At 37.6% G+C, this 50,684-nt stretch overlaps 2 protein-coding genes, 1 long non-coding RNA gene and 1 pseudogene across 4 annotated transcripts; 2 read left to right on the top strand and 2 right to left on the bottom strand.

Annotated features, from left to right (window-relative positions):
• Positions 1-17,525: 17,525 nt before the first annotated feature.
• On the bottom strand, positions 17,526-18,850 carry LOC104777705 (F-box/LRR-repeat protein At1g48400-like). The gene is made up of 4 exons (XM_087496123.1): positions 18,544-18,850; positions 18,196-18,428; positions 17,995-18,144; positions 17,526-17,864 (listed from the first exon to the last, which is right to left on the bottom strand). The coding sequence occupies exons 1-4, from the start codon at positions 18,848-18,850 to the stop codon at positions 17,526-17,528; spliced, it is 1,029 nt and encodes a 342-aa protein (XP_087352249.1).
• A 3,432-nt stretch (positions 18,851-22,282) lies between these two features.
• LOC109130733 (mitogen-activated protein kinase kinase kinase 17 pseudogene) lies at positions 22,283-23,201 on the top strand (annotated as a pseudogene).
• Positions 23,202-26,085: 2,884 nt separating this feature from the next.
• LOC147947682 (uncharacterized) lies at positions 26,086-31,425 on the bottom strand. Its single transcript, XR_015594422.1, has 4 exons — positions 31,223-31,425; positions 29,837-31,097; positions 28,178-29,737; positions 26,086-28,093 (listed from the first exon to the last, which is right to left on the bottom strand). It is a non-coding gene; the product is annotated as an uncharacterized LOC147947682 (long non-coding RNA).
• A 13,717-nt stretch (positions 31,426-45,142) lies between these two features.
• Positions 45,143-50,078, top strand: LOC104777704 (filament-like plant protein 6). Of its 2 annotated transcripts, none has more exons than XM_087506780.1 (6): positions 45,143-45,635; positions 46,141-46,248; positions 46,329-46,653; positions 46,751-49,022; positions 49,113-49,173; positions 49,513-50,078. In XM_087506780.1, the coding sequence occupies exons 2-6, from the start codon at positions 46,147-46,149 to the stop codon at positions 49,915-49,917; spliced, it is 3,165 nt and encodes a 1,054-aa protein (XP_087362906.1). In that variant the 5' UTR covers positions 45,143-45,635; positions 46,141-46,146; the 3' UTR covers positions 49,918-50,078. The 2 variants fall into 2 exon arrangements, with proteins under 2 accessions (XP_087362906.1, XP_087362907.1); XM_087506781.1 differs by having other exon boundaries at positions 45,155-45,635; positions 49,119-49,173.
• Positions 50,079-50,684: the final 606 nt, after the last annotated feature.

Raw genomic sequence — 50,684 nt, 5'->3', positions numbered from 1 at the left:
TGGTTGGAGACACATCACGACCCTCAAATTGATCCACAACTGACTTGTATTCTTCAGGTAAGCCTTGAAGAATGTATTCAATCTGTTCTTCATGTAGAACCGGTTGACCAAGGAGAGAAAGTTTTTCGAAACGAGTGGTCAGCCCTTGCATGTACTCATCGATGGTTTTGTCACCCTTGGGTAAGTTTTTGAGTTCATGTCGAAGTTGTTGAACATGGCCTCTACTTGGTTTAGCGTACGTGTCAGCCAGAGATCTCCACATCTCTGATGCAGATTTTGTGGTAGATACAAGAGGTTGCACAATAGGAGAGAGTGTCCCAAGGAGACCATTGTAGATCAGCTTGTCTTGGCGCCTCCATTTGGTGAAATCTGTGTTTGTGATGGTTTGGCCGTTGGTCGTAACAGTTGGAGACGGAGAAGGTGTGGTTCCATCAATAAAACCAGCTAAGTCGTAGCCATCAAGTAGGGAGTGGACTTGGAGACTCCAAGTGACATAGTTGAGAGAGGTGAGTTTGGAGACATTGCTCATGTTGATATGAAGCAGTAGTTGAGTGGAATCTACTGTTTCAGCGTCCATGACAAAGAAAGGAGAAAGACGAGGTGAAAAAGAGAAATGAAGAGAGACGAGGGAAAATAAGAGAGGCAGCCGAAAGAAAAAGAAAAATTTTAGATATCGAAACCTTGCTCTGATACCATGTAGAAACTGTATTTCATATATCTCTTGAGTGTTACAGAGAGGCTAATATATACAGTGAGTAGCAGAGGAGCCTCTAGGTTAGGCGTAATTACAGAGGTTTCCTAATACAAAGATATAAAATATTGAGGAGTTAATACAAATCCTATCATATCTAATTATATCTCTATCATATCTCTAACACTATGGTGGTGGCGACCACAGTGAAGTATAGCTTGACCTGGTATATGAGTGTAACAAAACATTTCCTGCTTCAGTGAGAAATAGTTGTTTCCTTTATTTCTTAAAACATTTTGCCATTTACGAAATACTGGAATGTAGTAGGACAACAACAAAAAAGGTCCTCAAAAGGACACATACCTCTGCCTTAAACTTTGTCGTCATATGTTTTTTGCATCGTGTACCTCCGAAGAATATTCCCTCCCTCAAATTGTTTCTTCAAGCAAACATTCAATGTAATTTCTGAGTCATCCATATGTAAGCCTGCATATTTTTTTAAAGAAAATCAGTGCACTAGTTACTGATCAGTTGAAACACAGAATAACAAAAAGAAGCATCCATTGCCCAAATAAATAGTCACTAGTATTCTGTCTTACCTTTGGATACAGTAGAGACAAAACCCTTTATGAGATTGTTAAGCATACAATCCAGGCCAAAGTTGTCAGGGACAAGACCGTATTTAGTCATTGTGTTGTTTGGTATCATGATTATCTGGGAAAAACATAAGCACAAAAACGAGACAAAGAGGTAAGAACACGACAGAGAATAAGTTGCAAGATGATGGCTTTTTGGGGATTTTAAATGGGTTTGATGATTTTACATTTTTTTAGGATCATCCACATGATTATTACCTCAAATTGTTTACTCAAACAAACATTGAATGTTTTTTCAGGATCATCCACATGAAAACCTGCTGATTTAAGAGATTCTTTATTATACTAAACTAGATTCACGTTTGCTACTACGGTTTTCTCTACGCATCTAAGTATCACAGTATACGTTTCCATCTCAGGAATGATCGTACGGTCATGCAGAATTGTTTTAGCAGAGTAATAGAATAAAATCAACGGGTAGAATAAAACCTAAGTCAGCATCCCTATCTTCACCATATTCACCAACAAATCCATGGTGAGAGTCAAAAGCTGATCCAGACACTTTAGGGAAGAATACTGCAAAACAACAAAGTGTAAGTTGTTAAGTGTTACTGTGCTTTGTATCTTTCTAATGCATCTAAGACATATATTTCCTTCCGAGATTACCAAGAGCCTTGTTGTCCTTGCATATGCCCTTTTGGTTTTTCTTTTTTTTTTTACTGGACCTGGTTTCTCTTATTTCCCTTGCCATGTTTTAGTTTTCCATTCTTATTTTCCTTGGGATCTTCCTTGTGAGTTTTGTCCTCCTCCTTGTCACTGTCGTCTTTGTCTTCTTTATTCTCAGAGATGTTCTCGGTCATTATATAGGTAAGGCAATATATAGACACCTTCATACTCATAGTGATGGAAAGTCCACATTCCTTGTTGTGCGTATTTAACATCTTGAGAGCCGTCGTTCTCGAAGCATAAGGTGAGTGTTTGTGACACTATCCTTTCTCCATCACCCATTGAAAGGTTTCCGTTTCCCTTCCAAATATGCCCAAAGCCTTGTTTACCTGTCTGTAGATTGAAGGTCCTTTATGTAAAAATAGCCAGTTGCAATGGTAATGGTTTGGTCAAGGATGCGATATGGTGAAGAGGTCGGGCTGATCCCAAGGATAAGTTGTGAAGATGTGTTCGTTATCAAACTCAGGTATGCCAACCTCAATGTTCTGCTTTTTCAAACATACAACGGCTAAACATATGATATTTCTTGCGGATGGATTGGTGAACCCATCAAAGCAGTGGAGAGAGAGTTCCTCCAGAGACAATTTCGAAGCCAGATCTTGATGCCATGCACAACAGTAGGCCATTCCACTCTCCCTAGACAGACTACATTCTAACAGTGCACATTGACATTGGAAGATACCACATGATCTATACACCACCGTTAGGAGTTTGGAATTCTGATGGAATATGTTAAGAAGTTACATTTTGTCATATTGTACCAATCAAGCTTTGATCAATATTTCAAATAATCATTAAAAGTAAAAAGAACAAGAAATAATTGGATTTTTAGAAACTAATATGTAAACTTACCTACAACTTAAAAACTTGGCATATGTGCACACTATGTACTATTAATTCATCAAATGTAAGAAGTTAGGTCACAAACTCATATACAAATAGATATGTATTTTGGTTGTTTTTCATCCTTTAGAACTGATATATGAATTTGTGACCTAACTTCATACATTTCATGATTAGTAAAACAAATGTAATATTGATTGATAGTTTTTAATGTGCACACATACCAAAATTTTAATTTGTAGGTTAGTTAACATAATAGTTTTTGACAAAAATTCAATACACAGTTTTTAGGATGATTATTTGAAATATTGATAAAATCTTGAATTCACAGTTTCTTATGAATTATGATTTTTTTCCTACATTATTAGATGTAATATTTAATTTTATTCAATTTTATAACTCACGTCTCTAAATTTTTTATCATTTTGTTAGTGTTAAAAAAAAATTCTCATAAGCTTCATTATTCTACCAGAAAAAAATTATAAAAAAGATATTTTTGTCTATAAGTAACACAAGAGGTTGTTTTTGAGAAATATGAAATATTTGGTTATTTTAGTTTAGAACACAAATTAACCTAAGGTGTTATTTTGTCTTCTTTTTCTTAGGTTTGTGTTTCCATCTATATTAACATTTTTGAAGTACATTTTGGTTTATGTCCTTTAAGTTTTAATTATTTAATTTTTTTTACAACATTAACCCCTAAAGAAATTCCATAAATAATATTGCAAAGAAACTTAAATACTAAACTTTCTTAAATTGACCAACATTTGTTATATTTATTGCCATAAAATCTTAACAACATCTATACATTCTGATTTTTCCAGAAACAACTCTACCCATTAAAGTTTTAACTCATTAAATCTCCAAAACTATTTTTATGCATGCTAGAATCTATCAAATTTAAATGATATACAACAGATTTTCTATAACAAAAGTTTACAATCTCCATAGTTATATTAACATTAATAAATTTCCTAAACCGAAAATCCAATTTTAGAATGATTAGAAAACCAATATTCACAATTATTTAACTTTAGCAAGAATACATACATTTAATTCAGTATATATTTTATTTAGAAACTGAATATTGTTTGGTAATAATCTATATATACATTTTTTGAAGTACATTATGGGTTATACCCTTTTAATTTTGCTTATTTAAAAATTTTAGTCCCTACAAAATTGCACTAAAAGCAATAAGTAAAATATGGTAAATTGACAAAATCGATTTTTTATATAAATTAATTAATTCTACCTAAATTAATTATTAATAGCAAAAAAAAATTCTATATTTGTGTCCTAAAATAAAAAAAATAAAATCAATCATTAATCTGTATACACTAAATAAAAAATCAGTTAAATTAAATAATTATATATTAAACAAAAAATAATAGTATTATTTTAAATAAATACAAAATATTATTCTGATTAATTATACATTATACAAAAAGTTATATTCCATAATTTTAGTGTTTTATCCTGATAAAATTATAATACTTTAAGAATAATTGTATTACCGCTTAAATCTAAAAAAACTAAAAATTAAAAAAATAGAATTTTATTACTAGATTAAATACTTTTAAAATCAAATATCATTATAAATAAAATTAAATAATTGTCCTGTGGTGTACCACGAGTTAAATCCTAGTGTCGTAGTAATATTGTTTTCAATTTCAGGATTGTGTATAAACTTCGTTTCTATACCACCAATTATGTAGCTTTTTTTCCAAAATTATCTGAATTGATAAGGGAAGAGTCAAGTCTCTTGCTCCTATTAAGCTCTGCTTTAGTAGAAGTAGGTGGACGGGATTTTACAAAAAAAAATGTGAGGTAATTTCTGTAGAAATATAAATTTGTGGGGTTATATTATAAAGATATAATTTTGTAGGGGCTGGCGACAAAAACCTTAAACGGTCTATAAAAAACAAATCAGAACGGGCTCTGGACCCGTGAAACGATATGACCTGTTTTTTTAATAATAAATAATAGTAATAATAATAATAATATTAATAAGTAGACTATAACTAGTGGTCTCATACCTATTAGCCACCTAACCAGAATCACAATCAACAATGGGAATAACCAATACCAATATCCAAAAATCAACCAACAGGAATCATAGAGCCAGCAACCTAGCAATGTTTCTAATGACCCAACTCTAACAACCTAGAAATGCCAGACAACAACCAATCGAGTCCCTAGAATATCCTCCTCTTCATTGCCTTGATTCCACGATCACATTTTGCCTTTACCTGCACCACAAACACAAATTGCAATACATGAGTATTTTATAAACACCCAGTAAGGCAATCTTTCCATCTACTGGGCTATACACACAAGCAATAGAGACATCTCTAACAATCAACAAATAATCAACAATAACCAATAATAAACCAGGACTCTGCATCGACCGACACCAAGCATGCATCAACCGAAACCAATTGGGATTGGGTCGACCGACGCATGATATGCATCGACCGATGCAAGGTTCACTTGCATCGACCGATACTCCCATTGCACTGACCGACGCATGCTCGACATAGCACGAAAACCCTAAAGTTTTACGCGTCGTCCTCGCACTTGCATCGACCGATGCACATGCCGACCATCGTTTTCCCCGAAGCTTCTCGCTGTATCTTCGTTCCTACAACCACAAAAACTCGATTCCAAGCCACAAGAAAGCTTTCCAACATCCCAAATAACATTCTAACAAGCCAAACAACACATAAACACGCATATCAGAGAAATATCCAGCTTATATAAGCCATGGTCATGCACTTATCTTTGCCACAGAAGAAATCCGACCCTAACACAGGAAGAAAACGCTCCTAGGAAGCTCCTACAACGATCCCAACTACAGATCTCTACAGAAACAGCTTCCAACTCCAAGAATCTCCCAAGAATGCTCAAGAACACCAAGAACTCTTCTCTCTCTCTTTCGTTTCTCTCAAAAGCGGCTAAACTCGCCTAATGAGACAAAAACACAAACTTAAGGGTTTTCCTTTATCCAAAACGCAGCGTTTAACTTAAACTCGTCCGCACTAAACCGGCTATGCATCGACCGATGCACTAATCCCTAAATTGGGATTTTGGTTTGCGGATGTTATAATTCTCCCCCACAAACTTAGATTCGTCCTCGAATCTCGAACAACCATCAGTCAAGGACTCCCGTGCAACCGTCTCCACGGCCCACACTCCTCCGACCGATCTACCAAAGGTCACCTATAGGCGATAGACTCACGTTCCAGGCATTATTTGCTCTCGAATTTTGGACTTTCCTTTACTCACAGGCCATAATATTGTCTCTTCATCGAGCCTAAGCCTGCATGTCGTAATGTAAGGAAGTCCAATACTCGTCTCTCGGGTTGCCACCCTACAGCGTGCCCCTGGATCGTCATCCAAATTCGATATACCAACTATACTCTCAAGCCACAAAGTCTTAGAATATAGCAGTACTAGGAGAACCGAAGTCCCCCAAGAGACGTGAGCAAACAATTCTGAAAACGTCTGAGTCATATCCCTAACCAGGTTTCCTTGCCGTGGCTCGCGTAGAACAACACAATGCCCTACCAACCACATATCCTCTCACTAGAATACCTCATGACCACACAAGGATCATCTCAATGCCACGAGGGCCGCCACGAAGGCCAACATATGTCCTAAACAAGACTTCCACAAAGGCCAAACAAATGTCCTAAACATGACCGCCACCAAGGGAACACGTCCCGAAGGACCATCACAAAGACCACTCGTCCCAAAGGACCGCCTAAAAAGGCAACTCTAGGTAAACAACCCGCCACAAAGACCACACTCTCGCTAAACAGCCCGCCACAAAGGCCACACTTTGGCTAAACAACCCGCCAAAAAGGCCACAAAACGGCTAAACAGCCCGCCACAAAGGCCACATAAGCCCCTCCAAGACTCACAACCACTAAAAATGGACAAATTCTAACTCACATAAAACTTTCCATTTTTAGACTTTCCACTTCTGGAAACGGTCTTCTAATAGAAACTTCTATTTCAAGAAATTTTTCCTCAAACCACTGCCTCACAAATATTTCGTACCCCAAACACCACCTCATCTTGTTACTTAGACGCACAACCAACCACCCCTAAGAGACCAAGTAAAACAAGAGAGATGGGCTGGAATACTCCATTCCCGCTCCAGCCACAAACTACAACTGGGACCAGGTTAGACAAGTTTAAGTCGCGACCTGCTCCTCGAACCACTTCTTGAACCTTGCCTTCATCCTCGCCTCTGGCTCCCAAGTCTGCGCCTCAACACAATCACAGTCCCAAAGGACTCTCATCAAAGGAACCTTCTTCTTCCAAAGTTCCTGGATCCTCCTCTCGAGAACCCTCACTAGTCTCGCCTCCAAAGTCATGTTAGGCTGAAGATCCTCAGGAATTTACTTCCGCAACATAGACACATGGTAAACCTTGTGAAATGCACGCATAACCTCAGGTAACTCCAATCTATATGCCACTAGTCCAACCCGCTCTATCACTCTGAACGGACCCATATACCTCGGACTCAACTTACTCTTAGTCAATGACCTCTTCGGACCCTGCAACATGGCCATCTTGAGGTACATTCTATCTCCCACCTGAAATTCAAGATCTATCCTCCTCCTGTCGTCATAACTCCTCTGCAAATCCCTGAGCTTCCTTCATGTTCCTCTCCCCTGAATCTTCTCCGAGGTCTCTTGAACAAAATATGCCCCGTACATGCTCCTCTCCCCCACCTGAGTCCAACAGAACAGTGTACGACACGGCTTACCATACAAAGCCTCATAAGGAGTCATGCCAATACTCGCCTGGTAACTGTTGTTGTAAGCAAACTCTACCAAGCTCAAGTGATATGCCCAATGGCCACCCCAATCCAGCACACACATCCTCAGCAAATCCTCCAACGTCTGGATCGTCCTCTTAGACTGCCCATCTGTCTGGGGATGATAAGTCGTACTCATATGCACCTTAGTGCCCATCTCTGCCTGAAATGTCCTCCAGAACACCGAAGTGAACTTGGAATCCATATCAGACACAATGCTCGCTGGCACCCCATGCAATCTGACTATCTCCTTCACATACTTCTTAGCCAAAACCGCTGCTCCATCAGTCTTCTTAATGGCCAGAAAATGTGCCGACTTAGTCAACCGGTCAACAATGACCCAAATAACATCAAACGTCCTGGACACTGGTAAACCTACCACGAAGTCCATAGTAATTATATCCCACTTCCACTCTGGAATGGGTTCTGGAATGGGAAGTCTCTTCAGCAATCCAGCTGGTACCTGATTCTCAGCCTTCACTAGCTGACATACATCACACCTCGCGACCCAACTAGCCTTATCCTTCTTCATCCCGACCCAATGGTAGTACCTCTTGAGGTCACAGTACATCTTATTTGCTCCTGGATAAATAGAGAACATGCTTGCATGAACTTCTCTCAGGATCTCCTACCTCAACTCATTATCCTTAGGCACACAAATCTGCCCGCCCATGTACCAAAATAGTACCATTAGCTGAGACATGATACTCAGAATCAACAACCTTACAGGCATTCACAAGCCCCAAATCATTCTCTTGAGCCAAATGCACTCTGCTCAACAGATCCGCTCTATCAGGTGCAACCAAACTCAACAGCTCCTGAGAAACCGCACACAAACTCAAAGCACTGATCTCTCCTACCAGAGAATCCATATCTTGCTCCTAAGCCGAAGCTGTCCTCTTCCGAGTCAGAGCATCCGCAACCAGGTTAGCCTTACCAGGGTGATAAGCTATCTCCATATCATAATCCGCCACCAACTACATCCACCGCCTCTGCCTCAAGTTCAGCTCGAGCTGAGTGAATATATACTTCATGCTCTTATGATCTGTAAACACCTGTACCTTTGCACCATAAAGATAAGATTTCCAAATCTTCAGGGCAAAGACTACAACACCCATCTCCAAGTCATGAGTAGGATAATTGTCCTCATGCTTCCTCAACTACCGCGAAGCGTAGGCAATCACCTTCCCATGCTGCATCAACACACACCCCAAACTAACTGTGGATGCATCTGTATACACCACATAAGGTTCTCCCTGCTCAGGCAAAGCCAATACTGGAGTAGTATTTAACATCTCCTTCAAGCTTGCAAAGCCCTCCTTACCCTCCTGTGACGACACAAAAGGAACATCCTTCCCTGTCAACTTAGTCAAAGGACGTGCTCTGCTTACAAATCCCTGCACAAACCTCCTGTAATAGCCTGCCAACCCAAGGAAACTCCTGATCTCTGTGGCATTATGCGGTCTAGGCCAATCTCTAATAGCCTGAATCTTTTCCGGATCTACAGAAACCCCATCTGCAGACACAATACGACCCAGAAAACTCATCTCACGCTACCAGAAACTACACTTGCTCAACTTAGCAAACAACTTCTGCTCACGCAGCCTCTAAAGAACTGCTCTCAAATGCACTGCATGCTCCTAAGGACTCTTGAAATAAACCAGGATGTCGTCGATGAAGATGATGGCATACACGTCCAGAAACTCCTTAAACACGCTGTTCATCAACCTCATAAACATTGTGGATTTGTTAATCCAAACGGCATCACCACAAACTCATAATGCCATACCTAGTCCTGAAGGCAGTTTTCCTCACATCTGCCTCATCTATCGGAATCTGATGATAACTCGACGCCAGATCTACCTTGGAAAACCAAGTAGCACCTCTCAGCTGATCCAACAACTCATCGATCCTGGGAAGAGGATACTTGTTCTTCACAGTGACCCGGTTGAGACCCATGTAGTCAATACACAAGCGGAAACTTCCATCCTTCTTCTTAACGAATAACACTGGTGCTCCACACGGTGATATACTAGGACAGATGAATCCCTTGCTCAACAAATCCTCAAGCTGCTTCTTCAGCTCTGCCATCTCTGCTGGAGCCATCCTGTAAGGAGCCTTGGATAACGGTGTCGTTCTCGGTTCAAGTTCAATCGTAAAAGGATCAGACCAAGATGGTGGTAATCTCTGAAATGATTGGAACACATCCTCAAACTCCTCCACGACCTGAATACCGCTAACCGTGGACTTCCCCACTGATTCTGGCATAGATATGGTAACCAGATAAGCCTCACGGCCCTTCTCGATCATCTTCCCCGCCTAAATGGCCGAGATCACGAGACTCCCTGAAGTTGGTCTAATTCCCTGAAAAACCAACTTTCTTCTTGAACGCTCAAACTCCACTATACCCCGATGACAATGCAGATGAACCATATGCCGATGCAACCAGTCCATCCCCAAGATAACGTCATACAGCTCCACTAGGCTGATAAGCAAATCCGCAGGCCACGACTCTCCCATAATCTGAATATCTATACCCCTCTTTCGACCAATGACTCTCAGAAACATGCCTCCAGCAACTCTGACAAATCTCGCACGCTCTTTGGGATCTCCCTTGATACTGGCACTCTCTGCACACTTCAGGGTAATGAAGATATGAGTAGCTCCAGAATCAAACATAACATGGGACTTAAACCCGCCCACCAACAAGGTCCCTACACAAACCCCATGTGTTGAGAACCTAACATTTTATAACAAGCAAACATAAAATCTGAACCTATTAGAATTCACAAAGTTTAAGTACCAGAAATTATACATGTGATCGCCCCGGCACTGGTTCCACCAGCCTCTGCCCTCATGTAAACCTGTGGCGCCTGCTTAATCCGTGCCACCTGCTGCCCTCCCGACTGCTCCTGCTGCAACGTTGCCACAAGCACCAATTGCAACTTGGGGCACAAGGGCCTGTTGTGCCCTGGATCCCTGCAATGGTAGCATACAGGAGCCGCTGCCGTCGGAGCACTCTTTTTGGAACAGCTAGAAATCTTGTGATCCTTGCCCCCACACCCGAAGCAACTCTGACCACTCGGCCTCTGTGTTGCCTCCCACCTCCTCTTGTTTCCCTACGCAGGTTTGTCGCCCTTGCTAGAAACTCCATGTTGTTGTGCCTGCGTAGGAGGAACTGCTGGACTAACCACCACTGACTGTGCCCAGATGTCCTCCTTGGTCTCTTTCGCAGTCTCAACCAGCTCTGCACGCGTAGCATAACTTCACCCTCTACAGTGAACCCTCAACTCGTCACATAGGGCCCTCCAAAACCTTCTGATCTGAGCCTCCTCATACTCCATAGCCCGACCCCCATACCTCAGAAGTCTACTGAACTCCAAGTCAAGCTCTCGTACTGACCGAGTCCCCTGAGCTAACTGAAGGAACTGCACTTCCAGCCTATCTAGTGCCTCTTTAGAAAAATACTTGCGGTTAAACTCCAAGACGAAGTTAGCCTAAGACATCTCCCTCTACACTCTCCTAGCAGCCACATAACTCCACCACAACTGAGCATCCCCAGTAAGGTTGTGAACCGCTATATCAACCCAATACTCCTTAGGACATCTGAGAGGCTGGAAGTTACATTCCACTCTTGTCCTCCATGCATCAGTAATAGTAGGATCAGTACCTCCTGAAAACCGCTCGGTACCAATATGCTTCATCTCCCTCAGCATACTCACATAACGAGAGTGAAACCCTACATCCGCAGCCACTGGCTAACAAGCCCGCAAGATCGACCCCAGGGTCAAACAACACATAAACACACAAATCTCCAGCTTAGATAAGCCATGGTCATGCACTTACCTTTGCCACAGAAGAAATCCGACCCGAACACAGGAAGAAAACGCTCTTAGGAAGCTCCTACAATGATCCCAGTTACAAATCTCTATAGAAACAGCTTCCAACTCCAAGAATCTCCCAAGAACCCTCAAGAACACCAAGAAATCTTCTCTTTCTCTTTCATTTCTCTCAAAAGCGGCTAAATTCGCCTTATGAGACAAAACACGAACTGTAGTTTGTTTCTAGTTTCTATGGAAATTGTAGTTTTTTGTGTTATGTCTATCGAAATCTTAGGGATCAAATTCCATCGTCATGCAAAGCAAGAAGCTTTTCTAATCTTTCTCGTCTCCTCTCCTTCTATTGTTTGGTTGCAAGGTCTCCGACTTTTTATACATGTTTTTTGTTGTTGTTGTTGTGTAGTATCATTGCATTCCATTTCTGCTGTAAATCCATATCGATGTTCAACAACCTCTTTAATTTATTTGTTGACATGAGAGGAACACAAGGAAAAAGATTGGCAAGTAATGCCATTTTTGATCAAGAGTTGTCCAAATTTTTACAGACTGTTTTAGTCATCAAGGTATGATCAATTTCCTTATTGAGATTACTTTTCTTGTTAGTGTTGCCCGTTAATTTTATACATATCAAATTGGTCTCTGATTGCACAGTGCACAAAGTAACAAACATATGTGGAATGAATGCGCTTGCATCCCTAAGAAGCAGAGGGATATTGTAAAGAAAGACGAGGCATTGTGTTGTTTGTGTTAAGGTATAGAGAAACACAACACATTGATTCACACTTGGAACACGCCAAGCCAACACTTTTCTATTCAATCTTATTAACAAAATTTATCTTTTACAAGGATACAATTTTGTCTCGGCCCTTACTCAACCTATTCTACCCAATAGGATTGATCCCGACTAAGAATGAATCTAAGACTTTCTCTTTTCTATCTAACACAACACCTTGTGTAGATCTAAGAGAAGAAAACCAACCCTCTCTCTATTTATCTATAAGAGAAGAAAACCAACCCTCTCTCTTTCTATCTAAACTCTCACCAATGTAGATCTAAGAGAAAGAAAAAACAATTCTCTGCGCACTTAATCACCTCCCTGATTAACGTCATAGAGTGCTCAAATTGGCTCGTGGCCTACTCGTAGAATATATATACACGACTTAAAAAACCCTAGAAGGCGAATCTCCAAGTATCAATGCATAAAGAAACTGCTTGCTCCTCAAGCTTATCCTTATTTTTTGTAGAGAATATTCTGTATATCTCCAAGTACAATTTCGTCTCTATCTTCAATGCCAAGTCATCAACCTTCTTCGACACATCATCACATCCACTCTCATCTTGCCACGTCATCTCACACATCCACGTCAATAACTCAGGCGTCTGTGATCTGATGCAGCTTCCTGATTGGCACAACGCTCTATTCGGCACAACGACTTGTTCCTCACAGCGAGTTGTTTCAGAATCTGCATCTATATTCTCCCCTTTTTGACTGATTTTGATACTCAAGCATCTCTCTAGTTCAACCTGAAAAGACACTCCAACAAACACAAGCCAAAAACAAAACAAGCAACAACTAGACAAAACAACAAACATTATCTAGCAAAATCAATCAACAACTTGTTCAAATAGAACTATGATTAAGAACCTAACAATCGTAAACCTCAACCGGCTGCAACGGAGACCATGTTCTCAATCAATGATCATCTGACCTTTTCTTCTTCACCTGTCTTTTTCCCGCTTTGATGTGGAAAATGTGTAAGTAAGTCAACATATATATGATTGTGTCACCAAAATATCATGAATACATAAGAAGAATCTTGTCATGCAGTGCACAGATTGATCGGCTTTGCAAAAGTATTTCTCCGACTAATCATGTAGTCAAAATGTGTAGTATATTGTAACCATTATTGTACGAAAACATATATTGAAAAATGGACAATCGGTTAAAACACTTGTTCATGTAAACAAAGCATTAGATAGTAAGTACGCCAAGTTATTGAGTTTGAGTTTACTCTTTTCACATTTCATTTAAACCCAAAACGAGTCAGATAGAAAAAAGATAGATACTTGCAACCTAAACGACCCATAAGATTATACGTACAAAGTAAAAAAGGTTACCCAAGGAAAGAATGATAGAGGGTTTCACAAAGGATGGATCCTAGCTAAATGTTAAACAAACAAAACAGGGTTGAACTTTGAACACAAAGTGAACCTGGAATTTTACTAGTTTTTTACTATAAGAAATTGATGACAAGAAAAAGGAAAAAAAAAAAATCAAACCGATTTTATATCATAGATTTATCGTACTAATATATGGAGAAAAAAATTAGTAAAAACGTACTATACAGTTTGAAGACGCAGTGGAGAATTATTAACTACAGGGAAACAAGTCTTTATGATTTCTATACAAGTAATCTCATCGATACTATAGACTATAGAGCAATCCTTGTGATATGATTTCTCCTGGCAGCAAGAGTCTGCCTTTTCTTTCCTTGGAAGCATTGACCGCACCAGCTTGCGAATTCCTTGTGATATGATTTCATCTCTCATAAAGAAAGAGAGCTGGCATTTGAGCAGAAGAAAATTGTGATTCAATTGTCATTTGAAATCCTGAAGCAAGCTTTAAGAGTGTTTTACCTTTTGCACCAAAGAACCATGTTGACCTCATGACTAGATGTTGTTGCTCTGGCACCACGGTGTAGTACAGCCTGACCAAGTATATGAGATTAAATCAAACGGTGGGAAATGGATGTTTTACTTTTACCAATTAACCATTTACCTGCGGAATACTGGAATGTAGTAGACAAAGAGGAATGCTCCTGAAAAGTTCTCACACACCTCTTGCTTTGCATCTGTATTGGCACGTTTCTTGCATCGTGTGCCTCTGAAATATAATTCCCCTCCCTCAACTTGTTTACTCAAGCAAACATTGAATGTTTTTTCTGGATCATCCACATGGAATCCTTCAGATATAAGAGATCCTTGAGAATATTTACGCTTGCTACTATGGTTTTCTCTACGCAGCTTAAGTATCACATTATACGTTTCCATCTCAGTAATGATCATACGGTCATGTTAAATTTTTTTGCAGAAGTGTTGTAGCAAAGTAATAGAATAAAATCAAGGGGTGGGGATTCACCTAAGTCAGCATCCCTATCTTAACCATATTCACAACAAATCTATGGTGAGAGTCAAAATTTGATCCAGAAACCTCAGGGAAGAATACTGCAAAACAACAGAGTCCAAGTAGTCAAGCGTTACTATACTTTGTATCTTTCTAATGCATTTAAGACATATATTTCCTTCCGAGATTACCAAGAGCCTTGTTGTCCTTGCTGATGATTTTTTGGTGCTTCTTCTTAGTCAACTTGAAAAAGAACTCCATGATCCTGTTCTCGAAGCCCTCCCCTGCGCAGATTCAAAACAACAAAAGGTTAGCGGTTAGCACCAACACCACAGTGCAGCAATCCAGGACAAAGTCGATACCGTATATGGTGGTCATGGTGTTTGGTCTCACGGTTTCATGAACAGAACAGAGAGAGGTAAGAGAATAAGTTGGTTACTCCGAAATGTAATTCCCCTCCCACAGAGTCACCTGCAGATTCAAAAGAGATAAATGCTTAATTATACTAAATCAGATTTATGTTTCCCATTGGAGAATTCACTCTGGCCAGACAACCTAAGCAAGAGGGCTCACCTAATCCACATACATATTTAGTCAGGTTGTTTCCAATGACAGCAATGTCCTTACCTCTGCCGCCTTGTCTCCTAGGCATAGGTGGCTTGGTCTTGGCAGGCTTGGTATTGGCAGGCTTTGGATTTGGGTTTGACGAAATCGTTCCACATCCTCCTTGGAGAGACAGTACATGTGGAGAGATCTGAACTCATAGAGACACAGTTTCCACCCTTTCATACTTGGTGCTTTTGTTGTGTTTAGGATAAGAGGGTAATATTGACCTTATTCTCATCAATGGTTCTTTCATTGCGGCCATTGAGTCTCCAAAGAGTGTAAGTGGGAGGAGGCTCGGTGAAAAACAAGAAGTCGCGGCTTCTTTCTTGCCCATGAAGGTCTATGTTGAACACATCACCATTTAAACAGGGTCAGTCTCCAACAAACCTTGTTTTCTTAATCTTACTTACCACGCAAGAAAAGACCTTTACACTCAACCGTTTTAATAAAATCTATAATTTATTGATTCAAAATCTAATTAAATAAAAAACATCATAAGTTGACAAAAAAAAACAAAAAAAAAATCATATCATCTACATGTAAAGAAATGCATAGATATTGTTCATTTCCATTGAAGTTACATGTTTGTCATATTGTACCAATCAAGGTTTGATCAATATTTCAAATAATCACTAAAAGTACAAAGAACAAGAAATAATTGGATTTCCAGAAACTAATATGTAAACTTACCTACAACTTAAAAATTTGGGATATGTGCACACTATGTACTATTATCAATTGATATTGCATTTGTATAACTATTCATGAAATGTAAGAAGTTATACATATAAAACGGCCCACATGTTTGGCGACAGAAAACAAAAAAAAATGGTACAAATGTCACATATATATTATCATGTTATTTTTCCTAAAATTTTATGTATGGTTGAACTTGAAAATAATAATATAATTCAAATATCCTGTATTTTTTTTAAGAATTAATTTCTAGGCATGCTAATATACTAGAACTAATATATTTTTTGTATAAGAAATTTTAAAATATTTATTAATATATCATGTATTTAAGAAACTTCAAAATATTTATTACCCATTGTCATCATAGATTAATTCTCCATTTTACTTTCTAGTATATATTTGGTCGAAGTTAACTTAATTTATGTATTTTTTTTGTTTTGTTTTGAATATCCCACACAAAGTAATGTACTATAATTAACTTGTTTTATATAAAAAACTGTAAGAATCCCTCGTTAAAAAAGAGGTTTTCAAAAATACCTCTTTCCTTATGTCACTTTTTAAAAATACATTTTTTCTATGTATAAAAATTACTAAATTTTAAGCTTTAAACTCCAAATAAATTTTAACCCCTCAAAATTATATCCTAAATATATAATAGATAACCCAAACCTTAAGAAAATCTAAAAATTAATTGTGTAAAAGAAGATAAAAAAAATATATTTAAAAAAAATAGATATTTTTGAAAAGGGGTTTTCTAAAAAAAGTATTTCTAACAAATTATTTTTTAAAAAATACATACTTTTTTCTTAATGAGCCAAAACGAGACCAAATATTAGAAATCTCTTATTTACAATATACTAAAACTAGTCATTTATATACAAAATATATAGTCAATGCCATCATAGACTAATTCAGATATTCTCAGATATATAGGCTATGAATGGAATCAGTTTTTAAATTGGTTTTATATGTGAGAGTATTAACCATGGATCCATATTTTTTATCGTAGACTGTAGAAAGATATATATGTGTGACATGTGAATCACAATCCTTTCGATTGTTCAGTTGAATGCAAAGTTGTTCCAAAAGAATTTGAAGGTATCTTAAATATCAGTCTCTGTCAATTTAGCTCATATACTTTAGAGATAATCATGAACCTGTTCAGTCTTCTACTTGCAGCTGCTAATTTGAAGGTACTGCAAAGTTCTATTAGTAATCTCTCCCAAGTCCTAAGCAAAATATAGTACAAAGTACAGCCTGGTTCCACCTTGTTCTGCAGAAGTACATAGAAGAAAGATGAGAAAATAGTTTTGATTAATTTCTTTGTTTACCACCTAAAAGGAAATAGACTTAAAACGACACAGTATTTTAAAGCTAGAACCTTTCTTCATGTGATGTTTTGTCTTTAAACAGGGTCAATCTCCAACAAACCCTGTTTTCTTAATCTTCCTGACCACACAAGAAAGACTTTTACACTCAACCGTTTAAATAAAATCTGTAATTATATCTCCCCACTCTAGAGTTAAGTACATTCACATTGCCATCTAACTAAAAAAGATAACGAAAGAAAGGATTAGATGAATTGGATGTTGCACTTTGATGAAAGTCTGGGGAGAGCCAGCAGATTAGCTCGCAAGAACTCATTGTTTTTGTAATTGTCCCCGTCAACACCAACTTTCACAGTTTCAAGACATTTCAACTTCCCCAAGAAATGTCTCATCTGTTTCAGCTCTTGAAAAGAACCTTTATACTCTGAAATCTCTAGCACTTTCACTTGACATGTCCATAAACAACTTAATTCCTCCTCCTCCTCCTTCACAACCTTCCTCTTCTTGTTGAGCTTCCTATTGTGCTTCTTAGGGATGCAAGCACATGCATCTCCACATTTGTTTGTTACTCTGTGCACAAGACCCTGAAACCAGAGACGAGAGACCAATTTGACATGTATAAACTAACGACAGGCAACAGTACTAACCCTTTTTCAAAAAAAAAAAAAACAGTACTAACAAGAAAAAGAATCTCAATAAGGAAATTGATAATACCTTGATGACTAAAAATTGTAGATTTGGACAACTCTTGATCAAAAGTGGCATTACTTGCCAACCTTTCTCCATGTTACTCTCAATAGATAACTTAAGGAGGTTGTTGAAGACCGGCATGGATTTACAGCAGAAATGAAATAGGTGAGAGACCTTGCTGCCTGCGAAAATAAAAACAATTCCAAGGAAGTAGCAAAAACTGACCTCAAGGGATTCAGGAGACAAGTGAAGAGTCGAAATGTTGCTTATACTCGCAACCAGATTTGTAACATCACCATATATGGGTTCCTCCGGTTCATATTCATCAGAGAGATCATCGTAATCATCACAATAAAAAGAAAAACCATCATCGTCGTCGTCATGATTGTCAGTTGACTCCCATAACCTTAGACTCAGCCTGGCTTCGACAAGCAAATCGCAATCAACAAACTCATACTGTTTGGAGACATAATTAGAATAGTCAAGGTAGACAAGACGTGAAGCTTTAAAAAAGACAGTTCTGTGATACTCCTTAGCATCGGGAAGATTGACAAAAACCACAAGTCGCTTGATGGGGGGGACTTTCCACGAACACACCGCAACATGGCGGGTACCAATGATCAGCATCAGTTATGAATAAATCTTCCAGCACAGGGCAGCCATCAAGGAGCCGACAATAGTTTGGACAATAAAACCCTAACACTGATAAGAGAGAAAGCGATTTGAGGGCAGGGAAAAACACACGGTCAACGTCAAGAGAACATTCACCGGATAGTGTGAGCTTAACAAGTGTCTTGCTCGTTAACAACTTTGTCTCTACATCAAAACCAAAATAGCGGTGGGTGGCGTGCAAGTATAGTTCCAAGAAACCACGTTCCATTGCTGTCCAAAACCAACGTTGGTATGCATGGTTATGGCGAGGTCGAGGTGCATGACGCAAAGATAATTTCTTGATGTGAGAATTGCTTAACAGAGCTAGTGTCTTGTCTACGAAATCACAGAAGCGATCTGAACCACTTGTTGCTTCTTCCTCGTTGGGGTAAACAATTATCGAATCATCAAAACAAAGGTTGTCTACTAGACCCAAAAGATTCTTCCACCTCTTGGACAGGACCGATGTGGAAGCAGCAGCTTTTGTCGGAAGCAAAGACAAGATTTTGCCAAGAATCTCATCTGGCAAACTGCTGATTAGATCACTACGAGAACTCATAGCCATAGATTAGGGATTTTAATTTATACCTAATACACACTAAGACAACTCGATTAGGATCCCAAGCGAATGAATTATGCAAGAAAGTGCAAACTAGCTGATGAACCATGTGTAATGATTTTATACCATTTACCATTCTTAAGAATACTAAAATCTATAAATTTTGCAACATTCAAAGTTACTATTAATCTCTTTAACAGATACATAGAGAGTTAAGACGAAAGAAACCACTTACTTGCAATTTGCAACTTTGAGTTGTTCAGCTAACTTAGCACTGTGGAGATGTAAGCTTCAGCGTAATTAATACCTTAGAACAACAACAGCAACAATAATTGAGCCTAAATGCCTAATACACACTTTTTAGGAGTTAACATAGGGTTAAACATTAGTACAATTATATAGTATTTTTTTTTTTGTGGGTTGGTCTATAACACACGCACAAAAATTAGTCCCAACATAAGACGAGTTAAATGAGATGAGTTATGCATACCCTAACCCGCTCCATCATTATTATATGAATTACAAAGTGTTGTACATAAGATGTTAACTTTCACAACAAATTAATTAAATTCCAAATGAAAATGTAATAATTTGTATATACATCAAGCAAATAAAATTACAAATATCTCTATATTATTTTACAAAATTAAACGAATCTAAAATTTTATATTTATACAACATAATCTCAAGATTTCAGTTTTTTTTTTTTGTAATTTTCTTAACTAGTCTAGTATCATTATGATTTGCTTTAAATATGTTGTGTCTCTGAATCCAACGGTTCACTGAATTAGATATGAATGAGATTGTTTGAGTTTAGTAATTAGTGATTTACTAGAGACTCGAAGCTTAGGCTCGTGAGTCGTGTTTAAACTTAGTGTTCAATTGAGGATTCATATGATTGGTAAAATGTTGAAACGTGATTTGATTGTTGCAGTGGTATACTTGTTCAGGAAACTTCAAAACTTGATATGTTTTGTAGACGTAAATATGCTTCTTTTCTTGATGTAAGTCTGCTTTTTTTTTTTGGTTGTAGCTTACAGTTTAGCTAAACTGAATTTCCATGTTTAGACCCTTTTAGTTGACAAGAAGTGATGACATGCCTTTTAGATTCTTCGTGGAGTTACAATCTCTATTGAAAGTGACTTGTACCTTGTTCCTAATCTTTCTTTTTTGAATCTTTGATTTTGGTTTCTCATTGTGAAACTAGGCTGATACATTCAACAATTCTCATTACCTCATTTACTCAAGTCTCTACATTTAAAAAATCTAGGGAATTCTTTCTCTTAATGTTCCTGTTGAGAAAGTTGGTCGACAGAGATATTGCTTGATCAGAAACGATGTGTAATTTAGGTCACCGGTCTTGGTGGTTCTTATCGAGCCTTTTGCAAATCCTTCTTTGTTCATCCTTATACCAACGAAACAGAGGCGTCAGAATTGGATAAATTACACCCAAAAATGAGTTCGAAGCTTATCCCACTATCGAATTTTTTCTAAACTGTAATTGTTTTGGTCATCCTGAAAAGTTTCCTATTTCGAGAAACGACAAAATTTATATATCCTATATTAGTTTTTTTATTATTACTACGTTAAACCCGCGCTACGCCGCGAGTATTTTTTATTTTTATATGTCATATAAATACAATTTATAAACTTGTAATTGATCTCTATATTACATGGAACTTTATGGTTGATATATGGTCGCTTTTATCGGCACAACTAAACAAAGCTAAATGTCTTTTAAAACATTATATACTATGACTACTCATATAAATAGTTTATCACTTTCACAACGGTTCAATATTTGTACTAATTAAATTTTTCATTATGCAAACATGGACTACATAAAATTTTGGTTACTCTGAAAATAGAACTAACACATGGCAATTATGAAGTTATTTTTATCTTATTTTATACCTCATTGAATTAATTACATTCCGCTTAGTCTATATTTCTTATTTTTCTACCAATAAACAAAAACCTAAATATCATACTTATGCATTAATTACCTTTTACATGATATATATATTTGGAAAACTACCCTATGCTTTTTTTCTTCTAAACTATACTTTTTTTTTGTGAAAATTTTCTAAACTCACTTTCTATTGTTGTAAAAAAACAAGTTCTGTTTGTCATCACTTCAAAATAAAATTACATATTTAATTAAAAAATATATTATAAATTGTATCTTCATGATTTAAATTACCATTTAAAAAAAACATTTAGAAGGAAAAAAAAAATAGGGTAGTTTTGAAAAAATATATTGTAGAGAGTTTATTAAAAAAATATATCTTTGGGCCAAAATGGTTGTTTTTATAACTCATTTACAATGTAAATATTGTTAGAATGAAATTTTTTTTCAGTTTTGGTATTAGAAGATAGTTTCATCTAGTTAATTAGATCAGCTGATTAGACGGTAGGTTTAAGAGTAACCACAAAAGACAACACGTTAGAGATAACAAAGCAAAGTCCACTTACGATAGCACTTGACATTTACGCTCGTGCCGAAGAATTGGAAGCATCACTCTTCAAACTTCAGAGCCGCTCCCTTGTACAAATCAGAGCCTCCACTGTCGTACTCATCCATCTCCCTTGCTATTTTACAAAAAAAAAAATAATAATAATAATATAATCCTCATGTGTGCTTTAAAGTGATATATGTGATTATTGATTTTGTGTATAAGTAGAACTAATTCTATGATTGCCTCATTTAGATCTTGCCTTATGCAACCATCTCTTTTCTTATTCCAACGCCAATGATTTTTAAGGTGAGAAAGAGAGAAAGAATAAATATACAAAACTATGTGGAAGAGATCTACTATAGTGAGATCCAAGAAAAAATACATAATTTCCTCAGTTCTAATCTACATCAACGAGGAATCAATACTAAACAATTATCTTGGAGACAAAACCCAATTTGATACGAAGCACACAAACAACAGAACCCGAAACACACACATACATAAAACTCTTATATATAAAGCTTCTTAATAACCCATTTGCTTAAACAATTCAACATCTCTTATTCATAAAAAAAATTCTCCCACTCTCTAAAAATTCACATCTACTCTGTTTTTTCTTTTTGTTCTGTTCCTAGTTCCTAATATGGAGATGAACTGGACAAGAGGACAAATCATAGGTCGAGGCTCAACCGCCACCGTCTCTATAGCAATCTCAAACTCCGGTGAGATCTTTGCTGTCAAATCCGCAGAGTTGTCTTCCTCAACGTTCTTGCAGAAAGAGGAATCGTTCTTGTCTACATTGAGCTCTCCTCACATATTCAAGTACATAGGCTCTGGTTTGACGTGTGAGAACGATGAATCAGTTTACAATATCCTGATGGAATACGTTTCTCGCGGGAGTCTTCACGGTCTGATGTATCTTCCCGAGAGAGGGATTGTTCACTGCGACTTGAAGAGTCAGAACGTGCTGGTCGAGGAGAACAGCGTTTTGATATTAGCTGATATGGGCTGTGCTAAAAAGGTTGGCGAGTCGGAGTTTTCCGGTACACTGGCGTTTATGGGGCCTGAAGTTGCTCGTGGTGAAATACAGAGGTTTCGGCTGATGTGTGGGGTTTGGGATGTACAATGATCGAGATGATGACTGGATCAAGCCCATGGTCGGAGCTAAACGATGTTGTTGCTGCAATGTATAAGATTGGATTCTCTGGTGAGTCGCCGGAGATTCTCGTGTGGGTATCGGAGAAAGCTCAAGACTTTCTGATGAATTGTTTCAAGAAAGATTCAAAACAGAGATGGGCAGTGCAAGAATTGCTTAAACATCCTTTTCTTAACAACGACGACGACGAAGAATCTCAATCTAGTGAGTGTGGGAACAAGAAGACTTCATCTCCGAGCACTGTGTTGGATCAACGGTTTTGGGATTCATGTGAAGTCTCGAAAAGTCATTTAATTTCGATGGATCATGAAGACTTGCTGGTTACTCGGAGTCATGGGCTAGAAAGTTAATCAGAGTTAAAAAATTCACAAGTTCATCAATCAATCTTTCGTCGCTTCTTATATAGGGTTTTACTATTTTTTTTGGAATAGTAAATTATTGACAGCTAAACAGAAAATAAGCTTGGCTGTATCAATTTAAATGTTTTTATTGGCTAGTATTTTTAATTGAGGTGTCAGCTGCTGCTTAAATAACAAAGCTGATGTGTCAAGCTGGAGAGAAACTAAGAAGTTTTATTGTATTGATTAGTTTTTTTTTAACTTATGAAACGCTTTGCGTTCCCAAATTCCTCCTTCCCTTCTCTTCCTAAAGCTTTAAGTTTTAAGCAAATATGATTTGCATCCTTTCCCAACGAGCAAGCTAAGATCCAAATTCAGGCCAAACTTTTGTACCTTGACCATTGCCAATAGATTTAACTAGTAAGTAGTCTTGTACTAATAATTCTATTCCAAAGATAATGCTTACAAATCCATAATATGGTGTGGTACAGTAATGTATGGAGCTGTTTTTTTCAAGTAAAATATTTGCTAAGAGGAAATTGGGTACGGTTGGTCCAAAACTGGTAACCCTTGGCAATATGCCAATGCCTCAACAAGAAAAACTCAACTTATTCAATGAAACAAATTAAAAAAAAAGCTCAACATACTGTATTTAGTCAAAGTAAGAAAATAGTCTATATAAGAAGCTAGCAAAATTGAATTTCAAATTTTTTTATTTTTTTTAAATAAAATACTATTTCATCACATTGTAAACATTGCGTTTTGTATTTAAAGATTTAAATATATAGAAATGGAAAGCAAGATCAGAAAACTTTTGTCATTATTTATCTCCAAATTTCTTTTTGATCACTCTAGATTGCATGTGATATTTCTTTTAACAGAAAAAGGTTACAAAAACAGAAAATTATTAAGTGTAAATTGAATGGTTTGTACTTTGTAGAGTTTTCATATGCATGCTAATTGATATATCATATATCATCGTTTCTAAATATATAAAAAATTATATTATAAAAAAAAGTTGCTTGGTTTTAGGTTCTGTTTTAGAAATCGTTAGGCGCTAGTCGGACAGTCGGAGTGGGCCTAGCGCCTAGCGAGAAAAATCAGAGATTAAACGGATATTAATCAGGGACTAGGTTTAGAGTTATTTTATTAAACTAATAATAAAATAAAAATATATAGTATTAAATATATGTATAATTTGTGTTTATTTTAAAATAAAATATCAAATAAAATAAAAAAGTTATATTATTGTCTTTAAAATTACGGTAAACACATAAAAATGTGATTTAAAAGAAAATTTATAATTTAAATTAAAAATTTGTATATTAGTTATTTTAAAACATCATAAATTCTTAATTTAAATGTCTAAACAAAAAAAAAAATACAGATGAACAATGGCCTCCATCTAAACTTGTGTCTCTAATCTCCTACGAATGAACCAACAAAGGAATTGCATAAACCTGAACTCATTGAAATGATTGAAGAGCCAGTGACGCATTCTCATAGTTCACAGGAATAAAAGAAAAAAACACATACGATATTGTGTACATTACAGAAACAATTTGTAACAAACTTTCATGATATTATATTAGTGTGCTATAATCGTATGTTACTTTCACAATGAAATCAAACCGAGAAAGATAAGGAAAGAAAGGTCAAACGAATTGGATGTTGCACTCTGATGATCTGGGGAGAGTCAGTAGATTAGCTCTCAAGAACTCAATGTTGTTGTCCACACCAACACCACTAAACCCTAAACCTTAAACTCTATCTCATGTGCTTGGCCTCTTGTTTATATTCCTATAAGGATTTGGTTTTGGCGTGTAATTTCCTTTTTACTTAACATTTTTTAATCCCATTTATACATAGTCATTTTTGCATAACTTTTGCTTTTCAGGTTAGTCTTTTTAGTCAAAAACCAAATACTTGGAAACCAAAAACTAAAATTTAAAGACCAAAAGCTAAAACCCAATTTAAAATCTCATTTCATTCATAACCTAAATATTTGAGAATATCTGGGAATTACTCAATGATGGCGTTGACTATATAATTTGTATATAAGACAATCAACAATGGAGGTGTTGAAAAAAATATTCAACAATTTAATAACTCCAATGCAGGTGTTGAAAAAAAAAAGAAAAACTGACGTGGATTAATTTCTGTTGAATTTATTCAACCGGTTGAATCAAAAAATTTGGGCCCCACAAACACATGCCGACATTCAATTTTCGTTTTTTTTTTGTTTTTTTGTTTTTTTTGTCGGAAAAAAGAAGAAATATATGAGAGAGACATGTGTCGTTTATTTATTTGACAGTAAGATTTTGGAGATGTTTTTCTTATCTTATCATTTCAAAATCAATTTTTATATAGTAAATAATTTTTTTATAAAATAATTTTTATATCAAAATTCATCATTTTAAAAACTCTATAAATAGAGACTTGGTTCATTTTATTCCGACACAAAAAAAAACCAACATTTCTACTATATTTTCAAATTCTTCTCTAATAAACTCTTGTTTATCTCTAATAAAATTAAATTAAAAAATAATAATGTAACTTTTATTAATTTTAAATTACTATAAATCTGTTGTTATGAAATTAAGTAAAAATGAAAATATAAAGTGAAAATAGTAGGATAAGGTGTTGAATTTTATTAAACAAAACTATTGGAGAGGTTAACATTCATTTAGATGTTGAATGATTAGGTGGAAAAAAGAGAAAATGATGTGGAGTGTTAAAAGTTGAGGTGGAGGGTGTTGAAAAAAAAAACCATTGTACATAGCCTAAAGTATTACATGCCAAACCTTACACGTCTATGTCTTTCACTATGGAGTAGAAAAGAACAATGATAGGAAGCAGAGCGGATCAAAATAATGTAAATCGTAAGATAAGATCGACGTATACATACATGCATGTGATGTGATGAGGACCACCACATTTGTGTCAAATCTCTTTAGAAAAATTGATTCTTGACAATGGTACAAACGAACAATCAAACAATCAAACATCATCATCAACTATTCTCAGATCTCTATATATCTACTACATACGCGCGTTCGTCTTCAGCTTTTGTCCAGGATTGACATTCTCAAAAGGAGAAAGATCTGATCAGGGAAGGATTGATCGATCAAGATCAGAAGCCGAGGTATGAACATTATGAGTTTGTGGTGATGTCGTTTGGGTTGACTAATGCGCCAGCAGCGTTTATGAGATTGATGAACAACGTGTTTCAGGAGTTTTTGGACGTGTCTGCCATCATTTTCATCGACGATATTTTGTATTATTCCAAGAGTCATGAGGAGCATGCAGTTCATTTGAGCGCAGTTATGGAGAAGCTGCGGGAGTAGAAATTGTATGCTAAGTTAAGCAAGTATAGTTTCTGGCAGCGTGAGATGGGTTTTTTGGGTCATATTGTTTCTGCAGAGGGGGTTTTTGTAGATCTGAAGAAAATTCAGGCTATCAGGGATTGACCTAGACCGTAGATTGCCACAGAAATCAAGAGTTTCCTTGGGTTGGCAGGTTATTACAGGAGATTTGTGCAGGGCTTTGCAAGCAAGGCACCTCTGATGACTAAGTTGACATGGAATGATGTTACTTTTGTTTGGTCACAGGAGTGCGAGGAGGGATTTGTAAGTCTGAAGGGGATGCTAACTACTACGCCAATGTTGGCTTTGCTAGAGCAGGGAGAACCCTATGTGGTTTATACAGATGCATCCAGAGTTTGTTTGGGGTGTGTGCTGATGTAGCATGGGAAGGTGATTGTCTACGTTTCACGGTAGTTGCGGAAGCATGAGGATAACTATCCTACTCTTGATTTGGAGATGGCTGCTGTAGTTTTTGCCCTGAAGATTTGGAGATCTTATCTTTATGGCGCAAAGGTACATGTGTTTATAGATCATAATAGCCTGAAGTATATATTTATTCAGCCCTAGCTGAATTTAAGGCAGAGGCGATGGATGAAGCTGGTGGCAGATTATGATCTGGAGATAGCCTATCACCCTAGTAGGGCTGACTTGGTTGCGGATGCTCTGAGTCGTAAGAGGGCAGCTTCGGCTCAGGAGCCGTTGAGTTTGGTGGCGGCTGTTTCTCAGGAGTCGTTGGGTTTGGTGGCGGCTGATAGAGCTGATCTTCTGAGCAGGGTGCGGTTGGCTCATGAGAAGGATTTGGGCTGGTGAATGCCTCTAAGGATGTTGATTCAGAGTATCAGGTCCCAACTAATGGTACCATTTTGGTGCACAGGCGGATTTGTGGGCCTAAGGATGAGGAGTTGAGGCAGGAGATCCTAAGAGAAGCTCATGCGAGCATGTTCTCTATTCATCTAGGAGCGACTAAGATGTACCATGATCTCAAGAGGTAATATCACTGGGTCAAAATGAAGCAGGATGTGGCTACTTAGGTCGCGAGGTGCGATGTTTGTCAGCTAGTGAAAGCTGAACGTTAGGTTCCAGGCGGTTTGCTGAAGAGTCTTCTCATTCCATAGTGGAAGTGGGATATGATCACGCTGGATTTTGTCGTTGGTTTTCCAATGTCTCGGACCTTTCATAGTATTTGGGTCATTGTGGACTGGTTGACTAAGTCGACACATTTTCTGGCCATTAAGAAGACTGATGGAGCAACTGTCTTTGCTAAGAAATATGTGAAGTAGATAGTCATGTTGCATGGTATGCCAGCGATTATTGTGTCTGATAGGGATTCCAAGTTCACCTCGGTGTTCTGGAGGCATTTCAGGCAGAGATGGGCAGTCCGAGAGGACGATCCAAATGTTGGAGGATTTTTTGAGGATATGTGTGTTGGATTGGGGTGGCCATTGGATAGTTCACAAGAGCTTGGTAGAGTTCGCTTACAACAACAACTACCATGCGAGTATTGGGATGGCTCCTTATGAGGCGTTGTATGGGAGGCCATGTCATACACCATTATGCTAGACTCAGGTGGGGGAAAGGAGATTCGGGTTCTCAAGCTGAGGAAGCTCAAAATCAGCAAGAGGAGTTATGCCAATAGGAGGAGGAGATATCTTAAGTTTCAGGTGGGAGATAGAGTGTACCTTAAGACGGTCATGTTGCGGGGTCTGAACTAGTCATTGACCAAGAATAAGTTGAGTCTTAGGTATATGGGTCCATTCCAAGTGATTGAGCGGGTAGAACTGATAGCATATAGACTGGAGTTGCCTGAGGTTATGCGTGTGTTCCACAAGGTTTTCCATGTGTCTATGTTGCGGAAGTGTCTCCATGAGGATGATCAGTTGTTGGCTAAGATTCATGAGAATCTTCAGTCTAACATGACTTTGGAGGTGAGACCAGTGAGGGTTCTCGAGAGGAGAATCAAGGAACTTCGGAAGAAGAAGATTCTTTTAATGAAAGTCCTACGGGACTGTGATGATGTGGAGGAGCAGACTTGGGAGCCAGTGGCGAGGATGTAGGCAAGGTTCAAGAAGTGGTTTGAGAAGCAGGTCGCGACTTGAACTTGTCTAGCTTGGTTCCAGTTGTAGTACGTGGTTGGAGTGGGAATGAAGTATTCCAGCCTATCTCTCTTGTTACTTGGTCGCTTAGGGGTGGTTGGTTGTGCGACTAAGTAACAAGATGAGGTGGTGTTCGGGGTACAAGTTTCTGCGAACCTGTTATTGAAAAAGAAACTTTCCTGAAATGGAATTTTTCTAAAGTGGAAAGTTCTAAAAATGGAAAGTTCTATGTGAGTTAGAATTTGTCCATTTTTAGTTGTTGTGAGCCTTGGAGGGGCTTGTGTTGCCTTTGTGGCGGGCTGTTTAGTCTTTGTGTGCCCGTGTGTAGCGGTCTTTCGAGACATTGGTTAGCCTTTGTGGTGCGCTGTTTAGCCATTGTGTGACCTTTGTGGCGGGCTGTTTTGCCAATTGTGTGGCCTTTTTGGCGCGCTGTTTACCCAATGTTTCCTGTTTAGGCGGTCCTTCAGGATGAGTGGTCTTCGTGATGGTCCTTCGGTACGTGTGGCTTGTTTAGGCAATACTTCGAGATGAGTGGTCTTCGTGACGGTCCTTCGGCACGAGTGGTACTTGTGATGGTCCTTCGGGACGAGTGGTCTTCGTTACGGTCTTTCGGGACAAGTGGTCTTCGTGACGGTCCTTCGGGATAAGTGGTCTTTGTGATGGTCCTGTTTAGGACATTTTTTGGCCTTGGTGGCGATCATGTTTAGGACATTAGTTTGGCCTTTGTGGCGGTCCTTTTTAGGACATTTGTTGGCCTTTGTGGCGGCCCTTGTGGCATGTTTATGATCCTTGTGTGGTCATCAGGTATCCCAGTGAGGGGATATGTGGTTGGTAGGACATTGTGTTGTTTTACGTGAACCACGGGAAGGAAACATTGTTAGGGATAGGACTCAGACGTGTTCAGAATTGTTTGCTCTAGGGACAGTTGGTCCCGAACGACTCTTGGGGGACTTTAGTTCTCCTAGTACTGTCATATTCTTAGACTTTGTGGCTTGTGAGTATGGTTGGTATATCGACTTCGGATGACGATCCGGAGGCGCGTTGTAGGATGGAAAACCGAGAGACGAATGTTGGACTTCCTTATATATTATGGCATGCGGGCTTAGGCTCGATGAGGAGCCAATGTTATGGCATGAAGGCTTCGCCCTGATGAAGAGCAAATAAAAAATCAAGGTTGAGACCTATGAGTAAAGGAAAGTCGAGAGCAAATAATGCATGGAACGTGAGTTATCGCCTAGAGGTGACCTTCGTAGATCGGTCAGAGGAGATGCGGGCCATGGAGACAGTTAAACGAGAGTCCTTGGCTGATGGTTGTTCGAGATTCGAGGACAAATATATGTTGGTGATGGACATGTGCCTCCTCGACTCTCTCTGCACCCTCCTAGCTGCCACAAACCTCCACCATAAGTGAGCATCGTCTACAAGGTTGTTGACCCCCTATGTCCACCCAAAACTCCTGAGAACATGTCAGAGATTGGAACTTATGTTCCACTCTCGTCTTCCATGCCTCCGCAGCAGTAGGATCAGTACCACTAGAGAACTGCTCTGTATCGATCATGCCCATCACCCTCAGCATGATCATGTAAAGGGAATGAACTCCTGCACCCGCAGCCACTGGCTGCTGCACCTCCGCCACCATAGGCGGCACTACCAGAGCTTGTGCTGGTACCATGCCGGAAACCGCTCCAGCACCCGCGCTAACAAGTCCACAATCACAACATCTCCACCGAGGGCCCCCACCTACTAGAACTCCCGCACCCGAAACTCTAGCATCACCAGCCAACCCGGCATCGACACCGCCCACTCTTACTCTATCGGCGCCTACGGTCCTATCGGTACCTTTACCTGCCACACTTACGGACCCCTCCTGGATGTCTCCAACTCATCTACGCCCTCCACTGACACACTCTGGTCCACAGTGTCATTAACTGTTGGGCCTCTGCCCCTACCACGCTCACATCTGCGTCCATGATCAGAAGCAACACCGACCATCTGCACTACCATGAACAGAAGGCTAAACAGACAATTAAACCATACAATAAAACATAACTTACAGTGGAATCACGTTGAAGGCTCGAAGAGGATATTAGGAACCCATGCCACATACAATTGACTAACTCACATATTAAATTAAAGCATGCAATTCCAAACACAAACAACAGAAACTTAGTGAACCCGTACCTAGAGCCGTAAGGGCTTCGATACCAAACTGAAACGACCCGACCAATTTTTTTTAATAAATTATTAAACTAGTGATACCCACTAACAACCTAACACCCAATCAAACCATTGCGAATAACATAAACGATACCATTAAACCAATAAACAATAAATCAATAACAGTAATAAAACAACCAACAATGTCATAAAACATTAAAACAACAACCTAGCAACATTCTAATGACTCAACTCTAGCAACCTAACAGAAACCAGACAATACATCAACGGGCCACTAGAACATCCTCCTTTTCATCGCCTTGATTCCACGATTACACTTTATCTTTACCTGCACCACAACACATATGAGATGCGTGAGTATTATCATAAATACGTAATTAGGCGATCCTCCCATCTATTGGGCTATACACACAAGTGAAAAGACAATCTCAATCAACATAAAAACAAGCAAACCATATAATATGCAACTCCGCGACCTTGCATCGACCGATGCACCACCATCGCGACCGATACACTCCTTTCATCGATCAATGTAATCCTCCAAATCCCTAGATGCATCGCCATCAAATCCCTAACTGCATCGACCGATGCACTCCTTGCATTGAACGATGCATTCGCGCAACACAGCACTGAACGCGAGCTCCTCCGTCTCCTATCTGCTCCAATACACCGAAAACAACCTTCAAGGGCCACAAAAATCACAAGGAACATCCACAAACAAGCCAATAACAACCAAAAATCAAACAAAACAATCATCAATTTGCTTAAATTAGCCATGGTCGCATACTCACCTTTGAGAATGACAAAAACTGGAGCTAATCTCACTAAAATAGCCTCCCAACAAGCTCCTAACACGTCCTAGCCTCATATCTCCACTCCACATGCAATATCTCACAAGAACAAGCACTCCAGTTTCCAAAAATCCTCAAAAACAGCTTCTCTCTATCTTTTCTCTCTAAAAATGACCAAAATAGGCCAAACTCATTGTCCTTCTCTTTAAATACCGACCTTAGGTTTTCCCTAAATTAAAACACAATAAAACGAGAGTTTAACTTAACTTGTCTCGCAAAACCTGACCATTCATTGACCAATACAACACCTGCATCGATCGATGCACATCCTAAACCAAGATTTCGGTTATCGGATGTTACAATTTAGACTTGGTTGTGGCTCTAAGGTTGGAGAACACAGTATGTTGCCAAAATTGAAGTTGGTACTTCATGTTCTTCAATCAAAGAAGGCATCACCTGCTCAATTGGTTTTGTGTCCACAATCATTGATGTTGTTTTAGTGAAGATTGTTGCTTGATATTGCGAAAATGAGCCAATAATCGTCTCATGAAATTAAGTCAATATGTGAAAGGAACTTGACTTATCTCACATAAGAACCAACAGAACCATCACCACTCAAACTCAACGACACCAATTCTAGCTTCTCTTTCTCCCTGTAATGAAGAATCTTGAAAAATACTTCAACCATTGATATCCAGCTGTATGGGTACCTTCAAATACATGCATCTCTGCTTACTTAACTAAGCTGTCGCAATTAACCAAGATCAGATTCTCATGATTCATGCGTCTGTTGAAATCGGATCGATGTTGTTGTGGAGATCCTTGCGCTTGTCGTCACTTGGTAGACCCATGATAAATTTTTACCGGGATCAAAAGAAAATGTAAACAATTGAAATAGGGGAAAAATAGATTGTATTCGTGTTATCTACTTATATAGGAGAATCGAACTTGGGTTTTGGGGTGTCAACATGTAGAAGAAAACAAATTTTCCTATTGAAATTTTAAGAATTTATATGCAAACTTTTGTTTTTCAGAATTTAACCTTGGTCAATTGAACCCTCTTCCTCTAAAGTAGGCCTCTCTTGTCGTCGTGTATCCAGATTGCTTATCACCATCAGAATCTGATCGAACCTTCCATCAAGAGAGTTAAATCGAGCTGTAATTTTTTTCTCGGACTAAGCCTTTGCCGCCACTACATCACTGACGGTCTTTGTTAGTTCCTCTACTCGTTATGTCAACTCCTCCACCGATTCGCGTAAATCTTCGTCGGTTTCTGAATCTGATTGGTTTGACATCTCTCCCGTCTGAATCGTCATCTTCGATCATTCACGGCACCAATTTGTTCTCTGTACTGCACCTTTTTGTTCATGTAATGTAACCAAAATTTTTGTTGTATTCATTACTTGCATAACAGTATTCAATTTTGTCCTTTGATCATAACCGTTTTATATTTCTTAATTCTTCCATTAATCTCTTGAATCAGTTCTGAAAAGAGATATATATTGATATGTTCATCTTTTTGAAGTTAAATACATTGAAATCTAAAATGATACCAAATTAAATGGACATTGAATAACAATTTTTAAAAATATTCTAAAATCTATCAAATAAATACTTAATACATTTTAATGTTTAAAATACCTAATTCAATAACAGCAGATTTTGATGTACTTTTTAAAATACCTAATTTAATAACATTCAATTTCAAAATGCATTAAATTTCTTTAAAATAGAGTGTTCAATAACACCCCTTAATTTTTTTTACCCGTGTTGACCCGCTAATGAGAGGTGTTAAAAAGGTTGACTAAAAAGTTGATTTAAAGGTTAATATAAGAAACGAAACACGGAATATATAAATCGTGTAATGGAATATTAACAAAGTACAAATTAAAGGTTCCACTCATACGTAACAGCAATATAGCATATAAGATAATCTTTAAAATTTTAGCAGAAAGGCTCAAGCCATGGCTTCATTCTGTGATATCAGAATTTCAATCAGCTTTTACACATGGTCGCTTAATTACAGATAATGTCATTGTTACTCATGAGCTTCTCCATTCACTGCGCACTAAGAAAATAAAGACTCCATTTATGGCCTTAAAGCTAGATATAGCAAAAGCCTTTGATAAAGTAGAATGGAAATACCTTGAAGCTATTATGAAGCGGCTTGGTTTTGCAGAGAAATGGTGCCAATGGATCATGAAGTGTATTACATCGGTTTCCTATTCAGTACTCATTAATGGATCACCTACTAAGGAAATCATTCCACAGAGAGGCCTGCGACAAGGTGACCCTCTATTGCCATACCTTTATTTGTTTTGTACAGAAGGCTTATCATCTCTTTTATCAGAGGCGGTCAAAGCAAATCACATTCATGGCTTTAAAGCGAGCAGGAATGGACCTGTTATTTCACATATGCTCTTTACTGATGATTCCCTTCTTTTTTGTAAGGCTGACGAAGAAGAATGTCGGAAAATTCTCTCCCTTGTCAAGATCTATGCTTCAGCTTCAGGTCAATATGTTAATTACCAAAAGTCAGCCATACTATTCGGTAAGAGTGTCAATCCTCTCGATCAACAAAATATCATCAACACCACGGGAATTACCAGAATAGGGGGCTTTGGAAGATACTTAGGGTTACCAGAAGCCATTGGAAGAAACAAAGCTAATGTTTTTGCATATATTTCTCAGAGGATGCAGTATAAACTGGAAATTTGGTACTCTAAGCTATTATCACCAGGAGGCAAAGAGGTGATGATCAAATTTGTTGCAATGGCCCTCCCAACATATACAATGTCCTGTTTTCTGCTTCTAAAAAAAATAATTTCTCAACTCACAGGACAAATAAGAAAGTTCCGGTGGTCTAATGTAAAAGATAAGCAGAAGATTCCATGGGTTGCATGGAAGAAGATCACTAAACTGAAGCAATACAGAGGATTGGGCTTTAGAGACCTTCATCACTTTAATATTGCATTGTTAGCAAAACAGTCTTGGCGCATGCTAAAGGAACCACATTCTCTACTATGAAGAGTCCTACAAGCTAAATATTTCTCAAAAAACGAAATGATGGATTCGAAATTAGGTTCTCGTCCTAGTCATGCTTGGAGAAGCATATTCCAGGGTATATTCAAGCAAGGACTAAAATGGAGGATTGGTAATGGTGACAAAGTCAGAACTTGGAATGATCCTTGGATTGACAATCCTCTCAGACCAGCTAGATGTCTTTGACAATACAAAGTCTGAACATTTTAAAGTCTCAGGTCTCATGAAGCCAAATTCAACACAATGGTGCCCAGAGCAACTAAAGAGGATGGTACACCCGGAGGATATCAGTCATATTCAAAACATCAGACCTCGAATCACTAAGGCCTCTAATATGCCTGTGTGGATTTTTACAAGACATGGTCAATACACTGTCAAATCTGGGTATCATAAAATTACCAAGGTAAGTACAGAAAACTCACCTTTGGTAAACAATATTTGGAAGTCAATCTGGGCATTAAATGTACCGCCTAAGATAAAACATTTTTGGTGGAAAGTTGTTCATAATGCTCTTCCAGTAGCTGAAAATATGGCTAAGAGGCGTATTAATATTGTGAAGGAATGCAGTTTCTGTGGTGAAGCACAAGAATCAATTGCTCATCTCCTTTTTCACTGCAGAGTAGCAAGAGAAATATGGGAATTGTCACCTATTAGCCTCCAACCAGTTCAGTTTGATCAAGAACAATCCCTTGTTAAAATCATCCAACTCTTGCTATCTGCTAAAAATGCAGATTCTCCAAAGGATTATTTGTTTCCATTCATTGGTTGGCGGCTTTGGAAAGCTCGTAAGGATCTTGTTTTTAATAACAAGAGATGGGCGATTCCAAACATTATAAGTCAAGCTATGATGGATCATAGGCTATGGAAAAAGGCTAATAATACTAAACTGCCTTGGCATGAAGTCCATCTGGATAAAAGGGGTCTAGAAAAATCTAGAACATAAACAATCCACAATCAGCCTCATCCATTTTATTGTTGCACAGACGGATCCAGGGTTGATGCTACTAGCAAAGCTGGAATTGGATTGATGTTCATATATTTTACCATGTTTCACCTTAGTATATTCACATCTTTTGCATGTTTTACTATCTAGTTTGGCCATTATTGAGTAGCTTTAGGACTGTTTATGCATTAGAGTAGATTTGCATTGCATTTGCATAGTTTCTTGCATAAACAAGTGATTTTGGATCCTAAGGAGTATGGAAGGATGCTGAAAAGGATTTGAGCTACCAAGTGAAGAGGATCAAGGAGATATGGCAGAGGGAACCAAGTCCGCGAGTCCACTCGACCACCACACTCGACCAGACACTCGACCGTGTGCTAGGAGGGACTCGATCGGTTGGAAGAAGCAGAAGAGGAGACCACTCGACCGAGCACCTGGTCGAGTTGACCGAGCCGCCTGGCTATTTTATCTTCTAGCCATTTTAGGGCTTCCCCTCTCCTCTAGATAAATCACGTGTACCTCATGGCCGCCCACAAGCAAGGGAGAGTCAGAAATATTATCTAGAACCTAGTATTTTCCCCTTTTGGGATATCTACTTTTTCCTTTCTTTTTGTTTTTAGATCTTTTAGCTACTTTGTACCAACAACCAAGAATCTTTTAATACTTGCTTGTTTCACAACTTTCTAAGTATTGAGTATTTGAGTTTGATTTCTTCTTCAATATTGTAGATATCTATCTCATCTTTCTAGTCATACAAGTTTCATCATTTTTTGGGTTTATGATTATGTTCATCATGTTTAATGATTGTGAGTGGTGCCTTAGGATCTTAAAGATGGATTAGGCTGGATAAAAGTTATGGGTTTTTAGATTGATCAAGCTTTATTGTTATAGATCTCTTCTAGATTAGATAGGCTCTATGCTGTTCTTATACTGAGTGGGTAAGAACATATCTTAAACTTCTTAGCATCACACCAATGTCTAAGTTGCTAGATAAGGCTAAGTCTAGAGATTATCATTAAGCATGCAAAGAGATTAGATGTTTTGTTTGATTTTTGACAATAGTGATCTGGGTTTTTATGCGTGCTTTTATATGTAATAGCTAGTGAGAGCTAGTCTATGGGTATCTAAGGTCCATTGTTACTACCATGAGAATGGAGTAACAAGTCTTGGAAGATCACTGTCTAGAGATTAGCTCACTGTTGATTGAGGTTTGTTGGTCAATCTAGATAACCATTGCTTAAGTCCAGCCCATGAATCCATCCTTAGGATCTTTCCTTGTTATTTGATTCTCTATTTTCAAGCTTTGTTATTAGTTCCTTGTTTGATTTACTTAGGTTTGCTCTGTTTTCATTGTTGCTCTGTCTTTATTTTACATCCGCACTCCAACTCGACCAACCACTCGATCGAGCATCTGATCGAGTGTCTGCTCGAGCTCCATCCAGAGCTTTTTATTTTAGTTCCTTTACATTCTGCATTTCATCATCATTAGTTGCTGGATAAAATCATTCATCATATTTGGCTTAACTTAGATAAGTAACCACATCCTAATTACTTGTATCACATCCATTATGGATTGATATCCTTTATGCTGCAACAACATAAGGGTAATTGAAACACCTTGCATCCACCTGTTCATCCATCATTTCTGCCATCATTTCTGCCATCATTCATCATCACAACCACAAAACAATATGTTTCAATTTGGCGTCGTTGCCATATGGGTGTTTGTTTGTGACATTTAGGATTCCTACAAGTCTATGATTAAGTTCTATTGTTCCTGTGATCACTACTGATTCGAATTCTTCATCTGCTTGGTTGTTTTGAATCTAAGGTACCTACTCGACATACAACTCGAGCCACCACTCGACCGTCTGCACGATCGAGTACCTGATCGAGTTACCACGCGGATTAAAAGAACCACTTGTCTCAGTCAGCTCGACCATCCACTCGAGCCATTGCTGGACCGAGTGTCTGCTCGAGTCGGTAATTATGTTTCCAAGCTGCATGTTCCATTATGTACCCACACAACATCAATCAGGATTCCAGGCTCAATTGTATCCCCCTACAGGATTCCAGACCTCACAAGCCCAAGAACCTGACTTAGGAGCTATGATGCAGCAATTTTTGTTTAGACAAGTAAATGGGCATATTGAGGACGCAAAGCAGTTTGCTGAGCTGAACCAAACGTTGGATTATTATTCTAATGACCTGAATAACAAGTTTGAGAGTCTAAACTCTAAGGAAACACACGATCAAAACCCAAGGGAGTTTACTGCTAAAGTTATTCATCTCTATGAGGAAGCTGTCACATAGGACAGTGCGATCAAGCTGGGGAGGATTCGTCACTAATTGAAGCCCAGAGTGAAAGTTTTACTCAGGAGACAAATGCAGAGAAACCACTCGACCAGGTGCTCGACCACACACACGATCGAATACATGATCGAGTGACTGATCGAGTTGTTCCCACAGAAGCTGTTAAGCCTGTCAAATACATTCCTCCTGCTTACAAACCTCCTTTGCCATTCCCAGGACGTTTCAAGGCACAAAAGCTGAAAGAATTTAGGGAAATAATTGAAAAGAGGGAAGTGATGGCTTTATAACAAGAGGAGATCATTGAAAAGAAGGAAGAGGAGAGAGGACCAGCTTTGGAACACTATGCTCCATATCCTCTCTATAAAGGCATGTTACTTGACATATCCACGCATAAGGCTCAGAATCAAGACATGAGAGATCAAGAGGAGATTGGGACAACTATTGTTCCAACAAAACTTGAAGATCCAAGTCCATTCAATCTACCTTGCTCCATCAGCTACCTACACTTCAACAAATGTTTGTGTGACTTGGGAGCATCTATCAGTCTAATGCCTTACTCTACAGCACAAAAGCTTGGGCATACTGAATTCAAGTCCACCAACCTTCACATAAGTCTAGCAGATGGATCAAACAAGGAGGTGGTTGGTAAACTGGAGAGCTTACTTGTCAAGATAGGGAAGGCTAGAATTCCCACTGATTTCATCATAATAAAGATGGATAAGGAGTTAGAGGATCCAATCTTGCTTGGGAGACCATTCCTTGCCACAGCAAGAGCAGTCATTGCTGTTAAGGAAGGGGTGATAAGGTTGAACATAGCTGAAAGTTTGACCATGAACTTTGATATTACAAATCCATCTAACCAACCAACCATTGGAGGTCAACCATTAAAGATTGAAGATAAGGCTGATTATGGGGTTTTGAAAGAAGAAGAGACTTCAAAAGCTAAGGTCTATTCTCATGGGGAATCAGTCCAACATCTCAAGGATTCAGTTCAAGTGTTAGCTGGTTTAGTGAAGGATCTTCAAGTTCAGTTCAACAAGAAGCCTGTTAAGAAAGCAAGGCCAAGGCTCAAGGTTAAGATTAAGCTAGGTTCAGGTGTTGTAACTGTTTTGACCAAGAACAAGGATCATGGTGATCAATTTGAACCAGGGGGGACTTCATCACCTCCTTGGTCTCCAAACCAAGCCTGAAAAGGCATCAAAAGTCAAGCTTAGTGACTTTAAACAAGCTCACTAGGGAGGAAGTCTATAAGGTATCTTTGTACATATTGTTTAGGGCTTTTGGTATTTTTAATCTATTGTTTTGATATTTTCATAGTTAACAAGGCAATGGAGTCTGATTAGAAGAGGAAAAGAAGGCTCGCATGCCAACTCGACCACCCCACTCGACTGAGCACTCGACCGAGTACCAGTCGATGGCTATAGTCGAGTTGCCTCCTTCTCCACCTCCAAATCCAAATCCAAGCTCCAGCTACACCTTTGACAGTATGAATGAGGATGTAGACACTTTCTTCCACAACCAATAAGGTACCAACATCACCACTTCATTGTAAATACCATTTCATCTCATGTTTAGTTTTCTTTTCAATCTTGAATCCTCTTACAAATTTTTCTTACACAAGGGACTGTGTAATTTAAGTTTGGGGAGGGTTTGAGATAGCATTTGACATTGTTTTCTATTTTCTTATTTCAAATTTTTAGCACAATCATGTTAGTATTTGCATTTCATCTAAGGCATAGAAAAGACCAAAAAATTTGAAACATTTTCACAAAAATTCTTAAAAAACAGAGTGTTCATGTAGTTTGCATTGCATATTAGGAACTTGTTAGGACTGTCTCATGCTGCATTAGGGGTCAATGATGAGTTTAGCCTTGTAAACTTGTTTGAATTCACTAAACTAGGATCAATGCCCAAGTTAATAGTACTTTGATGCTAGTTGAGTAGCTATAGCATAAGATTGAACCAAGTCTAGAATTCCTATATTGCATTCTGTCTATACTAAAGCATGTTGTGATATGAAACCATTTCCTAATTATAAGAACCTAATATTGACTTTTAAATATCAGTTTGTGCATTGCTTTAAACTCATGGATACTTTACACATATTTGGATCATCTTTCCCATTTTTACCACTCTTGTTGATCCAAGTAGCTGATTTCATTATTGAATCAGTTTCTCCTACCCATAACCAACCCTTCTTTCAAGTCATGTTATATCTTGTATGTGTGAGGCCTATTTTAGGATTGAGCTTGGTAGAAAGTGTTAGGTTTGAACTGACAAGAATAAAATCTTGTGTAGTTCTAGTTTGCATTTTTCAAACTAGATAGGACTAGGAGGTTTAAATTCTGGGTTGGGACTTGGTATGTTTAAAAAACAGAGAACAAAATAGGGAAAAGAGAAAGAAAATGGTAGAGTCTTTAGGAGAGGAATGTGTTTAAGTAAATATAAGCTCTAGTGAAAGAATGGGAAGTATGAAATTGTTAAAGATGGTTCTGTTCAAAGAAAAAGGAAGAAAGAAAAGAAGAGTTTAGCAAAAAGCTTTTATGTCTTAAGAATTGAGAAGAAAAATAAATCATAGCAAATAAGAAAGAAACTCCATTCCACTAGATGATTCAAATAAGAAACCTCTCCTATGACTTAGAAACAAAAGAGAAAAGGGTATTTGAGAAAAGATGAAGTTAAAGGGTAGAACTAGGACATTATGAGAATAGAATGATAGGAAAAAACACTTTGGGTACCTTTGGGTAGACAAGGTTTTGTTCTTGTATGTGTCTAAGTGATCTTACCTTTAGCCTTCTTCTAAAGCTCAATCCACTTTTTGTGAGCCCCACTCAAAAGAGAGACAATTTTTGTCTCTAAACCCTTATTACCAAGCCAAATGAGTTTAAGCATTGCATGAGTTGATTCATATTCTTGTTTAATGAATGTTAAAGGAAATGGTTGACTTGAATGCATGTGGAAGTCTAAGGTTTGAATCAGTTAAGGTTGTGAAAGGCTTGTCTAAAATTTTTTAAGTACAGCTCATTCAACTTGCATCCTATTACTAGTAACTTGGACATTGATTCTAGCTAGCTTATTAGCAAGTTTTAGGTGCTGAGATCCCACTTCCAAACCTCATTCTCCTTCTTATGTCTTGTTTATTTGCTTGAGGGCAAGCTAAGACTAAGTTTGGGGGTGTTGATGTTCATATATTTTACCATGTTTCACCTTAGTATATTCACATCTTTTGCATGTTTTACTATCTAGTTTGGCCATTATTTAGTAGCTTTAGGACTGTTTATGCATTAGAGTAGATTTGCATTGCATTTGCATAGTTTCTTGCATAAACAGGTGATTTTGGATCCTAAGGAGTATGGAAGGATGCTGAGAAGGATTTGAGCTACCAAGTGAAGAGGATCAAGGAGATATGGCAGAGGGAACCAAGTCCGCGAGTCCACTCGACCACCACACTCGACCGTGTGCTAGGAGGGACTCGATCGGTTGGAAGAAGCAGAAGAGGAGACCACTCGACCATGTACTCGACCGAGCATCTGGTCGAGTTGACCGAGCCGCCTGACTATTTTGTCTTCTAGCCATTTTAGGGCTTCCCCTCTCTCCTTTATAAATCACTTGTACCTCATGGCCGCCCACAAGCGAGGGAGAGTCAGAAATATTATCTAGAACCTAGTATTTTCCCTTTTGGGATATCTACTTTTTCCTTTCTTTTTGTTTTTAGATCTTTTAGCTACTTTGTACCAAAAACCAAGAATCTTTTGATACTTGCTTGTTTCACAACTTTCTAAGTATTGAGTATTTGAGTTTGATTTCTTCTTCAATATTGTAGATATCTATCTCATCTTTCTAGTCATGCAAGTTTCATCATTTTCTGGGTTTATGATTATGTTCATCATATTTAGTGATTGTGAGTAGTGTCTTAGGATCTTAAGGATGGATTAGGTTGGGTAAAAGTTATGGGCTTTTAGATTGATCAAGCTTTATTGTTATAGATCTCTTCTAGATTAGATAGGCTCTATGTTGTTCTTATACTGAGTGGGTAAGAACAGATCTTAAGCTTCTTAGCATCACACCAATGTCTAAGTTGCTAGATAAGGCTAAGTCTAGAGATTATCATTAAGCATGCTAAGAGATTAGATGTTTTGTTTGATTTTTGACAATAGTGATCTGGGTTTTTATGTCTGCTTTTATATGTAATAGCTAGTGAGAGCTAGTCTATGAGTATCTAAGCTCCATTGTTACTACCATGAGAATGGAGTAGCTAGTCTTGGAAGATCACTGTCTAGAGATTAGCTCACTGTTGATTGAGGTTTATTGGTCAATCTAGATAACCATTGCTTAAGCCCAGCCCATGAATCCATCCTTAGGACCTTTCCTTGTTATTTGATTCTCTATTTTCAAGCTTTGTTATTAGTTCCTTGTTTGATTTACTTAGGTTTGCTCTGTTTTCATTGTTGCTCTGTCTTTATTTTACATCCGCACTCTAACTCGACCAACCACTCGATCGAGCATCCGATCGAGTGTCTGCTCAAGCTCCATCCAGAGCTTTTTATTTTAGTTCCTTTACATTCTGCATTTCATCATCATTAGTTGCTGGATAAAATCATTCATCATATTTGGCTTAACTTAGATAAGTAACCACATCCTAATTACTTGCATCACATCCATTATGGATTGATATCCTTTATGCTGCAACAACATAAGGGTAATTGAAACACCTTGCATCCACCTGTTCATCCATCATCTCTACCATCATTCATCATCACAACCACAAAAGAATATGTTTCATGGATGGTCTCTTCATAACGCACAGGGCAAATGCATCCTCAAAGGTTCTTCAGCCATAGAACCTACATGCTCACCACTTGAAACGGAGGTTATTGCGCTAAGGGAGGCTCTCATTCAGGTCAAACGCCTTAACTATCAACCAGTAACTTTCTGTGGGGATTCAAGAGTACTTTACAAGTATCTGGAGCAATATAAAAGAGAAGACCGGAAGCCAGCGGACATTGCAGTGATTCAAACATATTTGGAGGATATATTGGCTTTCACTAATGCCTCGCATCGTTTTCTTTACATCAATAGAATGATAATGATATAGCTGATAGATTAGCTAAAACTGCTAGAATAGTGAATTCTCCTTTTACTATCTTTTGAGACTATTAATGTTAGTTAAAAACTCTTGTACAAAGCTTTTACTTAATGTTATGGCTGACAAAAAAAACTCATACGTAACGGCTCTATATATATAAACAAAAATAAATCCTCGAAACCCTTTCATAGCTACACTACACGTAAGAAGATTCTTTCGTAATTCATTCTCTTAACGACAAATACAATAAAATTTCTTTAAATTCTTTACATATGAGACAACATAACAATAAAATTACGTTTTGGTTATCCAGAAAATATTATAACTTGAATCGTACTAAAGGATAATTATATATGAACGTAACCACTCTAAAGGTCAGGTCCTACAAAAGCTAAATTAACATCTCTTAATATAATAGGCAATGGTCTACTTAATTACTACGAAGAAAACAATATATAGATTAGAAGTTTATTTACAGTGGTTTTTTTTTTTTTTTTTTGAAACTTAAATGGTTATAGTGGTTGAGGTCAAAATATCTGCTTGGTACTGTTAATAAAATCCCCCTTGATTATTTACTATTCATATGTTATAATATTTGTAGTAGATAGGATCAACAGAAATTTTCAGTTGATTTTAAAGTTGAACCCATAAAATGAACGAGGCTACCAATTTTTTTTTTTTGTTGCTGTTTTGTTATTTTATTTTAAACACTCTCGAGCAATCCATTCTAAGTTCTAAAATACTTCTCATCTACCAAATGAGAGTTTTTTTGTTTTTTTTTCAACAAACTACCAAATGAGAGTTTATAGCTTTGTCTTTGACTCTTTGTGTATAGAACTGATAGGCTACACCATTGACTATTCTTTTAACCCGTAAAATGCATGGTATTGATCTTGTTTTCACATATTCTTGAACGTAAAGAGGAACTGTTTGTAATTTGGACGACCAAGTTGACGATTAAACAAAAAATTTGTTGTCTTCCAAATTAAATGTCTTGAACTTTTGGTGTTGAGACAAATAAAAAATGTAAATCTTCGTCCTTTGTAATAGTTTTTATTTGGGCTTTTGAGTGTTGGAAGAGCATCCCGAGTAAATCTTAATGTCACTCTGGCATTCAAATTAAAATTCATAAGATCCATGAAAACACATAATTATAAGAATCTGAAAATCCGAATAGCTCAAATTAAATCCGTGTTGATGCCAAGTCAAATCATTACAGAAATTTTAATATATTTGGAGTAAATATCTCTCATACTAAAGTTAATTAATCGATAGAATTTAGCTGTAAAATAGTGCATGCAGCGAAATTTAATGATGGTTAGTTATTTCTTGTAAATTGCCTAGGGTTTAGATATATGACAATAAATCAATAATGTAGGATTGGCAAAATATAGCTGACTAACAAAATAACTACAAATTAATGTAGTAAAATTTTGTCTAGCTAGTTGAAATCTGTGAATGGAGGAATCCAAGAGAAAAAAAAAAAAAACTAAAATAACTAGGTAATAGATTAATATTGTAAAGTAACTAAATTAACATCAATGATAGAATGTGCCGACTACTAAAATTATGTGTTCCATATGAAAATATTAAGAAAATTTCCTAGATATTAACTTTGTCAAATATATGCAATTATTATGTATCATAAAAAGTAGGCTGTCAATCCGAAACAAATTTTGTGTCCTTCACATCTCGTACTATATTATTCATCATACTGGAAAAATTACATTGTTTGGGTGGGGAAATTTTATGGATACGGGTAATTGTCAAAGTATGTGGGATAAACTATCCGAATAACCCACATATAGTTTTACAAATATAAAAAAGATAACAAAAAATAATTATTTGTTTCAACAATTATTTCACAAAACTTATTTATTCCACTAATAATAATTCTGTCTTTTTTTTTTCTCAACAAACCTTTAGCCAAAAAAAAAAAAAAAAAAACAAACTCAGGATTACGTTACTTTTATTCTTGTTTTCAGCTAAAATTCAGCAAATCTTCCAACACATGTTAGAGTAGACCTTATAAGTCAGTTAACCAAATGCCAAAGACTCTTTTTTTTTTTTTCCTTTGGAGTTGAATGTCATAGTTATTGTCATAGTTATTATTACCAGATAAACAAATTTATTTATTTATGTCAATTTATTACTAATATTATTCATTTATTTTTCCTCTATATTTAAAAGCAAAATGAAGAAAATGCTTTATTATTGACATTTTAAAAAATAAATAAGAAGAAGAGAAGAAAGAAGAAAGAAGAAAGAAGATGCTTTTCTTTTGGAGCTTTATGCTGCAGCAACGTTCTTTAAAATTGTTGACACATTTAACGAAGAGACTGACTCTCTCTCTCTCTCTCTCTCTCTCTCTCTCTCTCTGTTTAAACAAATAAAACAAATAAAACACCATTTTTTCCTTTTCTTTCTCAGCTCAGCCACCACTGACCTCATCGCCTTTTTTTTTTTTTCTCACTACAACCACCGTGAAACCAAACCGTAGGGTTCCGATTACTCCCAACAACAGTTTCCAAATCCAAACACCTTCTTAGTAATAATAATAAAACTCGATTCCAGATCTCCATTACCGACAACAATCGCATGTCCAAACACTTCTAAACTTAACGAAAACAACTGAGAAAAGCTTCGTTTTCCACTTCCAGATTTCGTTTCCACAACCTACATTTCTCCGATGTAAGCTTTTTTATTCTCTTGTTCTGTTCTGTCATGGTGTCGTCTCTGTGTTTGTGTGTGTTCTTGACTTAATTTCAAAACTCGATTACAGTGGTTACTGATGTTTTTGTAGAGTTCATTACTAATTCTTTTTTTCTTCTATTTTGTCTTCGATTTAGTGTGTCGGCAAGTTCATTTTACCTTGTTGTTTTTCCTAATTTAGTAACCTGCTTTTTAGAACGATGCAGCCTTCTCAGATTACCTTATCTTTTTTTTCCTCATTCTGCAAAAAAAAAAAAAGAAAACAATTTCATCATGTTACTTTCTCTCTTTTACCTTCTTCTTATTAAATCTCACTTAACAATCATTATCAGATTTACCCGATCTGATTCGCTTCAATCCGATACATTGACTTCGTGTTTTTGGTCCTATAAGTATTAAGTTTAGTTTTGAAGACTATTTAGCTCACTCTGCTTTGTTAATGGCAATGTTTTTAACACTATTTATTGTGAATAAACTTATATAGACTGCGATGGACCGACGAAGCTGGCCGTGGAAGAAAAAGGGGTCTGATAAATCAATCTTAGTGATTGATTCTGCTTCAGCTGATGCTTCTCATTCTCAGATTGAAAAGGTATGTGATTTTGCTTGTTCTGAGTTAGGCTTTAATCAATTTGATGCAATGGTTTTGGTTTTGTTTGTTTTTGGGAACAGGAATCAGTTAAGAAGCCAAAGTATGTTCAGATTTCTGTGGAGCAGTATACACATTTCACTGGTTTGGAAGAACAAGTAAAGACATACGATGTTCAGATTAAATCTTATGAGAAACAAGTTGAGACTTACGAGGAGCGGGTTAAGGATTTCGAAGAACAGATTGATGCGTATGATGAGAAGGTTCATGAGTGTGAAGAACAGGTGCAGAGACTGAACGAAGATGTCGAGGATTTGAATGAAAAGCTCTCTGCTGCTAATGAGGAAATAACTACAAAGGAGGCCTTAGTAAAGCAACACTCCAAGGTTGCTGAAGATGCTGTCTCAGGTATATTACTAACTTCTTCTTTTTTTAATCTTACTACCAGTGAATGTTTATGTTGCAATCTAGAGTAAAGTGTTATAGCTTTTTGTTGTTGCTTCAGGTTGGGAAAAAGCTGATGCGGAAGCTTTGACATTGAAAAATACACTGGAGACTGTTACTCTCTCGAAACTTACAGCTGAAGACCGTGCAGCACATTTAGATGGTGCGTTGAAAGAGTGTATGAGACAGATACGGAACTTGAAGAAAGACCATGAAGTGAAACTGCATGATGTTGCTTTAAGCAAGACCAAGCAGATTGAAAAAATAACAATGGAGTTTGAAAAGAGGATGTGTGACTATGAACAGGAGCTGCTAAGGTCTGCAGCGGATAGTGATGCCTTATCGAGAACTTTACAGGAGCGGTCCAACATGCTAGTTAAAATCAGTGAGGAGAAGTCACGAGCTGATGCTGAAATAGAGACCCTGAAGAGCAATCTAGAAATGTGCGAAAGAGAAATAAAATCTCTCAAGTACGAAGTCCATGTAGTTTCTAAAGAGCTGGAGATACGTAATGAAGAAAAGAACATGTGTATTAGATCTGCAGAATCTGCCAACAAGCAACACTTGGAAGGGGTAAAGAAAATAGCAAAGTTGGAAGGAGAATGCCAGAGACTGAGAAGTCTTGTGAGAAAGAAGTTGCCAGGCCCAGCTGCACTTGCTCAAATGAAGCTTGAGGTTGAGAACTTAGGCAGGGATAGTGGTGATGCCAGGCAAAAGAGGTCTCCCGTGAAGGTTTCTAGTCCATGCAAGTCACCGGGGGGATACTCATCAACAGGGTCTGAATTTTCTCTCGACAGTTCACAGAAATTCCAAAAGGAAAATGAATTTCTAACAGAACGTTTACTTGCGATGGAAGAAGAGACGAAGATGCTGAAAGAAGCCTTGGCAAAGCGGAACAGTGAGTTGTTGGAGTCACGGGATCTTTGTGCTCAGAGCACTAGTAAGCTTCAGACCTTAGAAGCTCAACTGCAGCAAAATAACTCTCAGAAGTCCTCACTTGAAGTGTGTCCAAATCTGAATACGAGCAATCCATCAAGCTCAATCTCTGTTTCTGAAGATGGGAATGACGATTCTGGTAGCTGCAGTGGATCTTTGTCGACAAATCCATCATTACAGACAAAGAAGGAGAAGGAGATGGCGGCTTTGGAGAGGGTTGAAAGTGTTAGTAGTCATGTAGAGCTTATGGATGATTTTCTTGAAATGGAGAAATTAGCTTGTTTGCCAAATCAACCTAGCAGTAATGGTAGTATGGATTCCAAGGATTGTTCAGTTGATCAAAAGCCAGAACAGGTGACTCTTGACGCTCATACCGAACTTGAGGAGTCCGATAGAGGTAGTCCGGCGGCAGTGATGGAATTTAGATCGAGGTTATCAAAGGTAGTTGAATCTGTATCTACTGATGCTGACCTCCAAAAGATAGTTGCGGATATAAATTGCATTTTGCAAGATGTGAATGCTTGTATGGACCAGGAAAAGCCTTCTGAGGTGCAGGTTCATCCTGAAGAAGTGTCAGATTTATGTCCAGAACAAAATCTGGTTGAAGATTGTCATTTGGCTGAACAAAAGCTGCAGAGTATTATTCACCAAGATTTGAAAAATGCAGTGTCTCGGATTCATGATTTTGTTTTGTTGCTTAGAAATGAGGTCAGGGCAGGTCATCAGGACACAGCCATTGAAGGAAATGATTTTGTTGAACTGATCGAGGGCTTCTCCGTCACGTTTAACCATGTTTTAAGCGGTGACAAAACTTTGGACAATTTTGTTTCGAATCTTGCTAATGTCTTAAACGAGGCTATGGAGCTAAAGGTAAATTTTAGGGGTCTTGCTTCCTCTGAGGTTGAAACGCTGAGTCCAGATTGCATAGACAAGGTTGCATTACCGGAGAGCAAGGTTGTTGATAAAGATTCATCTCAAGAAATATATCAAAATGGATGTGTTCACAACGAGCCAGGGGTACCATGCGATGAAAACAGAGTTTTGGGGTATGAGACAGACTCCAAATTACAGGAAATAGAAGAGCTGAAATCAGAAAAAGAAAAGATGGCAATGGGTATTGAGGAGCTGAAGTTTCAGTTACAAGAATCTGAGCAGCTGTTAGCTGACATTAGATCACAGTGTGATTATGCTCAGAGGTCAAACAACTTGGCAGATACGCAACTCAGATGTATGACTGAGTCATATAGATCTCTTGAATCACGTGCAGCTGATTTAGAGATCGATGTGAATCAGCTTAAGGAGACAATACGGAAGTTGGAGAACGAGCTTGAGGATGAAAAGAGAAACCACCAAGAAGCCATTGTCAGGTGCCATGAACTCGAAGAACATATTCAAAGGTGAGTAGTAGTATCAGCTTTACCTGAATATAAGATCAGCCTGGATTTACTTACTGCTTTTTACATGTCTATATTTTCACTTTTTCTCAGCAACAGACACACTTCTTTAGTTGCTGAGGATGACGAAGAAGCTGATATAAAGGGCAAACAGGTAATGTTTTCGCAACGCTTCTCAGACTCTTATTCAATGGCGACCATGTTTGCTTCTAATATTTCAGCTTTATAGACTTGGCTATTTTCTGCATTTCATTTTGTAGCTCTAGATTGTCCAAGTGAATTTGCACCGAAGCTCATTGCTCATTGTGTCATATTCTTATTCAATGCTCATTGTTCACCATACTACATGCAATCAGTTTAGGTGCATGTACTAATCCAATCACAGACACAAAAACAAACACATGCATACATATCTATAGACTTTGCATGCATTGATTCCTGAATCCTTAGGAATCTGAAGGGTAAAAGAAACTAACATGAAAATATGACACAGGAGAGAGAGCTATCGGCAGCAGCTGAGAAGTTAGCGGAGTGTCAAGAAACCATATTTGTGTTGGGGAAGCAGCTGAAATCATTTCGGCCACAACCTGAACAAGTGAGGTCACCACAAAGACAAAATGAGTCCTATTCGGAGGAGGAACTAGGCAACACCACTACCTCGGTCCCCAAGAACTACACCGCAGAAGTGGAAGGAGATTCAGCTGAGACTTGTGTTAACGAGGTCCCCAGATATATGGAGTCACCAAAATGCCCTTCTGATTCAGAGACTAGCGATACAATGACATCGCCATCAAGAGTGGGTTCAAGGCTATCAAGGTCAGGTTCATCTGGCAATCCAACCCCAGAGAAAGCCTCTAGAGGAATCAGCAGGTTCTTCTCGTCCAAATCAGGATATTAAGCCTTAAACAAATAAAAGATGGAAGAAGCTGTGTGTATGTGTACATTGATGAAATTTGTTGTGTGGGATTTTTTTGTTACTTACTTCCTTATCAAACGACATGAGCATTTTAAAATTGATGTTTTGTTATTGAATCAATCAAGAATGTAATATTGCATCAACTTAACCTATTAATCAATTACCCACATTTCACTTATGCAAATCAAGACCTATGAAATTAATCTTTTTGTTAGTCTGTTAGTTATAGGTGATTAGGCCAATAACCAAAATACAAAATGACATTAAAATAGTACAATAAAGCTAAATGGATGAAATTAACCATACATTTGTAACATTAATTTATACGAGCTAGCATGAGAGAAAATTTACCTTTTGTTCTTCTTATTCACACACATAATAAGAACATATTTATTAGTCTTAGAAGAAGTTTATTTTATTCGTCTCATAATTTTTTGTTGTTGCTTTTGATATCATAACGGTTCTAATGTAATAAGACGGTAGCTATATGTGTTTCTTTTCTTTTTCTTTTGCATATGGCTTTTTTGAACTTTTTGAAATGTACAAAATACGCAAGAAAGGGATTTTGATTGAGATTGCCCTCTATTTATTAGAAGAACATATAGAATGATATTATTGCCTTGTATCAATTCTATTAAATCAACACTACATATTCATTTAAAGTCATTTTGGTACCTTTTCGAAATTAAAATTATGTCATATGCAAAACAAAAAGTATGTTAATGTAAAATTGTGAACTTAAATAATTT

The sequence above is a fragment of the Camelina sativa genome, chromosome 3, assembly GCF_030686135.1.
Source record: "Camelina sativa cultivar CO46 ecotype springtype chromosome 3, ASM3068613v1".
Lineage (NCBI taxonomy): Eukaryota > Viridiplantae > Streptophyta > Magnoliopsida > Brassicales > Brassicaceae > Camelina > Camelina sativa.
This window is presented reverse-complemented; position numbering and strand designations above follow the sequence as displayed.

What these genes read in the sequence shown, in the direction of transcription:
- LOC104777705 (XM_087496123.1), bottom strand. Translation starts at nt 18,850, where the DNA reads ATGGAACGTGGTTTCTTGGAACTATACTTGCACGCCACCCACCGCTAT. An exon ending in GTTCGTGGAAAGTCCCCCCC is followed by an intron (nt 18,429 to 18,543) that starts ATCAAGCGACTT and finishes ATGTCTCCAAAC; the next exon opens with AGTATGAGTTTGTTGATTGC. An exon ending in TACAATTTTTAGTCATCAAG is followed by an intron (nt 17,865 to 17,994) that starts GTATTATCAATT and finishes CTCTGGTTTCAG; the next exon opens with GGTCTTGTGCACAGAGTAAC.
- LOC104777704 (XM_087506780.1), top strand. Translation starts at nt 46,147, where the DNA reads ATGGACCGACGAAGCTGGCCGTGGAAGAAAAAGGGGTCTGATAAATCA. An exon ending in TGCTGAAGATGCTGTCTCAG is followed by an intron (nt 46,654 to 46,750) that starts GTATATTACTAA and finishes TTGTTGCTTCAG; the next exon opens with GTTGGGAAAAAGCTGATGCG. An exon ending in CTCGAAGAACATATTCAAAG is followed by an intron (nt 49,023 to 49,112) that starts GTGAGTAGTAGT and finishes ACTTTTTCTCAG; the next exon opens with CAACAGACACACTTCTTTAG.